The sequence below is a fragment of the Oncorhynchus clarkii genome, chromosome 1 (genome assembly GCF_045791955.1).
Source record: "Oncorhynchus clarkii lewisi isolate Uvic-CL-2024 chromosome 1, UVic_Ocla_1.0, whole genome shotgun sequence".
In the NCBI taxonomy this organism is placed as follows: domain Eukaryota; kingdom Metazoa; phylum Chordata; class Actinopteri; order Salmoniformes; family Salmonidae; genus Oncorhynchus; species Oncorhynchus clarkii.
Window position 1 is genome coordinate 52,207,778 of NC_092147.1, and position 72,089 is coordinate 52,279,866.

A 72,089-nucleotide genomic window follows, 5' to 3' on the forward strand; every position below is an offset into this window, starting at 1 on the left:
CAGACTTTGTTTGACAGACGCTAAAAGCTACACACTGATTTTGGGGTTTTTCTATTCTATCCATATTTCCTAAAGATATAGAATTATTCTGACAATTGCTATAGAATCGCTCAAATTTACTGATATAAGTTCATAAAGGAAGTTACTGAATTGTTTACAGAAAGTATTTAAATAATTCACTGAACAACTCTTAGTTGTCTAGAAATTCTATCTATATTTCCTACAGAGCTAGAATTACTCTGAAAATTGTTATAGAACCGCATATATTCACTGATATATTGTTCCAAAAGGAAATCGCCGAATCATTTCTAGAAAATACCTAAACGAATCGCTGAACAAATTCAAATAAAATACCGGAGAAACACACACGTGGCGGGCGTCACATACTGATAACCCCCTTTGTATGCGAGGGTGGGGGTGGAAGAGATAAGCCATAGCCAGTACAGCAGTACATCCCTGGTCTCGACCAGGGACGGGCTAAGCATACAACGGTAGAAATAAACACCACATAGTAAGGATTGAATATACCTAAATAACGCATTATACACATTATCAGACGAACTAGATAAAATGTCTGCAGCCACCACGCCCAAACTAAAAAAAAAAAAAGCTCCGCCTGAGAACTTGCCCACGGCTCCCCCTGTGGCCGTTTCTCCCTCACTATATCCACAATTGACAATGGAGGCAGTTCAGCCCCCGCCATACTCAAAGGGACAAAATCACCGGAGCCCGTCACACAACCCATTCCTGCCCAGGGCACCTCCCACAATACAGGCTCCAGTTCTGAAAATAGACCAAGGGGAGTTAAAAGGGGAAATTACACTGGGGATAACGGCTGGCCATATGGTATGTGAACAGTTCGAAACTGGGATTCCAGGAGCAGGAGACCTCCCCCAGGAACGGAGGCCGCAATGCTCCTCTGTGAACTCTCTCACCTCTGAAACCAGAGGACACCTACAAACAAGATTAGATTCAAACCACTTCTATCAGACGGATAGGGAGGACTGTCATCAGAACATGGATATCGAGAAAGAAATTGACATGGTGCTCACCCCAGCTCCGATGGGAGCTCCAAACGTGACTAAGATGCAGGAGCTGCTGAAATCATCAATAGCTCGAGCTAAGGAACTCAGGGAGCTAATAGCTAACCAAGATAACAACAGAGAGGGAGCCTACCGTGTGGAAGGCATAATGAGAGGAACAGTAACCGAAGTTACCGAATCAATGGGGTCCGAAACACTCCGTCGGTCCTCCAGAATTGCTGATAGAAGAGAGTGAGAGCAGGAGATGGCAGGACAGTACCCCCTGCGACCGACACCAGGTGATGCACACACTGTGGAGTACCAGCCCTGGAAAATGACTGATTTAACAACACTGATGGGACAGATGCCTAGCCTACATGGAGGAGCTTCAGCGTGGCTACTTCAACTGCAGACACTTACGTCAGGCCTGCAACTCTGCCTAGGAGACATGAAAGCACTTCTAGCAAGAGCCACCGACCACGGAACCATGGAGGCCCTCATGACAGCAGCTGACCTTGGATGGCGGGCCCCAACACTGCCCATAGACCACTTCCGTACCAGATTATGGGAAGTTCTACGGAGAGCATACCCTACAGAAAGAAACCATGCCACCTTATCCTCCTTTACAATCAACCCAGGTGAGCAACCTGCAGCATACCTGGACAGGGCTAAGACCACATGGAGATCGGTCCACGAAGAACCATTCGATCACACTGATACCACACTCAGCATGTGGAAGGAAATGGTGGTCAACGGGTGTCCTGGAGATGTTAAAACCAAACTCAGAGGAACGGTAGGGTTGATTGCATTTCCTCTGACCCAATTCAATATGCATGTGCACCACCATGTGACCCAGCACAACAAGGAAAGAGGGGGTGCTGAGAGCCAGGTGCAGTCCCTCCAGGTACAACTCCTGAAACTCCAATTGAAGGAAGCACAACAAGGAGAAAAACCTAAGAAACAGATGGTGGCGGAAGAAACGAAGGAGACAGGCACCAAAACAGACATCTCTCAAATAGTGGCCCAGACTGTCTCCCAGATGATTCAACAGCAGGCCGGTCCTCAACCAGCCAACCCGGGGCCTACTCCAGTGGGGCAACCTGGAGTTACTCAGCCTTGGTATCCCCCGCAACCACAACTTGCATACCAGCCGCAACGGATACCAGGCCATCCAAGAGGAGGGGTTTGTTTCAACTGTAGAACTCCAGGGCACTACTCACGAGAGTGCCCATACCCACTCACACCACAACAACGCCAGTGGAACTCTACGAGAGGTCCATATGGGAAGGAAAGGGGTGGAAATAGACCTCAACAGTACGAACATCAGCAACCAGGACCCACACCCATGCATCAGCAACCCGCATACAACCAACCGCAGTTCCAGGGAATGACTGGGAACACCATCCCCTGGCCATAAAAATGCCCACCACCCACGGCAGAAGAAGGAAACAGCAACTCCCAGACGGTTCACATGTCACCCTTGAATCAGCCATCATCCCTTAACCAGCATCAGCCCAATTAGCTGAAATCATTGGATTGACGCAGGTCCTCATCAGAGGAAAAGGAAAGACTGAATATCTATACAGACAGCCCATGCCCATGAAGCAGTCCACACTGATGGACCCAGGACTTTTATGAGGAACACATGGCCCCACACACGAAGGCAAACTAAGGACCCTCCAAAAGGCCTCGCACATCTGGTGGCACCCTCACGTAAAAAATATGACTGACATATTTTATGACGATGATTTATTTTGTGACGAATGCAATGTTTGTGACAGACACAACCCAAAGAAACCATATCGAACACCAATGGGCTCATACTTAATACCTAATGTTTTCAGGATATTAGTATAGACTACACCGACATGGGCCCCGAAAATATATCTAAAGGCAAACTCTATCTCCTAGTCATAGTAGATAGGTTCTCCAAATGGGTAGAGGCAATACCAACAAGAGGGGAGGATGCTGGGTCAGTCTTTGAGTGGCTACAAACCAAACTAATACCCAGGTATGGCATCCCAAGACAAATCAAATTTGACAAATGGCTCACATTTAACAAACACCTGAGACAGGTGGAAGAAAGATTTGGCATAACCCACTGATTTGGATTTGTGTACAGGCCCCAATCCCAAAATCTGGTGGAACGTCAAACCAAAAGCAAAAGCTAAGATAGCTAAAGTATGTGCCTCATGGGATAATGACTGGTAGAGTCATGCATGGTCCACCAAGGGAGGGAGGTCATATGCCCGCCCTTGATGTACAACAAATTGTAATGTCTAATTATGTGAAAAACTGACGGTTCTCTCTGCAGCACTCTCTACCCAGGTTCACAAGGTCCAGGAGGGGGAGCTGCCGGGGGACACGCCACTACTGAAGGTAAAGGTTGGTGACTGGGTGAGGGTTAAAGTCCACAAGAGAAAGTGGCTGGAACCCAGGTGGACTGGACCGTACGAAGTGAAGGAGGTTACTTCACACTCAGTCCAGGTCAAAGGTAAATCAGGCGCACCTTGGCACCGCCTTACACATTGCACCCCAGCCCCAATTCCTTCTAGAACACTGACTGAAGTCAGAGCTGATTTGAGCGGCCTAAATTCGATTCCAAATGAAGACACTCCTTCCTCAGGTGATGCGGCATCAAACTCCGCCTCCCCTGAGAAGGGAACCTCGCCCAGTTAGAGGGAAATTTCTCCCTCTCTGGGTGAGGCTGGGGATATCTGGTCCCTTATTTGTGATATTTCTACTGATATTTGGAGTAACCCTAGGACTTTCACATGGTTAATTGAACAAATATTTCACCCTGCCACATCACGTACACCAACCCCTACACATGTCCCTAACTCCTTTCCTGATATCACTCCCTCCAATCACTCCCGTCCCAAACGTAGCACTACACCTACAGACCCACCATGCAAACCAGACAAGGTTAGGAGCACCACCTTATGTATACCCACGATTGCAACCGCCACCTTTCTGCTATAGTTTTCACGTCTAATAGATGTGAAGAGGGGGATTTGTTATATAAGTATTCATACACATAGCTCATATAAACAAAGACATTCCGTCGTAAGAACACATACACCCAGCCACAAGACTGACCCCCTCTATTGGTCGGATGCTCAGGATAAGGCTCTGATGTGCACCAATGGGGCTTCTGCTCTGGCTAGAGCAAGGCCCGCCTCCAACCCTCCGACCAGTCAAGAAGACCGAAACGACAAGACTCCACCTACTTTATTCTATGTATAAAAATGAATGTAACCGTTGTATAAGGCCTCTTTTTCACCTGACTCCTTGCCGAGTTATGTGAACTAGGTCCGTGCACGTAAAACTGCGGGACAAGATATCTCTGACTCATTAAAACTGTATTTTGTTACAACTGAAATCCACTCTGTCCAGCGTCCGTGATTTGGTCTCAACTCTCCAGTATTTAAACACTAACACGCTTTCCCGCAAAGTATTGTTCCTAGAGATACGGAATATGCCGCTGTTAAGTGGAAACGTTATTTTCATTTGAGTTGGTTGATCAAGGACCGAAGACTCCGTACGGAAGCTTCTGCAACGAGTCGTCTGTATCAACAGTAGCTCGTTGTGGGACGAAGCAATGGCCATGCACATACACATTTTACGTATGGGTGCTCCCGGGAATCGAACTCATAATTCTGCGTTGCAAGCGCCATGCTGTACCAACTGAGCTACAGGACCACAGACAACAATAGCCAACGGTACGTTTCTCTCAAGGTTAGAATACTTGTGTTGTAGCTATACAGTAACACGTTAGCTAACGTGCTAGCCACAGTAGCTAGCCAGGGCTACAGTTTGCATCCATGCCATACTAGTGACATACAGTTAATTCAGGTTTAGCTCATGTCATTTGTAATAACTGGCTCTCTGAAGTTTATTTTGCTGCCACCACGGTGAACCACTCGTATTTCTGCGTGCGCCACCCTCTTTTCTCATTTCAACTATGAACCTTCGCCTCTGACCCAACAACACATGGCATGCTTCTGTCCTCGTTTACTCAAAACTGGTTCGTAGTCGCCCTCAAGAGTTATTTTCAAATGACTGCATTTGATTTGTTATTTAAAAAAAATATTTATCCTTATTTAACTAGGCAAGTCAGTTAAGAACACATTCTTATTTACAATGTTATGTATTGCTCATCATTGGTATCATTACTTATTTATTTGTTGTCTTATCACATTATTGTACAAAAAAACGGAAACGTAGATAATACACCAGTATTGATTGTTTCGAGTGGTCTTTTTAGTTGTATTGGGGATCCAGTATTGCGTCGCTGATTGCATTGATTGACAGATCATCCCTGAAGTTGTTTTATTACGTAAAAGTGCATTCACATTATGACGTTGGCTGAGTTACCGTATAAAATGCGGTAGTTTATCTCTGGTAATCACTTGGTAAAGTTTTACATGATGGGAACATAGGCTCCAGCCATAGACTTTAACCATGGAGGATAATAAGGTAAGCCTATGAATTGCTAACGGAGAAGCCCCATGCAGTGGTGCAGGAACCGCTGCACCGTCTTTTTTTATGCAGGACATGCCGATAGGGATGCCGCAAGTAGTGGCAGCTGGGTGGCGGTGTGGGCTAATGTTAATTGTACCGCTAATATTATCATTTTTAATATTGTAAAAAAATGTATGCATTATAATAACCTATGGGACTTGTTATACATCAAACCGTGCTTCTACACCTGCATTGCTTGCTGTTTGGGGTTTTAGGCTGGGTTTCTGTACAGCACTTTGAGATATCAGCTGATGCAAGAAGGGCTATATAAATACAATTGATTTGATTTGAAATATAATCCTTGCAAAGATAACAGCAGTAGGCTATTTATCATAATTCTACCTAAATTATTATAATAATAGGTGACTCCATAATGCATTAATTACGAATCTTGATATCAGGCAATATGATCTATGTGGATTTATAGCGAAAACCTGTTCTTTAAAAAACTAAATATTGGCCATTATAAACTGGGTGTTTTGAGCCCTGAATGCTGATTGGCTGAAAGCTGTGGTATATCAGAGCATATACCACGGGTATGACAAAACATTTATTTTTACTTTTCTGATTAAGTTGGTAACCAGTTTATAATAACTGTGCGTTGTGTCATGTGTAAGAACAGCTCTTAGCTGTGGTATATTGTCCATATCCACAAGCATTTAAAGAATGGTCTAATTTTTTCCAATCAGAGTTTAAATGAGGATGATCCACATGATCATCAAAGTTTGGAAGGTCAAGTCCAGAAAATGAAGAATGATATCCTGGGTTTAAACTATCCAGAAGATAGTGAAGTGAAGGATCCCCTGCCTCAGATCGAGCTGAAGGCTGTGACAAGGAGAAAAGTTAAGGTGAGAGAATAGACTGAGGAGAGAAAGGGAAATCTGGGGTCTTACCTGTCCACACGTTAAACCTGTCCAACATGCCATATAACATGTTGTTGTGAGGTTGGAAGGTAAATTGTCCTTACAACAGACTTCCATCTCTTAATATTCAATCACCAATTGTTTACTGTAGCTCTTCTCAAAGGCCTGTATAGCAACGGCAACATACATTATGTCATTGACTATTGTCTTTTTAGACCAAGAGGAAGACCAGTGCCAACAGGCCCACAGTTGAACAGAGCACTGATACTGATGCAGCTGAGATAGATTTTGTTGATAATCAGAATGATGAAGATGAGGATGAGGTGAAGAAGGATCCCCTGCCTCAGATGGAGCCGGATGCCGTGAAGAGAAATAAAGTCAAGGTAAGGGAATAGATTGAGCAGAGATATCTTTCATATCTATAACCTGCCCCAACAGCATGTTGTTCTGAGGAAGGTAAATTGCCCATGCAATACCCTTTTATCTCCTAATAGTAAATCTAGGGCTGACCCCATTTGTTCGACAGTTTGGTCAATAGGCTGTTGGTTGACTGGGATTTCTTAAGTTGAGCAGTCGCAAAAGTTTTTTTCCTTCATGGTGCACTTGGACACCTGTCTGATTCGCGCCTGTCTCAGTTGACTAATCCATTGCCGAGGCCACAGGGATGGCACAGTCCATCCCGCTAAGAAGTGATACTGAAATTGTATATGGTTATATTATGTTAAAATAATGGTGCAACACTAATAAATCAAATATTATTTTATAGCAAATGCGCTTTCTCCTGCATTGGATACGGTCGCTGTCCGTGGTTCTGAAACATACTCTTCAGTGCTCCGTAGAATTGCCACCCTTTCCTATGTTGCTATGTGCATAATAGCAAAGTTAACCAGCATATTGGGATTGAGAACAATGCTGCAGAGGCAGCAGCAGTAGAGACGGGGAAACAGACCTTGCCTTAGCCTAATTGTCTAAGAAAATTGAGGAGAGAGAAAAACCAACTAAATTAGGTCTATAATTAATAGCCTAATTGTTAAATGTGCCTGGCTTTGTAAATCATCCATATATATATATATATATATTACCAGTCAAAGGGGTTTTTCTTTATTTTTACTATTTTCTACATTGTAGAATAATAGTGAAGACATCAAAACTATGAAATAGCACACATAATCATGTAGGTATCAAAAAAGTGTTAACCAAATCAAAATCTATTTTATATTTGAGATTCTTCAAAGTTGTCACCCTTTGCCTTAATCACAGCTTTGCACACTCTTGGCATTCTCTCAACCAGCTTCATGAGGTAGTCACCTGGAATGCATTTAATAAATTAACATGTGTGCCTTGTTAAAAATTAAGTAAAGGAATTTCTTTCCTTCTTAATGCATTTGAGCCAATCAGTTGTGTTGTGACAAGGTAGGGTTGGTATACAGAAGATAGCCCTATTTGGTAAAAGACCAAGTCCATATTATGGCAAGAACAGCTCAAATAAGCAAAGAGAAACAACAGTCCGTCATTACTTTAAGACATGAAGGTCAGTCAATCCGAAAAATTGTGCAAGTGCAAAAACCATCAAGTCGCAAAAACCATCAAGCGCTATGATGAAACTGGCTCTCATGAGGGCCGCCAAAGGAAAGGAAGACCCAGAGTTAACTCGGCTGCAGAGGATAAGTTCATTAGAGTTAACTGCACCTCACATTGCAGCCCAAATAAATGCTTCACAGAGTTCAAGTCACAGACACATCTCAACATCAATTGTTCAGAGGAGACTGCGTGAATTAGGCCTTCATGGTCAAATTGCTGCGAAGAAAGCACTACTAAAGGACACCAATAAGAAGAAGAGATTTGCTTGGGCCAAGAAACACGAGCAATGGACATTAGATGGGTGGAAATCTGTCCTTTGGTCTGATGAGTCCAAATTCCAACAATGTCTTTGTGAGAGGAGGTGTTCAGATGATCTCCACATGTGTGGTTCCCACCATGAAGCATGGAGGAGGTGTGGGGGTGCTTTGCTGGTGACACTGTCTGTGATTTATTTAGAATTCAAGGCACACTTAACCAACATGGCTACCATAGTATTCTGCAGTGATACGTCATCCCATCAGGTTTGCGTTTAGTGGGACTATCATTTGTTTTTCAACAGGACAATTACCCAACACATCTCCAGGCTGTGTAAGAGCTATTTGACCAAGAAGGAGAGTGATGGAGGGCTGCATCAGATGACCTAACATCCACAATCACCCAACCTCAACCCAATTGAGATGTTTTGGGATGAATTGGGCCGCAGAGTGAAGGAAAAGCAGCCAATAAGTTCTCAGCATATGTGGGAACTCCTTCAAGACTGTTGGAAAAGCATTCCAGGTGAAGCTGGTTGAGAGAATGCCAAGAGTGTGCAAAGCTGCCATCAAGGCAAAGGATGGCTACTTTGAAGAATCTCAAATATAAAATATATTTTGATTTGTTTAACACTTTTTGGTACCTACATGATTCCATATATGTTATTTCATAGTTTTGATGTCTTCACTACTATTCTACAATGTAGAAAATAGTACAAATAAAGAAAAGCCTTGAATGAGTAGGTGTGTCCAAACCTTTGACTGGTACTGCATACATGTATACAGAAATAAGACAGATATAGCTTCTGTTGCCTGTTTGAGTATTTGTTTAATAGCCTACTGATTCTGTGAGCACCAAGCCTCATGCACCGGCTAAATGTTGAATTAAGCAATTTCACAGATTCGGCTGTTTTTAATCTTTGCTATGCTGTAATAATACAGTGTCGCCATCGGGCTCTTTTTTGAGTCATTTGTGTGTCTTAATTATTTAATCAAACAGTGTGCTTAAAGCATCAGACAAGCTCAGTGCCTATGTAGGTGATTGTATTCAAACACATAGGGTGTGTCTGATATGGAAAAATACATTTTAACATTAGAACAGGATGTCTCTCAGTCTATAAATATTTTTTTTTGTCGGGGACAGCCCTATAATCATTCTTACCCTTGCTCTACTCAAAGGGCTGTATTGGAATGGCTTCATACAGTATCTACGTATATATCATTGACTGTATTGTCTTTTTAGACCAAGAGGACCAAGAGAAACAAAGTGGAGCAGATCACTGATACAGATGCAGGTCATAAATTAAACTCTAATTTCACTGAATGTAATCCTTTTCAATGTAAATGTGATTTAGTATGGACATCTATTGAGCAGAGGACTAATAGCAGAGTGCATAATCCTTTGTTGGGTACTTATCTTCACAAAGTACACAAAATTGGCTAATACATACTTGCCTTAGAAGGTTACATGTTTTCTGACTTCTTTACCTTGGTGAATGCTGCTTTGCACACAGGTCCCTCTACATCTGTGGAATTCTCTGGGATGACAGTTCAGGGGACATCTCACCAGGGACAATCTAATGAGTGTGTCTCCAGGGCCTGTCAGACCAGGGCTCTTGACCTCCCGCCAATCAATCCGGATGCTTTCAACCCGATTATCATCCGGTTTCTTGAAAAACTTACTGAGGAGTATGTCTAACCTTCTGTTGTAGTATTTGAATGCAATGTCATCTGGAGGATTTTATAAATTGTATGTGTGTTGGTGTGCTTTTTGGTGCTAAAAACATCTAATTATCTCCGAAAGGCAATGGAGGCAGTTAAGCATTGGCAGGATGGACCCTGTAAGTCCCTTAACCTTGAAAATTATTCATAGATATATTAATAGATATTTCAAGAAATTTAGATACAAGCCTTTTATCTATCTACAGTATCATCCACATTATCACAAACAGTTATATACAAAGAGCTTTTTAGTAGCCTACTGCTTTTCATGCTTTCCAATGTATGCCACTTTCATGATTCTCATGAACTTATGTGAGATTGTTGGTATCTCTTTGAGGAGCTTGGTTTCAGAGCCCGGCTATGCGTAATCTACCTACACTGTTTCGGTCCTACAGGTGATGAGGGCATTGCTTGCAGAGATGTGCCTGGAGATTGTGCGGTTTGTATCTGAGGCCATCCTGGAGGTCATCATCCCTGCAATTTTCCGTTTTGTACGGATATACAGCCATGTGTCTCCAGTATCCGGCAAGTCTCTGACAGAATCAGAGAGATCCTCTAGCACAAACCTGAAGGTTCGCAAGAGAGGCAGCAGCAAATCCTCAAGGTCTTGCACGGCCAAATCAAGCTCCTCTCGTAATGGGTATGTTCAGTCATTCGGTTTCACCTAACTATTCATAACCCATTTTGTGAAAATATGTTTTGTTATCTGTGTTACAGTTTACTCTTAATGACCAATTTAATTGATTACTGAATTATGCATTAATGTGACTACAGTATCCTCTATTGAATATGGAATGCTGTATTGTTTGCTTTGTATTCTCAAAGGTCTCAGACATTGTTGCCAAATACTCTGGGAGATGGTGAGTCTATTTCATCTGAGCCACTCAGTGACTTTTTTGGGATCACTGAGGACAGTCTCCTCACTGGTGTCCAGGATTCCTTCAAAGAGTCGCTGAACAATGTCCTCTGTATCCAAAGAGAGGGCCAGGTAGACACTCAAAGTCTATCCCGGGTTATTGTTGGAGAAGTGTCAAAGAAAGTCAATTCCATCATCTCTGTGGCCATCCAAACTCCCATCTCTGGGCGAATGTCCCCTGTCATTTTTGCCAGTGGTGGTGTCTCCAGCACCAAGGTGGTTGAGAAGACGGTGTCTGGCGTTTCCAACATACTTCAGATGTACATTAATGGGAAGAGTGTTGAGCAGAGTGTTGTTCTCAGAGAGGATGGTGTTGAGGTGGATATGACACATTTAACAGGACAGGTCATGACAGCCCTCAGTGGAACTGTTTTGAACTTCAGCAATAAGGAGGAAAATGAGCCCGACAAGAGGGAACTGCTTTGTGTTGTTGCTGACCATATGAAGAGGCTTGAAGCTTGTAAAAGTCCTGAGGAGATGCTAAAACGAGGAGAGAGCAACCTCAATATCAAAGGTACCAAATCTAGTCTTCGTCTGTCAACACAAAGTATGGACAGACTACTCACTGAGGAGTTTCAGACCAAGGCCATTGAATCGATCCGGGAGATCGTTAAAAGATTCAGGGGTTGTGCATCATGTTGTTCTGGCACTACATCATCTAGTCCAACTCCTAGGATAGGTGAGATCAGAGACCTTATGATTGACCCTGAGGCTTCTAAGTTGGTAAGTACCTTTGTTTCAGACATGGACAATCTTACCCAGTCTATCAGGGCATCCTGCTCCCCTGCACAGAGTGAGCAGATCCTTCTTGAAAACCATCAAAGTAAGATCTGGTCTTACACTGTTGGTTGTTACTACGACATGAAAAATACGCTGAAGAGGCTCCTTACCTGTCCAGAAAAAGGGGATCTCGCAAGTACATTTGTGGAGAGCACAAAAGATTCTTTCACAATGGTTCCAACTTTGTGCCTGGACATCGGTCATTCCAGTAATGGTGAGGCTGACACATCGGACTCCATTTCTTGTAAACCACTTTTAATAACCTCCTCATCTATGATTGAACAAAAAGGACAAAGTGAGACCCCAAAACCTCTCTTGGCTCTCAAAAAGTATTTGCAAGACCAAGTCCTCCTTGACACCGCAAAAGCGATTGCCAGCCAGGTTCTAGTCTTGTATAAGACTGAGGTGATGGAGAAGTTCTCATCTTCTGTTGGAGAGTGTGATTCTGAAGAGTCTCTGGAGGCCATTCTATTTGTGGATGGCATCATGTCTGACTTGAATGATTTCACCAGTTCTTGTTCCGCCTCACCATCTGAGTTGTTAGACAGTGAACAATGTCTCTCCCATCTCACTTTTCCACTTGGTCTGCAGGACAGCACCACCAACAGTGAATCTACCCAGAGTCTTCCAGTTATAAATATGAATAAACTATCCAGTGTGTCTTTCCAGACAAAGGCTAGAAAGGCAGTGAGTGAAGCTCTGAGATCTGTCAACCCCTTTACAAACAGCTTACTGGGAGACTCTGAAGCATCTAAATTGCTGGACACTTTTGTAACAGATGTGGAGACTATTGTTCAGTCCATGCAGGCACATGACTCTGAAAATGTCAAAATGTCAAAAGTGAGCACCCTTTCTGCTGCTCGTATTATATATCATAGATTTCGAGAAATGCTGAGGTGGTTTCTCACTCCCTGCCTAGACTCTGTAAAGGCCATTGATGGTGTTACACCAATACATAATGAGACTCTCAAACAGGCTCCTAGTGAAAGTTTAGATTCTCAGGTGACTTGTAATAGTGATTCTCTTGAAATCCAAGCAGACCTTCAAACCTGTACCAAGGAGGTCATTAGTCAGATCCTCACTGTGTATCACTCCGAGGAATCCATGGAGGAATGCATATCTAGCCTAAAAGGAGATACAGAAGACCTGTCCAAGCTTTTGGATGCCGTTGTTTCTCAGATTGACGTCCTTGCCGCCTCCAAATCATATTTATTTGTTTATGACTATGCTGTCAATACACAGGACAATTTGCATGGTGAGATCAACAATATTGAGGAGGAGGCATCCTCTAGAAGTCTTAAATCCACAGCCTTTGACAAACTATGTACTGAGGAGTTTCAAACTAAAGCCTCACATATGGCTGGTGGGATCCTTCAATCAGGGTTAATTGGCATTGTAAATACCAACCTTGATGGTAGAAGTGCAGACATTTGTGCAGAGTCCAGTAATGAAAGTGATGTCAAAATCCTTCAGAAGTGTGGAACTCCATCTTTGTTCACCTCTTCTCTGCACACCAATTCTGCAGCATCCAACATCGTCATAAGCATCACTAAAGACCTTAATAGCTTCACCCAGATGACTAAAATGTCTGATGCTTCAGTGTCTGGCCAGTTAGAGAGATCCCTGTCAGCTTCAACCCTTCCTGTCAGTGTTCACAACGGGGCCAATGTGAAAGGAAAGATCATTTGGCCAGGCACTGTTAACCTGTTCAACAATGTGTTCACCAAGGTCAAGGATTTTTTTGCCCAGCAACAACCGGTCCTCCTAGACAATGTGGTTGAGGCCCCCAAACATGCCGAATCCATATGCAGAACAGCTACTTCTACACAAATGACTTACAGTGAACATGAAGGCAGCCAGACCAGCATGGTAAATTATTCCAAAACCTTAATTAGTCAGACTCTGATGACAATCCAGAGGAGAGTGTCTATGTCAGAGAGGATGAGCACCTCAGAGAAAGGCCTCTTGACTCGTTCCATCGTGGGCTCCATGTTGGAGGATGTTGACATGGTGAGAACTGATGGAAATGAGATACACCGGCCATCCTCCTCAAAGTCCTCCCTGTCCATCACCTCTGCCATGACCAGAGGGTCCCAGAGTGATTTTACAAATTCTCTTCCAGGCACTCCAGTCCCCAATGAGTGGCCTGTTGAAATCTATTGTCCTATCATTAGGAGTTCGGTCATTGATATGAGTGACTCCTCAACTCATTCACAAGGGTCAACAAATTACGCAAGGCAAACCATTTCTGCCATAGTTGACACTGTTATGGAGGTCATTCCAAGAGAAGATATGGAACACATAGCAACTGCAGATGATGTCACTTCTTTTACAAGAAGACTTGCGAGACTCAGCCCCAGGGACGGTCTTCAGAACTTCTCACATGAGCTCACTGACAAAGTTTATGAGCTCATAAAAAGTCACAACACCCCCCAGGCTCTTTTTGTGCCAGCTGGCAAGAGCGTGTCTGACTCTATTCTTTTGAAGCTGAAGACAGGATTGAATGCTGAAGAATCCAGGGAGTTTCCATCTGACCTTGTGTACTCCTTTGCTACGGAGTCAATAAAACGTCTGCTACAGCAGATTGTCTTCTGGCTTCCTCCACCATCACAAGGATCCGATTTCTGCCAAACTGTCATCTCTGATGATTCTCTGCAGGACACAAGTCAGCTTATCCCGAGCTCTTCTGCCATCTCCATTAGTTCCTCACAGGTTTGCTGTGACACAAAGAGCCTTTTCACCAATATAATGGTCAATCAGGTCATGGATACCTGTTCTGTGGCCTCCAGTTCATCAGAAGAATTATCAGAGTTGATGAACATAATCAATGGGTTGTCCCCAACTCATGCTGGAACACTTGACTCTGACAGACCGGCTCTCATGACCACTAGCCGTCAGTCTAGTGCCAAATCATTGCCTAGAACCTCTCTGTCTGGCAGCAGCACACACAACGGTGGAACTGTGGATATTCAAGTTTTAGGAGAGGTGGAATCCAAGATGGACAACAAAGATCTGGAGATGTGTAGTGTCTCTGTGCATCCATCAACTCCATCAGCCATGGACTCTGATACACATGCATCATTTGACTCCACTAGCAATGACTACACCTCTTTGGTACTTTTACTGATTGTTAGATTGCTGTCAATGATCACCCCTATCACATTACTGGAATCCTCTGACATTGGTGAAACATCAAGAGTTCTCACAAAGAGGATTCTGTCTGAGTTCTGTGGCACCTCAGGCCTTGAACCAACTCAAGCCTACCCCCAGAATCTGAAAATCAAAAAGATTTTCAAGGCTGTCTACAAGGGGCTTCTTCAAGAATTTGGGTCAGAGAAGATGCTCCAGGTTGCAATGAAGTCAACGGATTATGCATTTGACGATGCCCTGGTCAAATCATTAACTAGGGAACTACTAACTAAATGCAATGAGGCTAGCTCTTCACCTCCCTCCATGACCCAGTTGTCATCACACAATGAACTTGGCAGTGACGAGGTAGGTAATTCTGGGCTTCCAACAACTGGTAGAAAGGAAAAGAAGAGAGGAAGATTCAGCTCTCTCTGTGGACTCAACCCAAAGGTACATATGTCATCAAAATACAAATTATAAAGATTATTTTTATTCATTACGTACAGTATGATGGTAAACACTGATACCTTTTGTGTGCAATTTCTCCTACTGTACAAATGACTGTTTGTTACCCAGTGTACAAAGAAGGTCAACAAGAAGAACCACTGTATTCCAACACCTTCCCAGAACCAGACCCCTGCCGTCAGTGAAACAGGTAAGTCAATACACTCAAATGTGTACTAAACAAAAATATAAACGCAACATGCAACAATTTTAAAGATTTTATTGAGTTACAGTTCATATAAGGAAATCAGTCAATTTAAATACGTTCATTAGGCCCTTATCTATAGATTTCACATGACTGGGAATACAGATATGCATCTGTTTGTCACATACAGTGCCTTGCGATAGTATTCGGCCCCCTTGAACTTTGCGACCTTTTGCCACATTTCAGGCTTCAAACATAAAGATATAAAACTGTATTTTTTTGTGAAGAATCAACAACAAGTGGGACACAATCATGAAGTGGAACGACATTTATTGGATATTTCAAACTTTTTTAACAAATCAAAAACTGAAAAATTGGGCGTGCAAAATTATTCAGCCCCTTTACTTTCAGGGCAGCAAACTCTCTCCAGAAGTTCAGTGAGGATCTCTGAATGATCCAATGTTGACCTAAATGACTAATGATGATAAATACAATCCACCTGTGTGTAATCAAGTCTCCGTATAAATGCACCTGCACTGTGATAGTCTCAGAGGTCCGTTAAAAGCGCAGAGAGAATCATGAAGAACAAGGAACACACCAGGCAGGTCCGAGATACTGTTGTGAAGAAGTTTAAAGCCGGATTTGGATACAAAAAGATTTCCCAAGCTTTAAACATCCCAAGGAGCACTGTGCAAGCGATAATATTGAAATGGAAGGAGTATCAGACCACTGCAAATCTACCAAGACCTGGCCGTCCCTCTAAACTTTCAGCTCATACAAGGATAAGACTGATCAGAGACGCAGCCAAGAGGCCCATGATTACTGCAGAGATCTACAGCTGAGGTGGGAGACTCTGTCCATAGGACAACAATCAGTTGTATATTGCACAAATCTGGCCTTTATGGAAGAGTGGCAAGAAGAAAGCCATTTCTTAAAGATATCCATAAAAAGTGTCGGTTAAAGTTTGCCACAAGCCACCTGGGAGACACACCAAACATGTGGAAGAAGGTGCTCTGGTCAGATGAAACCAAAATTGAACTTTTTGACAACAATGCAAAACGTTATGTTTGGAGTAAAAGCAACACAGCTGAACACACCATCCCCACTGCCAAACATGGTGGTGGCAGCATCATGGTTTGGGCCTGCTTTTCTTCAGCAGGGACAGGGAAGATGGTTAAAATTGATGGGAAGATGAATGGAGCCAAATACAGGACCATTCTGGAAGAAAACCTGATGGAGTCTGCAAAAGACCTGAGACTAGGACAGAGATTTGTCTTCCAACAAGACAATGATCCAAAACATAAAGCAAAATCTACAATGGAATGGTTCAAAAATAAACATATCCAGGTGTTAGAATGGCCAAGTCAAAGTCCAGACCTGAATCCAATCGAGAATCTGTGGAAAGAACTGAAAACTGCTGTTCACAAATGCTCTCCATCCAACATCACTGAGCTCGAGCTGTTTTTCAAGGAGGAATGGGAAAAAAATTCAGTCTCTCGATGTGCAAAACTGATAGAGAATTCATTACTCTGTCAATGCATTCTAAAGGGATTATAAGACCCAATATTTTTTATAAGAATGGACAGAGCAGAGTAGAGAGGCCCTATAGTTCTCTAGCCTTCCCTCCTTGCCTGAAGCCAAGGTCAGTAATTGTAAATCGAATGGGAATGGGAAAACATTTCAGTCTCTCGATGTGCAAAACTGATAGAGACATACTCCAAGCGACTTACAGCTCTAATCGCAGCAAAAGGTGGCACTACAAAGTATTAACTTAAGGGGGCTGAATAATTTTGCACGCCCAATTTTTCAGTTTTTGATTTGTTAAAAAAGTTTGAAATATCCAATAAATGTCATTCCACTTCATGATTGTGTCCCACTTGTTGTTGATTCTTCACAAAAAAATACAGTTTTATATATTTATGTTTGAAGCCTGAAATGTGGCAAAAGGTCGCAAAGTTCAAGGGGGCCGAATACTATCGCAAGGCACTGTAATTAGTCATCATTGATAAAAAATTCCCTTAACATATCCACCCTTTGATTAAATATTATACATTCAAACACACATTGTAGTTATATTGTAATATTGAAAAGCCCATTTCTATTTTTATTAGAGATATTTCTTGTCATCAAAACATCACCTAAACATAACCCAACACTTGCATTCGCCATAACTGTTTCTCAGGCCTACATCCGAATCATAACTCTTCTTATCAGGATTTGTGTTACAGTCTAATATTGAGTTGGGATACAACCTAGCCTCCCTAATCATCAAAAATGGTCTTATCAAATATAAATTCCCCACAAATAAAAGATCCAGGTTCGTCCACTTGTTCTGTAGACGTGCATTCAGTCCTCCAAGGGTCAGAACCTGGAATCGGCCCATACCGCACCATCTATTGTCATAGATTTCTCCAGAGTCCTGGAAATAAGGCCTCATACACAGGGAATTAGACAACAGCCCCCTAAAACTAAAACAGTCACACAGGTGAATGTAGCCCATAACACAGTGATCATAACATTGTTCCATTTTCCAAACGTACTATCAAACCCAATCAGTCAGAGAAGTATCCACCCCAGAGTTTTCTGCCAAACCGTGAGCCAGGGTGGTCAAACCAGCCGAGGCGTCGGGCACTGATTCGTCCGGAGCTGTGTTATTTGGGATGTAAGCACAAACATGGTCCTGATAATCACGCATACTTCCCTCTTTTCAGCCATTAACATATCTAATGCAATTATATTCTGCCAAGCCATCCAGCTGGTTGCTTCAGTCTGTTCTGCAAAACCTTTAATAGCATCTCTGGTATACTTGTTAAAGCGCTGTTGATTATCATAAATATAATAAATCCAGTCCACGTTCTTACTGAGAGTAGACCCCCCGGAAATGCTTAACTCTAATCCTGCTAGGATCTGATTTCTTGCTTTGACTCATCTGGCACCCCCCTTGGAACCCCAATGTTATCAATGTATACTTAGTCAATAAGAGACCCGGATGGAATAGCGCTTTTCTCCCATTTGGCTATACTTCATGTCTTGGTGTTGAATGAGTGTGAAAGGCATTATACAATGGAGCATAATCCTGTCCAATCTGTTGGTAAAACCTCGCCCTGACATCATTTCCCAAGAGTACTGTACCGGGCCAAACGGTAATAAACTCCTCCGGTCACTGTAAAGGAAGGAACCTGGGGATTTAAATAGTGCAAATCAATACAACTGTCATTATCTGGCATTCCTGCTTTCGTGAACAGCTTTACCATACCGGCCTAAACTCCTCCACCCAGAACCTTACTAGGGTGTCGACCAAGACCTGGTCATATCCATACCACAACCCTAGATCCTCCTTCATTTCTGTTTAAAGGGTTAAGCGTATCTTTATGCAATACATCTGTTATGAATCCCTTTTGGCCCGACAGTCTAGGGGGATGATAATGAGACGCGTAACATAACTCATGCAAATTATAATTGTGACAAAGTAAAAGTGTGAACGAAATAACCAGGACTACTGAAATCTACCGTCAAACTCAAGGTTTATTAATAAACACACGGTAATGGGGGGAGCAGGAAAAGGGGCTGAGCTGGACCCAAGGAAATAAACAATAAATATGCAAAAACACCCCTAAGCTAGACTAGCCTACTTTAACAACAGCTAACTAACTAACCAAAAATACAGTGGGTGGTCCGCCCAGTTCTAACTAGTGTATTTAACAAAGTTCACCTACGGGTAGTGTATGCCCATGGGCGACTTGTCTTGGTTTCCCCCTTTTCCCACCAGCAACAAACAAACACCATAACCAAAAACAATACTCACAGGGGATGACAAAGTGCTATGGAGGTACTCAAACAAAAGAGACGTTAATTAATACACAGAGAGCGAGTGAAAAACAGAGGTCTACAAACATGGCATTTACAAAGAGATTGAGCTACTGAAATCTATGAAGAACAGAGATCTACAAACATGGCATTTACAAAGAGATTGAGCTCTAGAGCAAACAAATGATGGGGTTTTTAAACCATGGGGAAGGAACTGTGATAGGGTAGGAAACAGGAGAAGGTGTGTCTTCTGATTGATGGGTTGATTGTTGACTGATTGGGGAGTGATGATTTTCACCTGTGAGGGGAGAAGGAGAGAAAAGAAAACACACACACACAGGATACACACACTCACACAGACACAGGATACCTGTATCCGTAACACTCCCACCCTTAAAAGAGCAACCCTAGGGGGTGATTGCGACCACAGTATTACAATGAATACTCACAACAATAACAAAGCAACAACCTTGCAAAACATACAACAATCATTAGACACGAGACAAAAACTGGTTACCCGATTTTGTCTTCGGTAACGGTCCGACACAATCAACCACCACATGCTCAAATGGTTCACCTATGACAGGTATTGGACAAAGAGGAGCGGGAGGAATAACCTGATTTGGTTTTCCTGTTATCTGACATGTGTGGCATGTCCGACAAAACTGAGCCACATCTTGTTTTAAACCCGGCCAAAAGAAATGTCGAAGGATCCGATCATACGTCTTTGTAATTCCTAAATGACCAGACCACTGGTGATCATGAGCAAGGGATAACACATTTTGTCGAAAGGCTGTAGGAATCACTATTTGGTAAACAGCATTCCAATCTCCACCCGCGTCAACATGGGATTTCCATTTACGCATGAGGAGATTACCATCAATGAAGTAAGTGACATTCTTCTTCTTCACCTCTTCTAACGAGACAACACTAGAAAAACATTTAGCAAGTTTGTTGTCAACCTTTTGGTTAGCAATCAGCTGCTCACGAGTGACTGGTAACTGTATTGCATCAGCAATTAGTTCAACGTTCTTTGATTCTTTCCTGGGCTGTTTGTCAGAGGTGATCAGCTTCTCAGAGGTATCACACAATCCATTCTCTTGATCATCCTCTTTGAACAGAACAGTGTTCGACAAATCTATCACGTCACCCTCTTGTAGTGCCTGAGCACGAGTGACAGCACAAGCGGGGAACACATGTGGATAACTCTGAGCCAACTCATTCGAGAGAGAGTGGTCACTTTTATCCAATACTTCCAATACGGGTACTACCTTTCCTCCGGCAATATCGTTACCCATTATAAAGGTCACACCTTTCACTGGCAACTTAGGACGTACCCCCACTCTGAATATTCCACTGATTAACTCAGTGTACTTTCAAAGTGCAATGGCACTGGGACAAAACCCATTTCAATACCCTGCACTAACACACTGGAACCACAGTATGTATCGTCAGATAAGGGCAACACACCAGACAATATAAATGACTGCGCCGCACCAGTATCTCTAAGGATTTTAACCGGACGCTGAGACGCTTTGTAATTCGTTAGGGACACAAACCCCTCGAAAATGAATGGTTCATAACTGCGGTCGGGGACTGAGACTTTCAAACTGCAGTTACCCTGAGGCACCTGTTTTGTTTCAGACCTCACAATCGTACGAATTAGAGCAACACCGGTTGGCGGCTTGGCACGAAGAGGCATCCCTTGTTTGCGTTTAAGCAGGAAGCAATCATTAATCATATGTCCCACTTTATGACAATAGAAACAGGAACGCTCAGTCTTCTGGCGTGCTTGATATACTACTGCTGGCCGACTAGGGCTAAAGGTAGGAAACTCAGTGGTTCTACTCTCAGTATGAGCCGAAAACACACTCTTGTGCGTCAACACAAACTCGTCTGCCAACACAGACGCTTCTGCCAGGGAGGATACTTTCTGTTCGTTTAGGTAAACTACAATCCGTTCGGGTAAGCAATTTTTAAACTCTTCCAACAAGATTAACTCCCGGAGAGAGTTGAAATCAGTTACCTTACTAGCAGCATGCCATTTATCAAACAGATTTCCCTTGTCTCTAGCAAATTCCACATAAGTCTTACTAGAAGACTTTCTATGAGACCTAAATCTCTGTCGGTATGCCTCAGGCACAAGCTCATAGGCACGAAGAACAGTAGCTTTGACCACTTCATAATTCAAACTGTCCTCCAGAGGTAGCGCTGACAAAACCTCTTGGGCTTTACCAGTTAATTTACACTGAAGTAATAGGCACCATACCTCTTCAGGCCATTTCAATGCTACGGCTATACGCTCAAATACACAAAAATAGGAGTCAACCTCCGACTCTCTGAACAAAGGTACTAAGGCAATCTGCCTACTAATGTCAAACGTGTTTGAGGACACAGCTGGTGAGGACGACTCACTAACAGTGACAGCAGGAACAAAGGCTAGCCTCGCTGTCTCTGCCTCCAGTTCCATCTGGCGCATTTTAAACGTCATCTGCCTCTGTTCTCGTTCTCGTTCTTTTTCTGCCTCAATTTTACACATCTCCAAATCTAAATGCCGCTGTTCTTTTTCTGCCTCAATTTTACCCATCTCCAAATCCCGCTGTTCTCATTCTTTTTCTGCCTCAATTTTACACATCTCCAACTGGAGAGTCTCTCGCCTAATTTGGGCTCTCTTCCACCTCTAGTTGGAACTGTGCTAAACGGACATCCCTCCTGGCATCACCGTTTGACAGTGGGGAGAGTGGATCAAAATGGGACAATGTGGCTGGTGTTTTAGCCTCGCCCTCATTATCAGACACCAATGGGCTTACAGGAGCAGCAACATCCCCTACAGGGGTAGTATGCTCAGGCAGCGGTAACACAAGCACCTGCTCTTCCAACAATACATTTAACACTAGCTGTTTAACCTCCGCCTTAACTAAACTCTGCAAAATTGATATTGAATAATGGTCAGCCAAGGTCATTAAGTCAACTCTACGACATTTGTCAAAAACCTCCCACGAAGGGTTATCCAAAAAGGACTTCAAATCAAAAGTAGCCATCTTACACTACTTCACAAGAGCCAACGAAAATAGCAAACACTAATGCTACTTCAGCTATGACGCTCAACACTGAACTATACCACTATCAATAATCTACATGAGCGGCATGGGTGTCAGTAAAGACATATCCCGGATGAGGCCCCACTTATGTTACGAATCCCTTTTGGCCCGACAGTCTAGGGGGATGGTAATGAGAGGCGTAACATAACTCATGCAAATTATAATTGTGACAAAGTAAAAGTGTGAACGAAATAACCAGGACTACTGAAATCTACCGTCAAACTCAAGGTTTATTAATAAACACACGGTAATGGGGGGAGCAGGAAAAGGGGCTGAGCTGGACCCAAGGAAAGAAACAATAAATATGCAAAAACACCCCTAAGCTAGACTAGCCTACTTTAACAACAGCTAACTAACTAACCAAAAATACAGTGGGTGGTCCGCCCAGTTCTAACTAGTGTATTTAACAAAGTTCACCTACGGGTAGTGTATGCCCATGGGCGACTTGTCTTGGTTTCCCCCTTTTCCCACCAGCAACAAACAAACACCATAACCAAAAACAATACTCACAGGGGATGACAAAGTGCTATGGAGGTGCTCAAACAAAAGAGAGGTTAATTAATACACAGAGAGCGAGTGAAAAACAGAGGTCTACAAACATGGCATTTACAAAGAGATTGAGCTACTGAAATCTATGAAGAACAGAGATCTACAAACATGGCATTTACAAAGAGATTGAGCTCTAGAGCAAACAAATGATGGGGTTTTTAAACCATGGGGAAGGAACTGTGATAGGGTAGGAAACAGGAGGAGGTGTGTCTTCTGATTGATGGGTTGATTGTTGACTGATTGGGGAGTGATGATTTTCACCTGTGAGGGGAGGAGAGAAAAGAAACACACACACACAGGATACACACACTCACACAGACACAGGATACCTGTATCCGTAACAACATCCCTCTCTCCTGATTACAATCAAAAACTCTCATCTTCACTCTACTCTACCTTCTTTCATACTGGGTGAGTGGATTCATATAGCCCTCTCTCTCCAAATGAGCTATGACCTGTGTCCACGATCAATTGGGAGATCCTTCCCAACCTCTACTCTAACTTCCTGTCTACCCAGATCTAGGGATCTCTTATGCTTATTTTGGAACAAAATCCTCATCGTCTAAACCATGGGTCAAATTACCACTCTCCGCATACTCAAGTAGGACGTGCTGTATCAGGAATATGTCACCCACGATAAAACAGCTCAGACGAACAGCTTCCATGTGAAGCCCTACCCTCTCCCCGAGAACACATCACTTAGCAAGAGCCAGACACATCTTCACTTCTATGAACAACAACAGGGATGAAAAGGGAGGGTTTTTTCATTCGAGAGATGGCCCCCGGAATTCTGTTAATTCCAGTTCTCCTCTCGAACACTGTTTATTGTTCGACAGTGTCAATGTGTCCTACCCTCCCGCCGTGCGATATGAATCCGGGTAGCTCTTAGCTGTCACCAGGAGTCCTTGGTATGGTCCCCCCAACAAGCCTCTGGGACTGTATTGAGTGACTTCACCTGTAGTTCACCTGTATTGCATAAAATCCTGGACATACAGGCTTGGTTAACAAACAGTTTCTCATATGTTTTATCTGATAGCTAAAAAATGTTATTTATTTATTTTTTATTATTGGTTTCTTATCCAACAGGCCACTAACTTACCCACCCCCCTTTTGATACCTGGCTCTGCCCAAGTATCAACCTTGTATACCCTAAATAATGACTTCGGTAGGATTCGTAAATTATCCTTATTTTCTGACATTATCATGTATGTCCAATTCTCTCTTGGGCATCCATTCATCCCAATCATGTATCAATTCTCTGTCCAGTGGCTTATCTAGTTTAAGAAGTATCTGTGCTATTTATATATGTTCTTAAATATATATATTTACCGATTTCAACAGTAATTCCTTTCTCTGCTATTTCTCAAAATGCCACTAAGCGTCTCACTGTTTGACTATTTAAAATCATTGATTTTAGAAAAAACATGTCTATAAGTGGCCATCTCTAAAGTCCTTACATTTCCTTAATCAATCTATCTTAATCCTTACAATAATCCTCTATTTCTCAAAATGATAAATGTAACTATTTTCTGTTGTAATATCAAATCCATAATAGCCCATTCAAAAACTTCCCAGCTAATATTGTAAATCAGCTTCAGTGATTCAAACAATAATTCTAAACCCCAAACTAACACTCCATTATAACTAATTTACCTTAAAATTAGTAACCCAACTGACCACAATTCATTATACAAATGGCTCTCCCCCGGGGCTGATCAGACCCCAAAAGATAGCCACGATAAGGTCAAAAGGTCATACCACCCCCCTTCTTTTTTTAGTAATGTTTCCATACCATTTTTGACATATTAAAGAACCCTTTATCCTTAAAATAAAAATAATCACCTGTGTAATTAAAACCCATAAAATTAAAACTCCTAAATAATCCATATATGAGTGTACCCCTTTAAGATTTCTTGTCTCTGGGAACATGGAAATCCCCTTAACCCAAACGTTTACTACAAAAACAAAACCTAATAATTATGATAATCCCCTCAAACTCAAATAATTCGTCTCGATGTTTCATGTTTTATTCGTGTTCCTCCAAATTGTCTCCCCAAAATACTTCTTAAATACCCAGCCATTAGACCCACACACAACTGTGATAAACGTATACTGTCTGTATACCTTTCATTGTTCCCCATAATGAAAACAGATTCTAATGTTAGTATACCTTAACCTCCTGTTTAATTTCAATGGTGTTATCTGAACAATCAAACCAAAATCAATAACCGGGAAGTACTTGTGTAAATTAATTAAAATAACAAAATAAATCTGCCTTATTTCTCAGCACTTGGTTAGAACACCACTCCCGTCTTACATCGACCACACCCGTCGCCCCGTACCTAGTGTATATCTCTCAGTGGCTCAATTAATGTTTAACGTAAGTATGTCCAGATGTTGATTATGTAATTCTACCATATTAGTATAGTTCAAACCTCATAATATAAATCTACACACAGAATTTTACGTTAATAGAGTTTAACACTTTTTCCAACAGTCATGCACACCCCCTCAATATTCTATGATATAACTCTGTGCAAACATCTCGTCAGCAAGCCTGCGACCTTTTCAACATTCTCACCGGTACCAGCTCCAACTGAAATACCCAATGTACCACACCCGCTTGGTCCCCGACCTCATTCATACCGATATTAGTCCCTGACTGAATATCAAGCGTATTTCATGCACACGATTTGAGTCTCACAAATCTTCATTTACGCCAGTAAGGTTCAATTTACACCATACACACACAAATCTTCATTCACCCCAGCAAGCAGACCAGTGGGAGACGCAATGGCCCGCCTTCTGTCCATTCTCTGTACAGCTTCTCACCCCGTCTCTTCCACTCCTTACCCTCTCTGCCTTCCTCAAGAAAAAAAAACACCCTCTTGCCCCTGTTACGGATGTCTACGTATCAGGGGAAAAGCTCGAATAACCAAATTCAACCTAGCTAACTTCCCGAAACATATGCAGTTATGTTTTTCTATAGAGGTTGCTTTTCAACATTAAATACCCTAACATGGTTCCAAATAAACGCCTCAAATCAATGATACCCACCTAGCGAATCAGCTGCTAGTTTTTAGCATCTTTCCTGACTATCCTGGCGACTCTCAAATGACTTTTAAAAATGTATTTTGTAATTTTTATCAACTTCTGAAAAGTGACTCGAAACACTAATGCACGCATTTTCCTTCTAACAGACAAACAATTTTTTCCGTTACCCCCATTCACAACATAATTTCCGTGGCGACCAATAGTGCTTCGCTAGTGACGTCATCATCAAGCGCTCAACCTCTGCCCAATTCGTAGCGACTTTCAATGAATTGTAAATAATTGTTGTTCGATAAACCAAACCTAATTTATCACATCTGTTCAAATCTTGAATTATAATTTACAACACCAACCAATATCTCTAAATTCGTTAATTTTATAAAACATTTCGATGGACATAAATCGTAATTGTCTTTTCGTTGTTTTTTTTTTAACAGGGAAATCCCCTTAACCCAAACTTTTACTACAACAACGAAACCTAATAATTCTGATAATCCCTTCACATCATGTTTTAAATCTCTCGATGTTTCATGTAACTCATTCAGTCTATCTTCAACTTGTTGTCCCAAAATATTTTATACACTGCCATACACTCAAACCACTGTGATAGACGTGCACTGTCCCTTTAAGATAAGACATATACTTTTTCCCCGTAAAGAAAAATAGATGGTGTTTTTTTTAGGATACGTTAACTTCTAGTTCGAATTCCCTGGCGTTACCTAACCAAAAATCAATACTCGGAAAAACAATCACAACTTTTTACGATTAAACTATTCTTACCTATTTTATAGTCCAAAGAGTTGCACTATATAGCCCATTGAGTGCCTAGCACAGCCCCTTTTCTCTGTTTAAATTTGAGGAACGATGTTGTTCAACGTGAAACGACAGCACAAATCTGCCTGCCTCTGTAAAATATATATTCCCTATTCAGATTGCGTTCAGTTTTAAATTCTAATCATCAAAGTAAAACCAACCCAACTTCTCAACTTACTATACCCTAACATCTGAACGTACCATGTTTTGTGCTAAATTTATCATATGTCAGTCGATTCATAAATAGCTATAACGTCCGGATAGCACGAAATTGTATCGTATCTCTCCGTTATTCCCTACATTTACTTTAGGTGACTTTCTCTTCTATGACACATTTATTTAAATACGACTCCCATCTCAATACATCATTCCACCAGATCATTTTGGGCAAAATAGCGTATTACCTCAATTGTCTCGCCATTATTTTTAATGCCTTTTTTTTTCTCAATACGACTCCCCTCTCAATACATTATTATTATGAAATTGTCCGTAGTCGCAAAACTTCGACACCGGGAATTCCCAGAAAATCGTCCTAATTTAAAACCCTTCCTGGCTCTATTCGTAATATCAGCTTCCATTCAGGTTCTTTGTCTGAGTCAGATTTTGGATGCCTCCCTTCCATTCTCTTTGTTCTCCTATAACGGTAATCTCCCGCTAGTTTCCGACACTTCTTTTGAGGAATTTCTAAACAATCCTTACCGTTACTTAGCTATGGTATTTAATCACTTATCTATGCCTTTCTTTATTTAATTTTACATTACATGTGCGTGTACTTCTATAAATTTGCAATATTCCGTTACTAAATCACTTTTGTTCCTTTTCTGTCTGACTATGTGTGTGTCTCTTTTATGGAAATCTTATCAATAGCTTTGACTTTTGAATCAGATATTAGGTCTTACCTTACAACTATAAGCCCAGGGTTTGTAAATCCCTAGTTAATATCTTATTTTCCGGTTGTGTCAGTGGGCTTTTAAAGAACGCTAATAATCGTTCTCACGCCACTAATTGCTAGACTCCCCTCTCGCATAGAACTTTCCTGTCTATAGATTTGGTTTTTATCCCATTCCTTTAGATTTTGGTTCCCTCTCCTCCTTATTTGGATATTTCAGTAGTATTAGTTGAATCGGAACGATGATCAATACTGCCACAATTCAAATGACCAATCCAGTTATCTTGCGCATTCCCTTCCTGTCTCCCCACGCCCAGTATTTGTACAAGATCCCCGTCCTATCCCCCAGCACATATTTAATATCCCGTCTTAATCTCAGGCGGGTGTGCCTCTCATGATTAAGTTTAGTTTATTTACGGTAGTGCACATTACCACAGGTTATTTTCGAACCTGCTTCAGTGTATATTGGTTATACAAAACCCAGTGTATGTTGGCCATACAAAACCCTGTGGGAATAGCAAAGCTCCCATTATTGATGAATTCTGAAAATTTTAGAACATCAATCAAAGAACTCAAATCCCCCCAGAATCGAGAATAAAGGCTACTGACCTGCTGCCGACTGGGAAAAGCATTGTTTGTTTGATCTAGTCACCGTATCTGCCGTTTGTAGTGTATACCAGCCTGTTTTTAACCTCCATTCCGGGGCCAGGTCTTTAATAACGTGCACAATTCTTTTCCGGCGTACGACCTCCAGATGGCAGAGACGGGTATTTTAGATCCGGCTTCGAAGGACCAATTGTTAAAGGAATTCTAAATTCCTCTGTATTATTTCCCAATCAGAATGAAATACTCTGTCAATGCATTTGAAGGGTTTGTAAGACCCTATATATTTATAAGAATGGACAGAGCCCCGGTCTTAAAAGTCAGGTAACAGCGTTTAATTCAAGAGAGTACTGGTACATACACATTTTTCCATGGGTTATAAACTGAAAATGACGTCAGCGTTTTCTAAATGTTCTATCTCTTCATAACACGGGTAGAGAGGCCCTATAGTTCTCGAGCCTTCCCTCCTCGCCTGAAGCCAAGGTCAGTCAGTTGTAAATCAGCATTCTAGACAGTCTGGAGATAGTCCGTCCCTGCCATCTGGAGATAGTTCATTCATTTGTACAAAGGAACAGACCGTCATTGTTACTAAACTCCTGACTATATTATATACAATTGGGAATGGGAGCAAGAGAGAAAATTAATTATGTACAGTACATAATAGCATTTGGACTAGTCAGTCCTGATTGAAATGTATACATAATTAGTCATCATTGATAAAAATTCCCTTAACATGGTCACTCCAGATACTGACTGGTTTTCTGATCCAAGCCCCTACATTTTTTAAAAAGTTATCTGAGACCAACAGATGCATATCTGTTTTCCCAGTCATGTGAAATCCATGGATTAGGTCCTAAGGAATTTATTTCAATTGACGGATTTCCTTATATGTACTGTAACTCAGTAAATCTTTGAAATTGTTGCATGTATATTTTTGTTCAGTATAGCTCAGTATTTGAATTTAATAACTTATTTTATGAAGTCATTTTTACTCATTTTTATCAAGGATGTCAATAATTTCAGACCACACTGTATATCTCAAACAATAGATTTCTAAAACATTAAGCCTCATCGATGATCATAAACAATGTCATTTTCTTGTTCGTTTCCCCCAAAAACGAATAAATCTAATATCTGAACATTTTAATGCAAAGTAAATTATTTGAATACACTTTTACATTTTATACTTTTTAAAGCACAATGTTTAAGAAAACAAACAAAAAAGATAGCCACGCAACACTGGACGACGAAACATACATTTGTCAATGAAATACAGCATATGACCCTTTTCTATGAAAAATAAACTGACAGTTATGTCGGTTGTGTCTGAGTGATTTTAATGTGGCTAGTACCTGAACTAGTAAGGACTACTAATAACAATAAAGGCTTTGTGAAAAATTTGATTTCAGGGTAGGTCTATCTCCCTTATTACCAGGGAATAATATATTCTAAACTAAAGCATCACTAATATATGATCTACAGTGCAGTTCTAGTGACAGACGCGTAAGGCATGTCTTTGAAAATGTCAAGTCATCATTTCAAACAATTCAACATCACACAAAACTCCTGTGCTAGATAATATCAGGAGTCTGTGTTTCTCTGTGCTTACAGGTTCAGAGACCACCTGCTTTAGGTGGTCATCCCTTATTACCCCTTTATAACCAACTTTTTACAGATACTGTATATAGTTAAAAAGGCCAAGAGCATCTTAATACACAGGCAACTAACTATACAAGTGCATATCATACATTTACATAAATATATGATTACCATGAATGTTACAGATAATGCACATATCATGTCTTGGCCCGACGTCTTTCAAGACTGCTATAAAATAAACGCTATTCACTCTGTACGGACAATTATCCTCTCTTGCGCTCTCTCTCCCACCCACACATACTTACTAAGAAATTAGAGATCACAATGACATATTTTGACCTTGTTTGGATGAAAGTTTGCTGATCTACTGTATGTCTGTCAAGCACATTCATCAAACTTAATACTTTGTGTTTGGTATACTAAGCAACTCTACTGTTAGTGGTTCTCTTAATGATAATATAATTGCATTGAAACATTGCAGAACTATTAAAGAGGGTATATACTTACTGTATATTATCTAACGTCCTAAATCTTTATAGATAGATGAAACCTACACGTGTAATAGTGAGATGTCGTGACAAGATTTTAAAGAGCAGCAATATTCAAGTTATTGTGAAAAAGCCAGCATATGAGATGGAGTATGTACAGTATCTAGTGAATGGCCTTTAGGTTACAGTCCACATGTCCTAAATATGTAATGAACGGTTGAAGTCCAAGTCAGCCGTGTCCAGAACCCATCTCAGGACAGTATTCTGACTTGAAGACAACGCACTTAACTTACAATTTTGTGCCAGTCTCCAATTTACACGAATGAATGAATGATCGGCGCAAAACTGAGTTGTGCACACTAATCTCAACTCTGAATAGGGCCCACAGAGAGCTCTGTGTCCAGACCAGGTCCGGGCGGAGTGTGTCACAATGAAACCCGTCCCCCTCTACTTTGAGCAGGTCCGGATGGGGTGTTACACTGAAACCCTACCTCCCTCTACTCTTCAGTCGTGGTCCTGTGGGGTATGAAGGGCATCTTCAGGGCTCCGGCGCTGGTCTGTTCGGGCCAGAAGGGTGACTCGTGCTGCAAGGGGGTCCGGCGAGGGAAGAAGGTGTGCTGGAAGTCATAGTTCAGCAGACAGCTGAGGGAGGCCATGTAGATGTCAGCGAAACGAGACAAGCGGCGGGAGAAGTAGGTGGGGTTGTGGTACGTTCGAAAGAGACTCCCAAACTGGCTGTTGAAGATGTCCTTAGTCTGCGATCTGTTGTATGATAAAACACGTAAGATATGTTATCAAGTGACAGTGCTCATTTGCATTGCATGTCAAGGAAAATATCGGTAAGACTTTATTTGAAGGGTAGCTACATTCATATGGAATTCTTATGTAGATTATAAATGTGTTATGAATTCCTTATGTACTGAAGGTGCCTTTCAAATTAAGTATTATCAAAATATCTATAGTATAACTTCTAGACTTTGAACAAATAAGAGGACTCATTACAAATTACATAATGCTTCTCTTGAGATTCTTGAAAGGCTCATGCACATTAAAAGGAATTCCCCATGGTACCTCATGGCTTCTCTCTCTTTGATCCATTCCTGGACAACAGATTGCGACGCTGGGTCTCTGTGGACCTGGAATGGAGGGAGAAGAAGACATACTGTGTAACTGCTTACATACATACTGAGAATACATATCTGTGGAGCTGGGAAGTAGGGACAGGGTTGGGGAGTAACTGATTACGAACTAAGTGTAATCAGTACATTACCAGCAAAAATATTGTAATCAGATTATAGATACTTTTTAAAAACTAGATTATTAATTATTGGATTACTTTTGAATTCAGAAAGGATGTTTGTTAAAAAAAATACAAAAAGTCAAAGATATTTTAAATTAAAAACAAATAATTTTACCTTTATTTAACCAGGTAAGCTAGTTGAGAACAAGTTCTCATTTACAACTGCGACCTGGCCAAGATAAAGCAAAGCAGTGCGACACAGACAACAACACAGAGTTACACATGGAATAAACAAGCGTACAGTCAATAAGACAATGTGTGTGGGGGGGGGGGGGGGGGGGCTATATACAGTGTGTGCAAATGGTGTGAGGAGGTAAGGCAAAAAAATAAGCCATAGTAGCGAAGTAATTACAATTTAGCAAATGAACACTGGCGTGATAGATGAGCAGATGATGATGGGCAAGTAGAAATACTGGTGTGCAAAAGAGCAGAAAAGTAAATAAAAACAATATGGGGATAAGGTAGGTAGATTGGGTGGGCTATTTACAGATGGGCTATGTAGAGCTGCAGCGATCGGTTAGCTGCTCAGATAGCTGATGTTTAAAGTTAGTGAGGGAAAAATAAGTCTCAGCGATTTTTGCAATTCGTGGCAGCAGAGAACTGGAAGGAAAGGAGACCAAAGGAGGTGTTTTGGGGATGACCAGTGAGATATACCTGCTACGGGTGGGTGTTGTTATGGTGACCAGTGAGCTGAGATAAGGCAGAGCTTTACCTAGCATAGAATTATAGATGACATAGAGCCAGTGGGTCTGGCGACGAATATGTAGCGAGGGCCAGCCAACAAGAGCATACAGGTCGCAGTGGTGGGTGGTATAAGGGGCTTTGGTGACAAAACAGATGTGTGATAAACTGTGATAAACTGCATCCAGTTTGCTGAGTAGAGTGTTGGAAGCAATTTTGTAAATGACATCCCCGAAGTCGAGGATCGGTGGGATAGTCAGTTTTACGAGGGTATGTTTGGTGGCGTGAGTGAAGGAGGCTTTGTTGCGAAATAGGAAGCCAATTCTAGATTCAATTTATGATTGGAGATGTTTAATATACGAGTCTGGAAGGAGAGTTTACAGTCCAGCCAGACACCTAGGTATTTGTAGTTGTCCACATATTCTAAGTCAGAACCGTCCAGAGTAGTGATGCTAGTCGGGCGGGCGAGTGCAGGCAGTGAACGGTTGGAAAGCATATATTTGGTTATTATTATTATATTTGGTAGCATTTTAGAGCAGTTGGAGGCCACTGAAGGAGTGTTGTATAGCATTGAAGCGCGTTTGGAGGTTAGTTAACATAGTGTCCAAAGAAGGGCCAGATGTATATAGAATGGTGTTGTCTGCATAGAGGTGGATCAGGAAATCACCCGCAGCAAGAGCGACATCGTTGATATATACATAAAAAAAAGAGTTGGCCCGAGAATTGAACCCTGTGGTACCCCCATAGAGACTGACAGAAGTCCGGACAACAGGCCCTCCGATTTGATACACTGAAGCTCCGTCTGAGAAGTAGTTGTTGAACCAGGCGAGGCAGGCATTTGAGAAACCGAGGCTGTTGAGTCTGCGATAAGAATACGGTGATTGACATAGTCGAAAGCCTTGGCCAGGTCGATAAAGACGGCTGGACAGTACTGTCTTTTATCGATGGCGGTTATGATATCGTTTAGTACCTTGAGTGTGGCTGAGGTGCACCCGTGACCGGCTAAGAAACCAGATTGCACAGCGGAGAAGGTACAGTGGGATTCGAAATGGTCAGTGATGTTTATTAACTTGGCTTTCGAAGACTTTGGAAAAGGCAGGGCAGGATGGATATAGGCCTATAACAATTTGGGTCTAGATTGTCACCCCCTTTGAAGAGGGGGATGACCACGGCAGCTTTCCAATCTTTAGGGATCTCAGATGATACGAAAGAGAGGTTGAACAGACTGATAATAGGGGTTGCAACAATGGCGGCGGAAAAGTAGCTGCGGAGGGTGCAGAGGGTGCAGAGCTGTTGGCCGGGGTTGGGGTAGTCAGGAGGAAAGCATGGCCAGCCGTAGAGAAATGCTTATTGACATTCTTGATTATCGTGGATTTATCGGTGGTGACAGTCTTACCTAGCCTCAGTGCAGTGGACAGCTGGGAGGAGGTGCTCTTATTCTCCATGGACTTTATAGTGTCCAAAAACAATTTGGAGTTAGAGCTATAGGATGCAAGACTGTTTGAAAAAGCTAGCCTTTGCTTTCCTAACTGCCTGCGTACATTGGTTCCTAACTTCCCTGAAAAGTTGCATATCGCGGGGACTATTTGATGCTAGTGCAGTCCGCCACAGGATGTTTTTGTGCTGGTCGAATGCAGTGAACCAAGGTCTATATCTGTTCTTAGTTCTACATTTTTTGAAAGGGGCATGCTTATTTAAGATGGTAAGGAAATCAATTTTAAAGAACGACAAGGCATCCTCAACTGACGGGATGAGGTCAATATCCATCCAGGATACCCGGGCCAGGTCGATTAGAAAGGCCTGCTCGTAGATGTGTTTAAGGGCGCGTTTGGGGTGGTCGTTTGACCGCGGACCCATAGCGGATGCAGGCAATGAGGCAGTGATCGCTGAGAACCTGATTGTATTTGGAGGGCAAGTTGGTCAGGATAATATCTATGAGGGTGCCCATGTTTACAGATATAGAGGTGTACCTGGTGGGTTTCTTGATAATTTGTGTGAGATTGAGGGCATCTACAGTGCCTTGCGAAAGTATTCGGCCCCCTTGTGGCAAAAGGTCGCAAAGTACATTTCAGGCTTCAAACAAAGATATAAAACTGTATTTTTTTGTGAAGAATCAACAACAAGTGGGACACAATCATGAAGTGGGACGACATTTATTGGATATTTCGAACTTTTTTAACAAATCAAAAACTGAAAAATTGGGCGTGCAAAATTATTCAGCCCCCTTAAGTTAATACTTTGTAGTGCCACCTTTTGCTGCGATTACAGCTGTAAGTCGCTTGGGGTATGTCTCTATCAGTTTTGCACATCGAGAGACTGACATTTTTTCCCATTTCTCCTTGCAAAACAGCTCGAGCTCAGTGAGGTTGGATGGAGAGCATTTGTGAACAGCAGTTTTCAGTTCTTTCCACAGATTCTCGATTGGATTCAGGTCTGGACTTTGACTTGGCCATTCTAACACCTGGATATGTTTATTTTTGAACCATTCCATTGTAGATTTTACTTTATGTTTTGGATCATTGTCTTGTTGGAAGACAAATCTCCGTCCCAGTCTCTGGTCTTTTGCAGACTCCATCAGGTTATCTTCCAGAATGGTCCTGTATTTGGCTCCATCCATCTTCCCATCAATTTTAACCATCTTCCCTGTCCCTGCTGAAGAAAAGCAGGCCCAAACCATGATGCTGCCACCACCATGTTTGACAGATGGTGTGTTCAGGGTGATGAGCTGTGTTGCTTTTACGCCAAACATAACGTTTTGCATTGTTGCCAAAAAGTTCAATTTTGGTTTCATCTGACCAGAGCACCTTCTTCCACATGTTTGGTGTGTCTCCCAGGTGGCTTGTGGCAAACTTTAAACGACACTTTTTATGGATATCTTTAAGAAATGGCTTTCTTCTTGCCACTCTTCCATAAAGGCCAGATTTGTGCAATATACGACTGATTGTTGTCCTATGGACAGAGTCTCCCACCTCAGCTGTAGATCTCTGCAGTTCATCCAGAGTGATCATGGGCCTCTTGGCTGCATCTCTGATCAGTCTTCTCCTTGTATGAGCTGAAAGTTTAGAGGGACGGCCAGGTCTTGGTAGATTTGCAGTGGTCTGATACTCCTTCCATTTCAATATTAGCGCTTGCACAGTGCTCCTTGGGATGTTTAAAGCTTGGGAAATCTTTTTGTATCCAAATCCGGCTTTAAACTTCTTCACAACAGTATCTCGGGACCTGCCTGGTGTGTTCCTTGTTCTTCATGATGCTCTCTGCGCTTTTGACGGACCTCTGAGACTATCACAGTGCAGGTGCATTTATACAGAGACTTGATTACACACAGGTGGATTGTATTTATCATCATTAGTCATTTAGGTCAAAATTGGATCACAGTTTTATATCTTTATGTTTGAAGCCTGAAATGTGGCAAAAGGTCGCAAAGTTCAAGGGGGCCGAATACTTTCGCAAGGCACTGTAGCTTAGATTGTAGGACTGCCGGGGTGTTAAGCATATCCCAGTTTAGGTCACCTAACAGAACGAACTCTGAAGATAGAAGGGGGGGGGCAATCAATTCACATATGGTGTCCAGGGCACAGCTGGGAGCTGAGGGGGGTCTATAACAGGCGGCAACAGTGAGAGACTTATTTCTGGAGAGATTCATTTTTAAAATTACAAGGTCAAACTGTTTGAAAATAGACCTGAAACGTATGACAGAACTTTGCAGGCTATCTCTGGAGTAGATTGCAACTCCTCCCCCTTTGGCAGTTCTATCATTATGGAACATTTTATAGTTGGGGATGGAAATCTCTGAAATTTTGGTGGCCTTCCAGGATTCTGACACGGCAAGGACATCAGGGTTGGTGGAGTGTGCTAAAGCAGTGAGTAAAACAAACTTAGGGAGGAGGCTTGTGATGTTAACATGCATGAAACCAAGTATTTTTCGGTTACAGAAGTCAGCAAATGAGAGTGCCTGTGGACACACAGGGCCTGGGTTAACCTCCACATCACCCGAGGAACAGAGGAGGAGTAGGATCAGGGTACGGCTAAAGGCTATCAAAACTGGTAATCTAGTGCGTTGGGGACAGAGAATAAAAGGAGCAGATTTCTGGGCGTGGTAGAATAGATTCAGGGCATAATGCGCAGACATGGGTATGGAGGGGTGCGGGTACAGTGGAGGTAAACCCAGGCACTGAGTGATGATAAGAGAGGTTGCATCTCTGGACACGCTAGTTATGCTGGGTGAGGTCACAGCATGTGTGGGAGGTGGGACAAAGGAGTTATATGACTAGGGGCTCCTCAGTAAACTAAAACAATGGTAACTATCCTAAACAACAGTATACAAGACATATTGACATTTGAGAGAGACATAAAGCGAGGCAAAAAGCAATCACAGGTGCTGATTGGGAGAGCTAGCTAAGACGACAAAGGGTAAGACAACAACAGCTAATCAGCTAAGACAACAACAACAGGTAAAATGGCGATGAATGGGCAGGGAGGTTCGGTTAACTACACACAGGGCCTGAGTTTGACGCTGGGGCCGACAGATAAACAAAAAATAAACAAAATGGAGTACCGTGATTAATGAACAGTCCAGCAGGCATCAGCTATGTAGCACGGTGATCATAGGGTCCAGTGAACAGCAATAGATGGAACAGGGAAGCCGCAGGGAAGTCGTTACTACGCTAGCACGAGGGCTTAAAGTTAGCAGGCTGGGGTAAGTAGAAGCATCTGCTCCGACGTCAGGCAAAGGCCGGTTGAGGGCACAGCGGATGAAGTTACATCGGCAGACCAGTCGTGGTGGTATGGCGGGGCGCCGTGTCGACAAAGGGTCCAGGCCAGATGGTGAGAGAGGTATTGTAGTTGTAGTCATTGCCTGGCTCACGGCTAACTGGTGCTAGCTTCAGGGCAGGGGCGTTACCCACTATAGCCACTTGGAAGCAGCTAGCTAGCAGCGATGATCCGATGCAAAGGTCCAGAGCTTACGGCAAGGATCCGGTGGAGTAGTGGATTCTAGCTGTGTTGGGGTAGAGTCCGGGAGGCATCAGCTGTGTAGCCGAGTGATCACTGAGTAGGTTGGGAGGTGGACCTGGCTCAGGGCTAGCTTCGGGGCTGGGTCACTTGGTGGCAGCTAGCTAGCGGTGATGATCAGGAGTAATGGTCCAGGGTTTACGGCAGGAATCCGGCGTTGTAGTGGAGAGAACAGTCCAATACTGGCAGGCTGGCAAGTATTATCCAGGCTAAAAAACAGCTGGTATCTGTGCAGAAGGTAAAGGCCGCTAGCAGTGGCTGACAATACTAAATAGCTAGTAGCTAATTAGCTGGTTAGCTTCTGATGGTGGTTCTGGCTATAAGGTCTAAAGAAAATAGCGGATCCATATCACATTGAGTGAGGCGGGTTACCAGAAGGTATATTTAATTTAAAAATGGAAAAGAGATTGAAAATAAATTGAAATATAAAAAAAAAAAAAGACGAAAAATACAAAAATTACATGAGGACGACAAACCACGTCTGCACTGCTACGCCATCTTGGAAAAAGATAGGGTGAACTTCGCCAGGGATAGCCTAAATCAATGCTTATGACAGATTCAGCTCCAGGACCAGCCATAGGGCCAGCTGGCTAATCTTTTGAATATGGCGTAGTAAAAAAACAAACATAATATTAGCTAGGGAGATAAGGTTAGCAAGATAGCTAGCTAGAAAAGGTTAGCATGCTAGCTAGCTACACTGACAACTGTCAGTGCCCTATTTGTTGATGTTTATCAACTCCACGTGGAAATTCCCACATTCGTGAATATGTATAAGCAGCCCTCGTCATTCTTTGCAGGTGGAACCTAAATGTGCATTTCATCTATTGGACAGAAAACTATGTTGAAATAGTGGCCCCAACTTCCTCTGGGGGGGGGGGATATTTTAAGGCAAAAGTAATCCAAAAGTAACTGTAGCCAGGTCATTAGGTGGATGTACTCAGTATTCAACACACCTCTCCCCGCCCCCACCTACCTGCATGTGCTCTATGAGTCCAGTCAGGCCCTGTAGCCAGGTCATCAGGTGGACGTATTGCTCAGTGTTCATGATCTTGATCTCCTTCCTCAGCTCTGGGATGATGGCTCCTGTCCTCCAGCCGTGCTTCAGAGTCAGGTCCTACAGGGAGACGCATAACACCTCAAATAACCAGTTACTTTTATGACGTACATACTGTATGTGGAAATGTCACTTTGAATGACTGCTTGTTGTAGCTAAAGCATTTGCAAATTGTTGTTGCACTCACAGCCAGGTCACTGTAAATGTGATCTCCAAAGTACAGCACCTTGGACCCCCTCCAACCAGTGAGTCTCAGGAACTCATATAGGTTTCCCTGAAACAAACACATACCTGTATCAAAGAAAAATGCAATAATTCCATAGACCCCAAAAAGGAGTTTAAACTCACATTCAATAGCTAAATTGAATTGTCCTGTACCTGTTTGTAGATCTTCCCCTTCTCCAGCTTGTGAATCCTGTCCCAATGCAGCACCCCTTTATCTGTTACTCGTCTGAAGGGCCTAGGATGGAAAGAGGAAGAAAAACGCTAACACTTTATTTGAAGAGGACTTACTTTCATGAGGACTTCAACTTGCGGTAGTTGACATAAGCATTTATGGAACGCTTATGTACTGCTTATGAATGTGTCATGAAGTCTTTATGTAGGTACCCTGTGGAGACCAAAAGGGACATAACAGAAGTTTAAAGGTCTTTATATAGTTCCAATACTTACTTCCTCCTGTCGTTGAAGAAGCCTGGTTTGTCGGCCTGCACAATGACAATATCAAACAAATCTCTCCAGTCCTTCCCCACGATGTAGTTCATTCCCCGGTCCCTGGGAATTCACATATTAGATGTTATATTAGAATTCACACAGTACACAACAGAATATAGAACACACACACAGCACACAGCACACAAACATATCTGCACACTCATGAGGGTAGTTCATCAACCGTTTGTTCCATTTTTTAAATCAGTCTTGTTTCAAGCCGTTGCCATTTCATCACAGTGAGGACTGAATGTAGCTAACAAGAATGTAGCTAACATTCCTGTAACCATGACATGAGTAGGTGATGGAAGCTCTTTGATTTAGACCAGTGGATTTGGGTTAAGCCTCCCCGTGAATCTAACAAATGTTGTGGATGTAAAGCCTAGCTCAGTACTGACGGAAATCTCAGAGTAACTTACAGTACAGTGATATTTTTTTTTGTATTGTATGTGATATCTTCAGAACTTGAACCCACAACACTGCCGTTTGCTAGTGCCAAGGTCTTACCGACGGAGCCACACAAGATGCATGAACACAGGTTGACAGTTGACACTCACACAAAGTCAAAGGGGCTGTTGGTGATGAGGAACATCTTCTTGCCATCCTCATAGAGCTTCTTCAACACAGCGTGAGTCTGTTCCCCATAGGAAATATAGTTCTCTACAGAGAGAGAGCGAGAGAGAGAGAAAAGAAAGGGAGAGAAAGATATAGGGGGGTAGTGAAAACACAGTAAAATTGATCTACACTGTCAGACAATTGCTATTGTCTACAGAAAATACATTCTTTCTAGGAACTACAATAATACTATTTCCTAATAATCTCTTTGAAGATACGAGCAATGGCAATGAACTTGATGTAGAACTCTCCTCACATTCTCTCAGACATTCATATACAGTAGCACAAACACCTGAGATAATTTGTAAAGATACCACATATAACATAACAGACTGCGTTGCCCCAATCAGAGCATACACTCCCCTGTTTCCAATGATCATAAAGTAACTATTTGAGAACAACGCAGAGATCGTTGTTATCCTTACCCATATCTGCCTCCACAGCTCGATACATAATACCCTTCACATGGACATCTCCTATCGCTGCCTGTCAACGGAGAGAGAGGATGAGATGAAACAATGGTAGTATTTTGTGGCAGGAGGAATCTTTTTCACAAAATACAGCACTTTACAAACAGTGAGAGGGACAGAAATAAAGTTAAACAAACCATACAACATTTTACAAAAACACATGTACTCAAAGAACAGTGCAGATGGAAAGTTTGGTAACAGAATGATGGTAAAATCTCCTGCAGTTTATGGTGTGACCACGTTTTCCAAAAAGCGTTAAATATCTACTCCGTATTAAGATTCAAATATCTGCAGAAAGAATAGGGGGTCATCTATGACACATTGAGTTTGAAAAAATCTATTTTGATTATTGAGCTACAGTAAGAGAAGTGGATTAACACCCGGTAACAGAATGACATCATGGGTCCCTGATCTGTACAATACAGAAATGCATAATTATGAATATCATTCTCTTCATGGTGATATACCCTGAATAGGTACACAAAGTTAGAAAAATGTCATATCCTCTTTTCAATGTTTGGGTATTATTCTAATGAGCTCCGCACCCAAACAAGACCAAATTTGGTTGCTCCGGGCTGGACCATACCTGTACTAATCATAGACATCTATGTTTCACAAGTTTGGACATCACAGTACATACAGCACAGTAAAGTAGAGTTAAGTACAGTATAGCACAGTAGAGTATAGTTCAGTACAGTAAATTATAGTGTGCTCTACTGTACTAAACTACTTTACTTTTCTTTACTGTGGTGTATAAACATGTGAAACATTGACTGGTTCAGATCTGGACAAAATTTCATGTCAGTCAGTGCTCAGTGGGTGAGAGGGCTGATTAGACTAAATGGAATTTAAAAGGGGCTCATGGGTTGGTGTCAGTAAGAGCCGGGAAAGGTGACATTAACTGGAGAGGGAGAAGAGAGAGAGGGAGGGGTTGTCCAGACTGTTTTCACACTCTTGCTTTGACCACCATGTGAGAAAGCGAAACAAAACATTGAGCTGAACATAACAGTATGCCAGTGGAAGGGAGGCTAGTAACAGGTGACCAAACTGTGGTTTGTGCCTACTAATTCAGTTGCAGTCTTTTTGTTACAGATTTTTGGGTAATTCTGTTAACAATTTGTGCGGGATACAGGTTAATCAAGGTCATTTTTAAATGTAGGTATGGGTAAAGTGACTATGCATCGATAATAGACAGCGCGTAGCAGCAGTGAAAAAACTCATATGGGGAAGGGGTGTCAATGTAAATAGTCTGGGTGGCCATTTGATAAATTGTTCAGCAGTCATATGGCTAGGGGGTAGAAGCTGTTGTAGTATTTGTGATCTACAGCGGTTTATATTAGTTACTATGCTGTTACTAAACAGTAATGTATTACAGCTGTGTTATGTTACTACACCTAATTGGAAATGCAAATGCGCACTATTGGGCCGGGGGCTGTAGAGCACAAGTTTTTTGACTAAAGGAAACTAACTGTACTCCCATCTACTTACTGCCTGGTAATTTCTCCACAACACAAATATTACAGCTGTTAAGGAGCTTTTTGGTCCTAGACTTGGCGCCCCAGTACCGCTTGCCATGCGGTAGCAGAGAGAACAGTCTATGACTTGGGTGACTGGAGTCGTTGACAATTTTTTGGGCTTTCCTCCGACACCGCCTAGTATGTAGGTCCTGAATGGCAGGAAGCTTGGCACTACACTCTGTAGCGCCTTACGGTCAGATGCCGAGCAGTTGCCATACCAGGCAGTGATGCAACTGGTCAGGATGCTCTTGATGGTGCAGCTGCAGAACTTTGAGGATCTGGGGACCCATGTAAATTGTTTCAGTCTCCTGAGGGGGAAAAGGTGTTGTCGTGCTCTCTTCGCGACTGTCTTGGTGCGTTTGGGCCATGATAGTTCGTTGGTGATGTGGACACCAAGGAACTTGAAACTCTTCACCCTCTCCACTACAAACCCGTCAATGAGAATGGGGGCCTGTTCGGCCCACCTTTTCCTGTAGATCACAATCAGCCTTTGTCTTGCTCACATTGAGGGAGAAGTTGATGTCCTGGCACCACACTGCCAGGTCTCTGACCTCCTCCCTGTAGGCTGTCTCATCATTGTAGGTGATCAGGCATACCACTGTTGTGTGGTCAGCAAACTTAACGATGGTCTTGGGAGTCGTGTTTGGCCACGCAGTCGTGGGTGAACAGGGAGTACATGAGGGGCCCCAGTGTTCAGGATTAGCATGGCAGATGTTGTTGCCTACACTTACCACCTGGATGTGGCCTGTCAGGAAGTCCAGGATGCAGTTGCAGAGGAAGGTGTTTAGTCCCAGGGTCCTTAGCTTAGTGATGAGCTTTGTGGGCACAACGGTGTGGAAACGCTGACCTGTAGACATTAAACAGCATTCTCACATAGGTGTTCCTTTTGTGGCAAAGGGCAGTGTGCAGTGCAACTGAGATTGCGTTGTCTGTGGATCTGTTGGGGCGGAACGTGAATTGGAGTGGGTCTAGGGTTTCCGGGATGATGGCGTTGATGTGAGCCATGACCACCCTTTCAAAGCACTTCATGGCTACCGACATACAGTGCCTTGCGAAAGTATTCGGCCCCCTTGAACTTTGCGACCTTTTGCCACATTTCAGGCTTCAAACATAAAGATATAAAACTGTATTTTTTTGTGAAGAATCAACAACAAGTGGGACACAATCATGAAGTGGAACGACATTTATTGGATATTTCAAACTTTTTTAACAAATCAAAAACTGAAAAATTGGGCGTGCAAAATTATTCAGCCCCCTTAAGTTAATACTTTGTAGCGCCACCTTTTGCTGCGACTACAGCTGTAAGTTGCTTGGGTTATGTCTCTATCAGTTTTGCACATCGAGAGACTGAAATTTTTCCCATTCCTCCTTGCAAAACAGCTCGAGCTCAGTGAGGTTGGATGGAGAGCATTTGTGAACAGCAGTTTTCAGTTCTTTCCACAGAATCTCGATTGGATTCAGGTCTGGACTTTGACTTCTAACCATTCTAACACCTGGATATGTTTATTTTTGAACCATTCCATTGTAGATTTTGCTTTATGTTTTGGATCATTGTCTTGTTGGAAGACAAATCTCCGTCCCAGTCTCAGGTCTTTTGCAGACTCCATCAGGTTTTCTTCCAGAATGGTCCTGTATTTGGCTCCATCCATCTTCCCATCAATTTTAACCATCTTCCCTGTCCCTGCTGAAGAAAAGCAGGCCCAAACCATGATGCTGCCACCACCATGTTTGACAGTGGGGATGGTGTGTTCAGCTGTGTTGCTTTTACGCCAAACATAACGTTTTGCATTGTTGCCAAATAGTTCAATTTTGGTTTCATCTGACCAGAGCACCTTCTTCCACATGTTTGGTGTGTCTCCCAGGTGGCTTGTGGCAAACTTTAAACAACACTTTTTATGGATATCTTTAAGAAATGGCTTTCTTCTTGCCACTCTTCCATAAAGGCCAGATTTGTGCAATATACGACTGATTGTTGTCCTATGGACAGAGTCTCCCACCTCAGCTGTAGATCTCTGCAGTTCATCCAGAGTGATCATGGGCCTCTTGGCTGCATCTCTAATCAGTCTTCTCCTTGTATGAGCTGAAAGTTTAGAGGGATGGCCAGGTCTTGGTAGATTTGCAGTGGTCTGATACTCCTTTCATTTCAATATTATCGCTTGCACAGTGCTCCTTGGGATGTTTAAAGCTTGGGAAATCTTTTTGTATCCAAATCCGGCTTTAAACTTCTTCACAACAGTATCTCGGACCTGCCTGGTGTGTTCCTTGTTCTTCATGGTGCTCTCTGCGCTTTTAACGGACCTCTGAGACTATCACAGTGCAGGTGCATTTATACGGAGACTTGATTACACACAGGTGGATTGTATTTATCATCATTAGTCATTTAGGTCAACATTGGATCATTCAGAGATCCTCACTGAACTTCTGGAGAGAGTTTGCTGCCCGGAAAGTAAAGGGGCTGAATAATTTTGCGCGCCCAATTTTTCAGTTTTTGATTTGTTAAAAAAGTTTGAAATATCCAATAAATGTCGTTCCACTTCATGATTGTGTCCCACTTGTTGTTGATTCTTCACAAAAAAATACAGTTTTATATCTTTATGTTTGAAGCCTGAAATGTGGCAAAAGGTCGCAAAGTTCAAGGGGGCCGAATACTTTCGCAAGGCACTGTATATCATTTGAAAAGCTACAGTTCTTGTCTTTTGGAAATCGAACTCAAATCTTACTGCTGGCAATGTCGTACAAATCCTTGAATGGGACAAGAAGTAAGAAATTCCCTCATCTGCCTGTGTCTTATTTTAAATAACTATAGCTTCAAAGCCCTGATTGCTACGGTCATTTTAAGATGTCGGCTTGAAGATCCGTTCAGCCATTTTTGGCACAGTGACTGACTACCCAAACCAAATGCAACTGCTATCTAGTGGACGACCTGGGAATCAAACAGGGGTTATTTACATCAAAGGATAGGTAGAGCCTTCCGCTTGCTCCACACATGTACAGTAGTATATCATTCCTGTAAGATGAAAAATGAAGGTAGAAGCTCTGCACTTAAAATTCCTATGGGAATTTGCGCATGTTTAGAGCTCCACCATCAGGTAACATTTCAGACCATTTTCTGATCTTTATTTCATTTAAAACCTTTTTGAACAGTAATTGGTCTACAAGCCAATTTGAAAGGAGATTCTCCATTGAACATGATTCTAACTAGTCCAGAACTAGGCTTAACCTGTGTCTGGGAAACTGCCTCTCCCTATGAGGTTCCCCCATCGGCTGCAGTTCCAGTCCAAAGAAGGTGTCTTTGGAACACCACTGTTCTGGTCTCTTTACCTTGACGTCTTTGTAGAGGTGGACAGGCTCGTAGTCGATGTTGTGCTTCATAAAGTAGTCATTAACACAGCACAGTAGGTTCATCTCTGGAAGGGAGAAGATATCCATGAACTGTTTCATAGTGTGGCCATGGGAACTCTGTGGAGGATAGAGGGGAGATTAATAAAGATCAGATAGGACAAGACACTAGTAAAGTGAGGTGTTACTAGGATATGCAAAACAGAAGTGTATCCCTAACCTCTGCCCACAGAAGTACATTTTGTAAGCACATGTAAGATTTGCTTCTGGGTTCACTGATTACCTATAATTGGGCTCCACAGGGTAGAAATATAATACTACAGTATCGTAGTGGTGAAAAAAGTTCATGACCACAATGACTGGGATAAACAGAGTGGCCTTGCTGCGAAATGTAAAAGGATAAGTTTATCATGGTAAATTAGGCTGTTCTGTATATAGTGAATGTAGAAGGGTAGAGGAGACGAGCCCTACCTTGCCATAAAAGTCACTCATATTCTCCAGAGGAACGTGGCAGCCGTCGTACATGGCAATCACCTCCTTGTCTGGCACCGGGTGAAGACCCCTACATGTGACAAGAGAACACTTCCAGACTCATATTAAGCATCTCCAATCCAAAATCAAATCTAGAATTCGGCTTCCTATTTCGCAACAAAGCATCCTTCACTCATGGTGCCAAATATACCCTCGTAAAGCTGACTAACCTACCGATCCTTGACGATGTCGTTTACAAAATAGCCTCCAAAATTCTACTCAGCAAACTGGATGCAGTCTATCACAGTGCCATCCGTTTTGTCACCAAAGCCCCATATACCACCCACCACTGCGACCTGTACGCTCTCGTCGGCTGGCCCTCGCTACATATTCGTCGCCAGACCCACTGGCTCCAGGTCATCTATAAGTCTTTGCTAGGTAAAGCCCCTCCTTATCTCAGCTCACTGGTCACCATAACACCCAGCAGTAACAGGTATATCTCACTGGTCATCCCCAATGCCAACTTCTCCTTTGACCGCCTTTCCTTTCAGTTCTCTGCTGCCAATGACTGGAACAAATTGCAAAAAATTTAATGAAAAATGATTGGCTGAAGTTGGAGACATATCTCCCTCACTAACTTTAAGCATCAGCTATCTGAGCAGCTTACCGATCGCTGCAGCTGTACATAGCCCATCTGTAAGTAGCCCATCCAACTACCTACCTCATCCCCATATTGTTTTTATTAACTTTTTTGCTCTTTCGCACACTAGTATTTCTACTTGCACATCAATCACTCCAGTGTTAATTTGCTTAATTGTTATTACTTCGCTACTATGGCCTATTTATTGCCTTATCTCCTTACTCCATTTGCACACACTGTATATATATTTTTTTCTATAGTGTTACTGACTGTACTTTTGCTTATGCCATTTGTAACTCTGTGTTGTTTTTTGTCGCACTGCTTTGCTTTATCTTGGCCAGGTCGCAGTTGTAAATGAGAACTTGTTCTCAACTGGCCTACCTGGTAAAATAAAAAATAAAAATACAAGTTTGTACTATCATACACTTCCAATATGCCACTCCATCCATATGTTTAAATCCAAAAGAGTGTTGAATGTAAAGGTATTGATTGTAAACTGTGATAGTGTTGATAGTACATACCTGTATACTGTTCCCAACTGGATGTAGTGAAAGGCATCTATCTTCATCAGTAATGCCTGGAACAAATAATTGATTAACACAAATTAGAAAAAGATTGGCACTTGTCAGCCAATCAGAAATGTAATATTCACACAAGCAGTGATATAAAGCCTTATAACAGCTACAGATAACTGGAAAAATAAAGGATATGCTTGGCATTGCGCATGGTGATCTTAGGCTTGTGTGGCACTGCTCGGTCATTGAAACCCATTTCATGAAGCTCCCGACGAACAGTCATTGTGCTGATGTTGCTTCCAGATAGTTTGGAACTTGGTAGTGAGTGTTGCATTCGAGGACAGATGATTTATGCGCTACGCGCTTCAGCACTCGACTGCCCCACTCTGTGAACTTGTGTGGCCTTCCAGTTCACTGGCTGAGCTGTTGTTGCTCCTAGACGTTTCAATAACAGTAACAGCAATAACAGCACTTACAGTTGACTGAGGCAGCTCTAGCAGGGCAGAACATCTTTCTTGTTGGAAAGATGGCATCCTATGTTGAAAGTCACTGAGCTATTCAGTAAGGCCATTATACTGCCAATGTGTGTCTATGGAGATTGCATGGCTATGTGCTCACTGCCAGCAACAGGTGTGGCTGAAATAGCTGAATCCACTCATTTGAAAAGGTTGTCCACATACTTGTGTGTATATATAGTACATATTGAAAACAGGTGCTTCCACACAGGTCTGGTCCGTGAGTTAAGTAATTAACATCCCACCAGAGTCATGTATAAAAATGCCCAGTTGCCCATTATACATATCAACCATGCTCACCTTTTGGACATCATAGTGCAGTCCCCTGACAACAAAGTTTGGGATGTACTCGTACTCACGCAGGCCCTCGGGGTACTAAAGAGGAAGGAAAATAGATGTTATCAGAGCTTTGAGTGGAACACAAATGTCTCATATCAACTAATTGAGAAGTGTGCAGAGTCTACTGAAAAAGTTAACGTCAGTGTCATTCAATCATTGAAGAAAAACTCATCATAGAAGACCTTGAAAGGAATTGAAAGGCAAGAGACTCCAGAGAATTTCCCACAACTACGAAAAAATTATTTGTCAACTTGAATAGGGTGACACTGACACCAAATAGAATATCTCACTATGGAAGAAAAATTGTGAGTGTTGAATCAAATGGAGGGGGAGAATTGTCACGGTTACGAACAAGACGCGGCCTGACTGTGGTCTGTCAAGTACAACATAATTACATAGCCTAATAAAATAGCTTTCTGTTTCTATGATTATTATGTATCTGGAGCAGATTTCATCATCACATGAAAGAGCAGAGGAAAAGCAGAGAAAAAGAAACCTGGTCGAATTTGTTAATACTGTATTGTAAACGGAACAATGGGAAGGTAATTCTGCTTTGAAAGTTGATAAACTTATAACCTAACTTTTGAGAAAATGTCCTTTGAATGTTTTGGTACACATAGCGGAGTCTTTTGTTAAGACATGTTGCTAGCTAGCTAAACAATGAACCATAATTCCAAATCATGACGTTACTACCCTGCATGAATCTGCAGGTAGCTAACCAACCAGGTTCAATGTTAGCTAGCTAGCTAACAGTCTATAACTAGCAAAGCAAATGGCTCTGAGATACAAATAATATTGCTACACAGATCATATACGTTAGCTAGCGAGCCAGCCAACTAACTTGAAATGAAAACCACTGACAAAATTAGAAACGTGTAATATCTAAAAATGTAGCCAGCTAGACTATCTTATCGATATACTTGGATGGACACATCCCTCTCTGCCACGGATCCCATGGTTGCCCTTAGTTTGAAGATGTAATCCAGAGACAGGCGTTTTCTTTATCTCCTTAGCTATCATACTCTAATTCCACTGATTTCAAAACTCGGTCCTCCAGAAAGTGGAGAACAACACTTATGCAGTTCTACTGTGCAATATATGTTTTTAAAAGCCGCGTTAGACAGGATTACCCACACATGACCAGCTCAAATAGACAGAAGGGTGCTACATGGCAGGCATGTCCAGGCCACTCATTTTATCAGCCAATCATGGCTAGTGGAAAGGTTGCTAACTTTTTCTGTGGCTAAACCAACTAGGGTTGTAATTTAACAATTCATTCGTATTTACAGAAGGCATACATGTTTGTTATTAAGGCACATGAAAGTTCACATGTTCGAACGGCATTTCTGCCAAAAAACGCATTAAAATGGCTCTCCTGCGAAGTAGTGACGCGCGCCATATGCCTAGTTTCCTGAAACAAGTCACATATGGTTATTGTCATGCCAGTGGCAGTTTGGCATGACAATGACTGTAGGAGATGGCTACACAGCACAAATAGATTTGGCATGACAATGACCATAACATTTGGCTATTTTGTATCTGCTGTCTTACCAAGTCCTACTGATAAGACAGTGTAACGGATGTGAAACGGCTCGCTTAGTTAGCGGTGGTGCGAGCTAAATAGCGTTTCAATCGGGTACATCACTTGCTCTGAGACCTTGAAGTAGTAGTTCCCCTTGCTCTGCAAGGGCCGCGGCTTTTGTGGAGTGATGGGTAACGATGCTTCGTGGATGACTGTTGATGATGTGTGCAGAGGGTCCCTGGTTCGCGCCCGGGTATGGGCGAGGGGACGGTCTAAAGTTATACTGTTACAACAGCACAAACATATCTGGGACACCATGCTAGAGGAACAGACTCTGGTCCCAGATCAGTTTGTGCTATCTTGCCATTCATTGTCAAGCCAACCTTGGCCCCAGTGAGCAATTGGCAATATGGCACAAACTTGGTATGACAATTAACATAAGTGTTGTCAAGAGAGGATTAACAGATCCGGGATCAGGCTACTGTTCCTCTGCATCCCTGTCACATGAAAGATCCCTCTGCTACAGATCTGAGTTCAGCCTAGACTGGAGGAACAGACTACGTACCCTGTGCTCCTGGATGAGGATGTCCCGTGCGATGTTGAAGATGAGGGTGTGGAGGTGTCTGGAGTAGAAAGCCAGGGTGTAGTCATAGTCAAACCCATAGATCTCTATATCGTGCAGACTCATCTCATTATTGGCAAAGATAGTGTTGGGGTTCACACTGTTTTTAGATATCACTGGGATCAAGGCTAAAATAGAAGGAAGAATAGGGTGAAGACATTTATACGGTTAGGGTTAGTGTCCCCATATGGCCATGTCTCCATGTTACATCGCTTGTTTACGGAAGACAGACGGAAGACATAGGCGGCCACCTGCACTATATAGTGTGCTCCAAACACCTGTGTGTGTATGCGTAACTGGGGAGGTGTAGTTAGTCAACCGGTGGCACACAGCTTGTGGATCTGTGCAAAACTGGTTTGAAAGTGATAATCATTTACTTTTCTAAACTTTAAAACACATAGTTGGAAATGTAGTTCACATGGAGCCAAATATGGGTGAATGTAACTGCTAAAAACCCAACATACAGAGAAGGGTTTTCAAGAGCTTGGTGACCCCTGGCCCCTTCTATGTTGGACATGATGAGTCCACTGCCCATTTGCTGGGTCTCAAAAGCCTGTATTCCAGAGACTACAGGAGGGAGAGCAAGCAATCACAGTGTAAAACAACATGCCAGTGTCACAGTCTATGTCCATTCAGTCAGTCAACAACAGTTCAGGATGCCTTTGACATTGTGCCATTGACAGTGGTCACCAGCAGGTGAAATGTCCAGTGTCTCTGGTACAATAATAAATACTTGTAAGTGGTGGCTACAATAATAGGTACCCGTGTTTAACTGGTACAATAACTGGCATACAATAAGTACTTATTATTGACATGACACCCCTGGTACAGTAGCTAGCTAAGTGAAAGTTACACCGAGTCTTTCAAAGGAATATGCTACAGAGTAATGAGTTATTGGACAATATTGTTTTGCATCCTAAACCACACTTGTTTTCATTGAATTCAACAAATGCATGCCCTACCTTCGGTCTGTTTTTTGGTTTCGTTGTAAATAGACCACAACCAGTTGGTCATGTCCTGGCCACTTGCGGAACTGGTACACATAGTAGCCTCCCTATAGTTTTTGGCACCGGATTGTTGCGCCAAAACCTTCCCAGTGACCCTACCACGGAACACTGCACGGAAATTCATATCCAATAACCGAGCGAGTCGAGTCTTCCGCGCCGCCCGATCGACGAGGTGAAGTGGTGCTCCATGCGTATGTAAGTAGTTGTAGCAAATTAACAACTTATTATTTTTTAACAGACTACATAAGTACAGTGACAACGGCGTCATGACTAGTCGCCTTCGGTTTGTCAGTAACCAGCGTGTAGGTCGTGGGCTCTACGTAAATACACTCGGTTAGAGCACTCTTCTGTAAATACAGAAACCGAATCGGTCCATGCTCTTCCGTGGCAACGTCACTTCCTTGGTTCGACTCACAACACCGTAGATATAGATAGAGGACTAAGTCTTGAATCTGTGTCATTCTAGCGTCTGCGACGGCATGGGCAGAGCCATTGAGGCTGTCTCCATGGTGAAGTAGTAAAGTTTCTTCTTCACGATTGGCTGATACTTCCTGATGACCCAGGACATTATTCCAACAGGGTCACCAGGAGGGATCAGCCAATGAAGTTGGAAGTACCGCCCAGTTGACTACGTGAAAATGGTGAAAGCCCTCAATGGCGATTTTTGGCCATTTAGAGGCTTCTATCATTCTCTATGGTCAACACTCAAAATGACAGACCTTCTTATTCTTCGTCTTCTTCTTAAAAAGTATTATAGCGTTTTGCAAACAAACGTTAGAGGTGCGTGCCGCCACCTATTGGATGGGGTGACAACGGAAAAACTTTAATACAGGAATAATAGGGGAAGGGGAAGGAGGAACAAAAATTAAAGCTTTCCTCCTTGAAGAAGATTCAAATGTCTACTCAGATACCAACACAGGCTCAGGAACCTGAGAGGGGGGAAACTCTTCATTCATTATTCCCTGTAACGTTTCCTCCGTGAAGTCCTGAAGATTCCAAAATATTTTGGCCACCTTCACAATGATTTCTATTATTTTTTTAAAATAAAGTTTTAGTTTGTCCAGTTTAATATATAATTTGCGCAATAAACGCAACAAAGTCTACCTTCTTTACTATTAGTATCTCAGGATGCCTCTGATGAATGACATTCACTGCAGTCTGAGGGGCATCACAGCGAACCACCGCATTTAACCATGGCAAGGTGACTGGGAATACGGTTGACTACAAACAGTGTAGTTATTCCCTCCGTAAGGCAATCAAACATGCAAAACGCCAGTAAAGAGACAAAGCGGAGTTGCAATTCAACGGCTCAGACACGAGACGTACAGTACCAGTCAAAAGTTTGGACACACCTACTCATTCCAGGGTTTTTCTTTATTTTTACTATTTTCTACATGGTAGAATAATAGTGAAGACATCAAAACTATGAAATAACACATATAGAATAATGTAGTAACCAAAAAAGTGTTAAACACATCAAAATATATGTTATATTTGAGATTCTTCAAATTTGCCTTGATGACAGCTTTGCACACGCTTGACATTCTCTCAAACAGCTTCATGAAGTAGTCACCTGGAATGAATAGCAATTAACAGGTGTGTCTTGTAAAAATGAATTTGTGGAATTTCTTTCCTTCTTAATGTGTTTGAGCCAGTCAGTTGTGTTGTGACAAGGTAGGGGTGGTAGACAGAAGATAGCCCTATTTGATAAAATACCAAGTCCATATTATGGCAAGTACAGCTCAAATAATCAAAGAGAAATGACAGTCCATCATTACTTTAAGACATGAAGTTCAGTCAATACTGAAAAGTGCAGTCGCAAAAACCATCAAGCGCTATGATGAAACTGGCTCTCATGAGGACCGCCCCAGGAAAGGATGACCCAGAGTTACATCTGCTGAAGAGGATAAGTTCCTTAGAGTTATTAGACTCAAATAAATGCTTCACAGAGTTCAAGTAACATACATATCTCAACATCCACTGTTTAGTGGATACTGTGTGAATCAGGCCTTCATGGTCAAATTGCTGCAAAGAAACCACTACTAAAGGACACCAATAAGAAGAGACTTGCTTGGGCCAAGAAACACAAGCAATTGACATTAGACCGGTGGAAATCTGTCCTTGATAAGTCCAATTTTTTTGGGTTCCAACTGCTGTGTCTTTGTGAGACACAGCGTAGGTGAATGGATGACCTCTGCATGTGTCGTTCCCACCGTGAAGCATGGAGGTGGATTTGTAATGGTGTGGGGATGCTTTGCTGGTGACACTGTCAGTGATTTATTTAGAATTCAAGGCACACTTAACCAGCATGGCTACCACATCATTCTGCAGCGATACGCCATCCCATCTGGTTTGCCCTTAGAATAACCATAATTTGTTTTTCAACAGGATAATGACCCAACACACCGCCAGGCTGTGTAAAAGCTATTTAACCAATTTTCAGTTTTCTACAATATTGAACACAGCATGACATGCAGAAAATTCAGAGGTAGTAATTGAAGGGATATACAGTGCCTTGCGAAAGTATTCGGCCCCCTTGAACTTTGCGACCTTTTGCCACATTTCAGGCTTCAAACATAAAGATATAAAACTGTATTTTTTTGTGAAGAATCAACAACAAGTGGGACACAATCATGAAGTGGAACAACATTTATTGGATATTTCAAACTTTTTTAACAAATCAAAAACTGAAAAATTGGGCGTGCAAAATTATTCAGCCCCCTTAAGTTAATACTTTGTAGCGCCACCTTTTGCTGCGACTACAGCTGTAAGTCGCATGGGGTATGTCTCTATCAGTTTTGCACATCGAGAGACTGACATTTTTTCCCATTCCTCCTTGCAAAACAGCTCGAGCTCAGTGAGGTTGGATGGAGAGCATTTGTGAACAGCAGTTTTCAGTTCTTTCCACAGATTCTCGATTGGATTCATGTCTGGACTTTGACTTGGCCATTCTAACACCTGGATATGTTTATTTTTGAACCATTCCTTTGTAGATTTTGCTTTATGTTTTGGATCATTGTCTTGTTGGAAGACAAAATTTCCGTCCCAGTCTCAGGTCTTTTGCAGACTCCATCAGGTTTTCTTCCAGAATGGTTCTGTATTTGGCTCCATCCATCTTCCCATCAATTTTAACTATCTTCCCTGTCCCTGCTGAAGAAAAGCAGGCCCAAACCATGATGCTGCCACCACCATGTTTGACAGTGGGGATGGTGTGTTCAGCTGTGTTGCTTTTACGCCAAACATAATGTTTTGCATTGTTGCCAAAAAGTTCAATTTTGGTTTCATCTGACCAGAGCACCTTCTTCCACATGTTTGGTGTGTCTCCCAGGTGGCTTGTGGCAAACTTTAAACGACACTTTTTATGGATATCTTTAAGAAATGGCTTTCTTCTTGCCACTCTTCCATAAAGGCCAGATTTGTGCAATATACGACTGATTGTTGTCCTGTGGACAGAGTCTCCCACCTCAGCTGTAGATCTCTGCAGTTCATCCAGAGTGATCATGGGCCTCTTGGCTGCATCTCTGATCAGTCTTCTCCTTGTATGAGCTGAAAGTTTAGAGGGACGGCCAGGTCTTGGTAGATTTGCAGTGGTCTGATACTCCTTCCATTTCAATATTATCGCTTGCACAGTGCTCCTTGGGATGTTTAAAGCTTGGGAAATCTTTTTGTATCCAAATCCGGCTTTAAACTTCTTCACAACAGTATCTCGGACCTGCCTGGTGTGTTCCTTGTTCTTCATGATGCTCTCTGCGCTTTTAACGGACCTCTGAGACTATCACAGTGCAGGTGCATTTATACGGAGACTTGATTACACACAGGTGGATTGTATTTATCATCATTAGTCATTTAGGTCAACATTGGATCATTCAGAGATCCTCACTGAACTTCTGGAGAGAGTTTGCTGCACTGAAAGTAAAGGGGCTGAATAATTTTGCACGCCCAATTTTTCAGTTTTTGATTTGTTAAAAAAAGTTTGAAATATCCAATAAATGTTGTTCCACTTCATGATTGTGTCCCACTTGTTGTTGATTCTTCACAAAAAAATACAGTTTTATATCTTTATGTTTGAAGCCTGAAATGTGGCAAAAGTTCGCAAAGTTCAAGGGGGCCGAATACTTTCGCAAGGCACTGTATACAGCTCATGTTCTTCAAAATAGGCTACAAACACACACACACACACACACACACACACACACACACACACACACACACACACACACACACACACACACACACACACACACACACACACACACACACACACACACACACACACACACACACAAAAACGCACAGCATTATCACTACTTAATAAAATGTATTCCCGACCACCACCTTGTGGTTTGTTGTTGAAGCTGCAGATAACGGACAATCTACTGCAGATACAATTATCTATCCATTAATCATATCAAATATTTCAGGTTATCCCAGAAACCTAGATGCTACTGAGCTGACCGTGGATTACATGTCTGCTCATGCCTCCTGCACATGCATAGATTTATGTCCCTAAAATATCCTATCACTCTGCTTTTCTTTATTGCGTGAATAAATGTTTCTTATGTTTTGCATTATGAATGTCTGGTAGGCTATGAGCTTCTCTAAGTGAACAAAACATCATTATAGTAAAGAAATAGAACATTGATCAATAATCATCATTACAATACAATTTATAATCTACAACCACTGATTGAGCAACATTGAGCAATATTGTCTGTTGAGCAATAATCTTTGCTGTCTCAACTAGAAGCGCAAAATTAATTATTTTGCTCATGGTTACAAGACACGTGTTAAATTGTACATGGAAGACATTTATTGGGAGAAAATGTGCTGTAGATAGTGAAATGTCCTGCTGCTATTGGCTGAGGTTTGTGCGTGGTGTCCTGTGATTGGTCCGTTATGGGGGGTATTAAATGGAGCGCTGTTGGTGGGAGTGCGAGTTTGTTATTCTTCCTGTTCAAGGCATCGTTGATTGTGTTGATCCCAGCTTTTGTCTGAAGAGCTGGGCTTCATTCAATCATATTTCACAAAATGAAGCGGTTTTGGTTGATTGGGCTGCTCTGTGCACATTTAGCTTTCGGTGAGTATCTGAGGATATGTTGTATTATTAACGGTATTCATCCACATGAGCTATCTAGCTCTTGAACTCGAGTTCCTTCATTTGTAGCCAGGTAAGCTAGATGGCTGGCTAGCTAAAATGCAAGCTTGCAATTCAAACGAATAGTTACCTAGATTTGGATATCATTGGGCTTTTTATTTGTATGAATTAACGTTTTATTAATTGGAATTGATTCAAGGAGATTTGTTCACTTCACGTGTTTCTGAAAGTCTCCTTACAGGTACAAGCAAACATCGTTCCTTTTCCTAGCGTTATAGTTTATTAGCTAGTAAGGGAATTTTTATCAATGATGACTAATTATGTATACATTTCAATCAGGACTGACTAGTCCAAATGCGATTATGTACTGTACATTTATGAATTTTCTCTCTTGCTCCCATTCCCAATTGTATATAATATAATCAGGAGTTTAGTAACAATGACGGTCTGTTCCTTTGTACAAATGAATGAACTATCTCCAGATGGCATGGACGGACTATCTCCAGACTGTCTAGAATGCTGATTTACAATTACTGACCTTGGCTTCAGGCGAGGAGGGAAGGCTTGAGAACTATAGGGCCTCTCTACCCGTGTCATGAAGAGATAGAACATTTAGAAAACGCTGACGTCATTTTCAGTTTATAACCTGTGGAAAAATGTGTATGTACCAGTACTCTCTTGAATTAATTGCTGTTACCTGACTTTTAAGACCGGGGCTCTGTCCATTCTTATAAAAAATATTGGGTCTTATAATCCCTTTAGAATGCATTGACAGAGTAATGAATTCTGATTGGGAAATAATACAGAGGAATTTAGAATTCCTCTAACAGGATTAAATGTCAGGAATTGTGAAAAACTGAGATTAAATGTATTTGGCTAAAGTGTATGTAAACATCAGACTTCAACTGTACCTAGAAGTGCACATATTCTTATTTTTTTTAATGTATCTTAAAAGTAAAAGTAATATAGTCAACTATACAACTTCTACTACTACACTTTATATCATCCAATAATATATAATGAAAAACACTCAACATTAATAATTAATGCAATTATGTTAATTTCAAATATTTATTTTGAAATATAGATTAGGTGCTCTTCTTTTTATAGCAGGAAGTAAAGGGACTGGAAAAGGCTTTGCCTATAGCTGAAAACATCCTGGAAATGAGCGAACGCTTCCTTGGTTTCTTCTTGGTGGAGCATACACTCTCTGTTTGGCAGGATTCTTGATCTTTGACAATTGCTGAAAAAAAAATGTAAACATAACATTTTCTTTAACTGACCCTAGTTAGTGTGAATAATTAGTATTGCATTATTATTATTTAAATTGTAATATTCTACATAATTTACAAATGTAGGCCGGCAGGTAGCCTAGCAGTCTCAATCCCCCTATTTAACGCAGAAGTGTTACATAGGCCCCCCCCCCCAGGGCTTAGTGCCAAAAAGAAGGGGATAAAAACATGCAATATATATATATATATATATTCGTCAACTTATATCTCTCAAATTTAAGACAGACACTTCAGTTCCATGTAGTGAATCTGTTATTCAATGCATTTGTATGGGCAAATAGCAGTAAGGCCGATACAAACCCATCGGCCTAGACAGGGCTTAGACTCATGTGGGTTAATTACAAAGATGCAACTCGTGCTGGAGACAATAAAAGGCCACGCTAACATGTGCAGTTTTGTCACACCACACAATGCCACAGATGTCTCAGAGACTGCGAAAAATAGGAGCAAGGAAAAACGCTGGTTGACTTGTTTTGAGGGAGCGTGCAATTGGCATGCTGACTGCAGGAATGTCCAACAGAGCTGTGGCCAGAGAATTTAATGTTTATTTCTTTACCATAAGCCGCCTTCAATGCCGTTTTAGAGAATTTGGCAGTATGTCCAACCGGCCTCACAACCACAGACCAAGTATATGGCGTTGTGTTGGCTGTAGGGTTATGGGGTGGGCAGGCATAATCTACGGACAACGAACACAATTGCATTTTATCAATGGCAATTTGAATGCACAGAGATACCGTCACGAGATCCTTAGGCCCATTGTCGTGCCATTCATCCGCCACCATCACCTCATGTGCATGGTAATGTATCGAAAGGCCTGCATACTCACCAGACATGTCACCCATTTAGCATGTTTGTGATGCTCTGGATTGACGTGTACAACAGCGTGTTCCAGTTCCCACCAATATTCAACAACTTCGCACAGCTATTGAAGAGGAGTGGGACAACATTCCATAGGCCACAATCAACAGCTTGATCAACTCTATGCGAAGGAGGAGTGTCACGCTGCATGAGGCAAATGGTGATCACACCAGACACTGACTGGTTTTCTGATCCATGCCCCTACCTTTTTTTAAGGTATATGTGACAAACAGATGCATATCTGTATTCCCAGTCATGTGAAATCTATAGATAAGGGCCTAATGAACATATTTAAATTGACTGATTTCCTTATATGAACTGTAACTCAATAAAATCTTTGAAATTGTTGCATGTTGCGTTTATATTTTTGTTTAGTACACATTTGAGTGTATTGACTTACCTGTTTCACTGACGGCAGGGGTCTGGTTCTGGGAAGGTGTTGGAATACAGTGGTTCTTCTTGTTGACCTTCTTTGTACACTGGGTAACAAACAGTCATTTGTACAGTAGGAGAAATTGCACACAAAAGGTATCAGTGTTTACCATCATACTGTACGTAATGAATAAAAATAATCTTTATAATTTGTATTTTGATGACATATGTACCTTTGGGTTGAGTCCACAGAGAGAGCTGAATCTTCCTCTCTTCTTTTCCTTTCTACCAGTTGTTGGAAGCCCAGAATTACCTACCTCGTCACTGCCAAGTGCATTGTGTGATGACAACTGGGTCATGGAGGGAGGTGAAGAGCTAGCCTCATTGCATTTAGTTAGTAGTTCCCTAGTTAATGATTTGACCAGGGCATCGTCAAATGCATAATCCGTTGACTTCATTGCAACCTGGAGCATCTTCTCTGACCCAAATTCTTGAAGAAGCCCCTTGTAGACAGCCTTGAAAATCTTTTTGATTTTCAGATTCTGGGGGTAGGCTTGAGTTGGTTCAAGGCCTGAGGTGCCACAGAACTCAGACAGAATCCTCTTTGTGAGAACTCTTGATGTTTCACCAATGTCAGAGGATTCCAGTAATGTGATAGGGGTGATCATTGACAGCAATCTAACAATCAGTAAAAGTACCAAAGAGGTATAGTCATTGCCAGTGGAGTCAAATGATGCATGTGTATCAGAGTCCATGGCTGATGGAGTTGATGGATGCACAGAGACACTACACATCTCCAGATCTTTGTTGTCCATCTTGGATTCCACCTCTCCTAAAACTTGAATATCCACAGTTCCACCGTTGTGTGTGCTGCTGCCAGACAGAGAGGTTCTAGGCAATGATTTGGCACTAGACTGACGGCTAGTGGTCATGAGAGCCGGTCTGTCAGAGTCAAGTGTTCCAGCATCAGTTGGGGACAACCCATTGATTATGTTCATCAACTCTGATAATTCTTCTGATGAACTGGAGGCCACAGAACAGGTATCCATGACCTGATTGACCATTATATTGGTGAAAAGGCTCTTTGTGTCACAGTAAACCTGTGAGGAACTAATGGAGATGGCAGAAGAGCTCGGGATAAGCTGACTTGTGTCCTGCAGAGAACCGTCAGAGATGACAGTCTGGCAGAAATAGGATCCTTGTGTTGGTGGAGGAAGCCAGAAGACAATCTGCTGTAGCAGACGTTTTATTGACTCCGTAGCAAAGGAGTACACAAGGTCAGATGGAAACTCCCTGGATTCTTCAGAAGCATTCAATCCTGTCTTCAGCTTCAAAAGAATAGAGTCAGACACGCTCTTGCCAGCTGGCACAAAAAGAGCCTGGGGGGTGTTGTGACTTTTTATGAGCTCATAAACTTTGTCAGTGAGCTCATGTGAGAAGTTCTGAAGACCGTCCCTGGGGCTGAGTCTCGCAAGTCTCCTTGTAAAAGAAATGACATCATCTGCAGTTGCTATGTGTTCCGTATCTTCTCTTGGAATGACCTCCATAACAGTGTCAACTATGGCAGAAATGGTTTGCCTTGTGTAATTTGTTGACCCTTGTGAATGAGTTGAGGAGTCACTCATATCAATGGCCGAACTCCTAATGATAGGACAATAGATTTCAACAGGCCACTCATTGGGGACTGGAGTGCCTGGAAGAGAATTTGTAAAATCACTCTGGGACCCTCTGGTCATGGAAGAGGTGATGGACAGGGAGGACTTTGAGGAGGATGGCCGGTGTATCTCATTTCCATCAGTTCTCACCATGTCAACATCCTCCAACATGGAGCCCACGATGGAACGAGTCAAGAGGCCTTTCTCTGAGGTGCTCATCCTCTCTGACATAGACACTCTCCTCTGGATTGTCATCAGAGTCTGACTAATTAAGGTTTTGGAATAATTTACCATGCTGGTCTGGCTGCCTTCATGTTCACTGTAAGTCATTTGGGTAGAAGTAGCTGTTCTGCATATGGATTCGGCATGTTTGGGGGCCTCAACCACATTGTCTAGGAGGACCGGTTGTTGCTGGGCAAAAAAATCCTTGACCTTGGTGAACACATTGTTGAACAGGTTAACAGTGCCTGGCCAAATGATCTTTCCTTTCACATTGGCCCCGTTGTGAACACTGACAGGAAGGGTTGAAGCTGACAGGGATCTCTCTAACTGGCCAGACACTGAAGCATCAGACATTTTAGTCATCTGGGTGAAGCTATTAAGGTCTTTAGTGATGCTTATGACGATGTTGGATGCTGCAGAATTGGTGTGCAGAGAAGAGGTGAACAAAGATGGAGTTCCACTCTTCTGAAGGATTTTGACATCACTTTCATTACTGGACTCTGCACAAATGTCTGCACTTCTACCATCAAGGTTGGTATTTACAATGCCAATTAACCCTGATTTAAGGATCCCACCAGCCATATGTGAGGCTTTAGTTTGAAACTCCTCAGTACATAGTTTGTCAAAGGCTGTGGATTTAAGACTTCTAGAGGATGCCTCCTCCTCAATATTGTTGATCTCACCATGCAAATTGTCCTGTGTATTGACAGCATAGTCATAAACAAATAAATATGATTTGGAGGCGGCAAGGACGTCAATCTGAGAAACAACGGCATCCAAAAGCTTGGACAGGTCTTCTGTATCTCCTTTTAGGCTAGATATGCATTCCTCCATGGATTCCTCGGAGTGATACACAGTGAGGATCTGACTAATGACCTCCTTGGTACAGGTTTGAAGGTCTGCTTGGATTTCAAGAGAATCACTATTACAAGTCACCTGAGAATCTAAACTTTCACTAGGAGCCTGTTTGAGAGTCTCATTATGTATTGGTGTAACACCATCAATGGCCTTTACAGAGTCTAGGCAGGGAGTGAGAAACCACCTCAGCATTTCTCGAAATCTATGATATATAATACGAGCAGCAGAAAGGGTGCTCACTTTTGACATTTTGACATTTTCAGAGTCATGTGCCTGCATGGACTGAACAATAGTCTCCACATCTGTTACAAAAGTGTCCAGCAATTTAGATGCTTCCGAGTCTCCCAGTAAGCTGTTTGTAAAGGGGTTGACAGATCTCAGAGCTTCACTCACTGCCTTTCTAGCCTTTGTCTGGAAAGACACACTGGATAGTTTATTCATATTTATAACTGGAAGACTCTGGGTAGATTCACTGTTGGTGGTGCTGTCCTGCAGACCAAGTGGAAAAGTGAGATGGGAGAGACATTGTTCACTGTCTAACAACTCAGATGGTGAGGCGGAACAAGAACTGGTGAAATCATTCAAGTCAGACATGATGCCATCCACAAATAGAATGGCCTCCAGAGACTCTTCAGAATCACACTCTCCAACAGAAGATGAGAACTTCTCCATCACCTCAGTCTTATACAAGACTAGAACCTGGCTGGCAATCGCTTTTGCGGTGTCAAGGAGGACTTGGTCTTGCAAATACTTTTTGAGAGCCAAGAGAGGTTTTGGGGTCTCACTTTGTCCTTTTTGTTCATTCATAGATGAGGAGGTTATTAAAAGTGGTTTACAAGAAATGGAGTCCGATGTGTCAGCCTCACCATTACTGGAATGACAGATGTCCAGGCACAAAGTTGGAACCATTGTGAAAGAATCTTTTGTGCTCTCCACAAATGTACTTGCGAGATCCCCTTTTTCTGGACAGGTAAGGAGCCTCTTCAGCGTATTTTTCATGTCGTAGTAACAACCAACAGTGTAAGACCAGATCTTACTTTGATGGTTTTCAAGAAGGATCTGCTCACTCTGTGCAGGGGAGCAGGATGCCCTGATAGACTGGGTAAGATTGTCCATGTCTGAAACAAAGGTACTTACCAACTTAGAAGCCTCAGGGTCAATCATAAGGTCTCTGATCTCACCTATCCTAGGAGTTGGACTAGATGATGTAGTGCCAGAACAACATGATGCACAACCCCTGAATCTTTTAACGATCTCCCGGATCGATTCAATGGCCTTGGTCTGAAACTCCTCAGTGAGTAGTCTGTCCATACTTTGTGTTGACAGACAAAGACTAGATTTGGTACCTTTGATATTGAGGTTGCTCTCTCCTCGTTTTAGCATCTCCTCAGGACTTTTACAAGCTTCAAGCCTCTTCATATGGTCAGCAACAACACAAAGCAGTTCCCTCTTGTCGGGTTCATTTTCCTCCTTATTGCTGAAGTTCAAAACAGTGCCACTGAGGGCTGTCATGACCTGTCCTGTTAAATGTGTCATATCCACCTCAACACCATCCTCTCTGAGAACAACACTCTGCTCAACACTCTTCCCATTAATGTACATCTGAAGTATGTTGGAAACGCCAGACACCGTCTTCTCAACCACCTTGGTGCTGGAGACACCACCACTGGCAAAAATGACAGGGGACATTCGCCCAGAGATGGGAGTTTGGATGGCCACAGAGATGATGGAATTGACTTTCTTTGACACTTCTCCAACAATAACCCGGGATAGACTTTGAGTGTCTACCTGGCCCTCTCTTTGGATACAGAGGACATTGTTCAGCGACTCTTTGAAGGAATCCTGGACACCAGTGAGGAGACTGTCCTCAGTGATCCCAAAAAAGTCACTGAGTGGCTCAGATGAAATAGACTCACCATCTCCCTGAGTATTTGGCAACAATGTCTGAGACCTTTGAGAATACAAAGCAAACAATACAGCATTCCATATTCAATAGAGGATACTGTAGTCACATTAATGCATAATTCAGTAATCAATTAAATTGGTCATTAAGAGTAAACTGTAACACAGATAACAAAACATATTTTCACAAAATGGGTTATGAATAGTTAGGTGAAACCGAATGACTGAACATACCCATTACGAGAGGAGCTTGATTTGGCCGTGCAAGACCTTGAGGATTTGCTGCTGCCTCTCTTGCGAACCTTCAGGTTTGTGCTAGAGGATCTCTCTGATTCTGTCAGAGACTTGCCGGATACTGGAGACACATGGCTGTATATCCGTACAAAACGGAAAATTGCAGGGATGATGACCTCCAGGATGGCCTCAGATACAAACCGCACAATCTCCAGGCACATCTCTGCAAGCAATGCCCTCATCACCTGTAGGACCGAAACAGTGTAGGTAGATTACGCATAGCCGGGCTCTGAAACCAAGCTCCTCAAAGAGATACCAACAATCTCACATAAGTTCATGAGAATCATGAAAGTGGCATACATTGGAAAGCATGAAAAGCAGTAGGCTACTAAAAAGCTCTTTGTATATAACTGTTTGTGATAATGTGGATGATACTGTAGATAGATAAAAGGCTTGTATCTAAATTTCTTGAAATATCTATTAATATATCTATGAATAATTTTCAAGGTTAAGGGACTTACAGGGTCCATCCTGCCAATGCTTAACTGCCTCCATTGCCTTTCGGAGATAATTAGATGTTTTTAGCACCAAAAAGCACACCAACACACATACAATTTATAAAATCCTCCAGATGACATTGCATTCAAATACTACAACAGAAGGTTAGACATACTCCTCAGTAAGTTTTTCAAGAAACCGGATGATAATCGGGTTGAAAGCATCCGGATTGATTGGCGGGAGGTCAAGAGCCCTGGTCTGACAGGCCCTGGAGACACACTCATTAGATTGTCCCTGGTGAGATGTCCCCTGAACTGTCATCCCAGAGAATTCCACAGATGTAGAGGGACCTGTGTGCAAAGCAGCATTCACCAAGGTAAAGAAGTCAGAAAACATGTAACCTTCTAAGGCAAGTATGTATTAGCCAATTTTGTGTACTTTGTGAAGATAAGTACCCAACAAAGGATTATGCACTCTGCTATTAGTCCTCTGCTCAATAGATGTCCATACTAAATCACATTTACATTGAAAAGGATTACATTCAGTGAAATTAGAGTTTAATTTATGACCTGCATCTGTATCAGTGATCTGCTCCACTTTGTTTCTCTTGGTCCTCTTGGTCTAAAAATACTATACAGTCAATGATATATACGTAGATACTGTATGAAGCCATTCCAATACAGCCCTTTGAGTAGAGCAAGGGTAAGAATGATTATAGGGCTGTCCCCGACAAAAACAAATATTTATAGACTGAGAGACATCCTGTTCTAATGTTAAAATGTATTTTTCCATATCAGACACACCCTATGTGTTTGAATACAATCACCTACATAGGCACTGAGCTTGTCTGATGCTTTAAGCAAACTGTTTGATTAAATAATTAAGACACACAAATGACTCAAAAAAGAGCCCGATGGCGACACTGTATTATTACAGCATAGCAAAGATTAAAAACAGCCGAATCTGTGAAATTGCTTAATTCAACATTTAGCCGGTGCATGAGGCTTGGTGCTCACAGAATCAGTAGGCTATTAAACAAATACTCAAACAGGCAACAGAAGCTATATCTGTCTTATTTCTGTATACATGTATGCAGTACCAGTCAAAGGTTTGGACACACCTACTCATTCAAGGCTTTTCTTTATTTGTACTATTTTCTACATTGTAGAATAGTAGTGAAGACATCAAAACTATGAAATAACATATATGGAATCATGTAGGTACCAAAAAGTGTTAAACAAATCAAAATATATTTTATATTTGAGATTCTTCAAAGTAGCCATCCTTTGCCTTGATGGCAGCTTTGCACACTCTTGGCATTCTCTCAACCAGCTTCACCTGGAATGTTTTTCCAACAGTCTTGAAGGAGTTCCCACATATGCTGAGAACTTATTGGCTGCTTTTCCTTCACTCTGCGGCCCAATTCATCCCAAAACATCTCAATTGGGTTGAGGTTGGGTGATTGTGGATGTTAGGTCATCTGATGCAGCCCTCCATCACTCTCCTTCTTGGTCAAATAGCTCTTACACAGCCTGGAGATGTGTTGGGTAATTGTCCTGTTGAAAAACAAATGATAGTCCCACTAAACGCAAACCTGATGGGATGGCGTATCACTGCAGAATACTATGGTAGCCATGTTGGTTAAGTGTGCCTTGAATTCTAAATAAATCACAGACAGTGTCACCAGCAAAGCACCCCCACATGTGGAGATCATCTGAACACCTCCTCTCACAAAGACATTGTTGGAATTTGGACTCATCAGACCAAAGGACAGATTTCCACCCATCTAATGTCCATTGCTCGTGTTTCTTGGCCCAAGCAAATCTCTTCTTATTATTGGTGTCCTTTAGTAGTGCTTTCTTCGCAGCAATTTGACCATGAAGGCCTAATTCACGCAGTCTCCTCTGAACAATTGATGTTGAGATGTGTCTGTGACTTGAACTCTGTGAAGCATTTATTTGGGCTGCATTGTGAGGTGCAGTTAACTCTAATGAACTTATCCTCTGCAGCCGAGTTAACTCTGGGTCTTCCTTGCCTTTGGCGGCCCTCATGAGAGCCAGTTTCATCATAGCGCTTGATGGTTTTTGCGACTTGATGGTTTTTGCACTTGCACAATTTTTCGGATTGACTGACCTTCATGTCTTAAAGTAATGACGGACTGTTGTTTCTCTTTGCTTATTTGAGCTGTTCTTGCCATAATATGGACTTGGTCTTTTACCAAATAGGGCTATCTTCTGTATACCAACCCTACCTTGTCACAACACAACTGATTGGCTCAAATGCATTAAGAAGGAAAGAAATTCCTTTACTTCATTTTTAACAAGGCACACCTGTTAATTTATTAAATGCATTCCAGGTGACTACCTCATGAAGCTGGTTGAGAGAATGCCAAGAGTGTGCAAAGCTGTGATTAAGGCAAAGGGTGACTACTTTGAAGAATCTCAAATATAAAATAGATTTTGATTTGTTTAACACTTTTTTGATACCTACATGATTCCATATGTGCTATTTCATAGTTTTGATGTCTTCACTATTATTCTACAATGTAGAAATTAGTAAAAATAAAGAAAAACCCCTTTGACTGATATATATATATATATATATATATATGGATGATTTACAAAGCCAGGCACATTTAACAATTAGGCTATTAATTATAGACCTAATTTAGTTGGTTTTCCTCTCTCCTCAATTTTCTTAGACAATTAGGCTAAGGCAAGGGCTGTTTCCCCGTCTCTACTGCTGCTGCCTCTGCAGCATTGTTCTCAATCCCAATATGCTGGTTAACTTTGCTATTATGCACATAGCAACATAGGAAAGGGTGGCAAATCTACGGAGCACTGAAGATTATGTTTCAGAACCACGGACAGCGACCGTATCCAATGCAGGAGAAAGCGCATTTGCTATAAAATAATATTTGATTTATTAGTGTTGCACCATTATTTTAACATAATATAACCATATACAATTTCAGTATCACATCTTAGCGGGATGGACTGTGCCATCCCTGTGGCCTGGCAATGGATTAGTCAACTGAGACAGGCGCGAATCAGACAGGTGTCCAAGTGCACCATGAAGAAAAAAAACTTTTGTGACTGCTCAACTTAAGAAATCCCAGTCAACCAACAGCCTATTGACCAAACTGTCGAACAAATGGGGTCAGCCCTAGATTTACTATTAGGAGATAAAAGGGTATTGCATGGGCAATTTACCTTCCTCAGAACAACATGCTGTAGGGGCAGGTTATAGATATGAAAGATATCTCTGCTCAATCTATTCCCTTACCTTGACTTTATTTCTCTTCACGGCATCCGGCTCCATCTGAGGCAGGGGATCCTTCTTCACCTCATCCTCATCTTCATCATTCTGATTATCAACAAAATCTATCTCAGCTGCATCAGTATCAGTGCTCTGTTCAACTGTGGGCCTGTTGGCACTGGTCTTCCTCTTGGTCTAAAAAGACAATAGTCAATGACATACTGTATGTTGCCGTTGCTATACAGGCCTTTGAGAAGAGCTACAGTAAACAATTGGTGATTGAATATTAAGAGATGGAAGTCTGTTGTAAGGACAATTTACCTTCCAACCTCACAACAACATGTTATATGGCATATTTGACAGGTTTTTAAAGTGTGGACAGGTAAGACCCCAGATTTCCCTTTCTCTCCTCAGTCTATTCTCTCACCTTAACTTTTCTCCTTGTCACAGCCTTCAGCTCGATCTGAGGCAGGGGATCCTTCACTACACTATCTTCTGGATAGTTTAAACCCAGGATATCATTCTTCATTTTCTGGACTTGACCTTCCAAACTTTGATGATCATGTGGATCATCCTCATTTAAACTCTGATTGGAAAAAATTAGACCATTCTTTAAATGCTCGTGGATATGGACAATATACCACAGCTAAGAGCTGTTCTTACACATGACACAACGCACAGTTATTATAAACTGGTTACCAACTTAATTAGAAAAGTAAAAATAAATGTTTTGTCATACCCGTGGTATATGCTCTGATATACCACAGCTTTCAGCCAATCAGCATTCAGGGCTCAAAACACCCAGTTTATAATGGCCAATATTTAGTTTTTTAAAGAACAGGTTTTCGCTATAAATCCACATAGATCATATTGCCTGATATCAAGATTCGTAATTAATGCGTTATGGAGTCACCTATTATTATAATAATTTAGGTAGAATTATGATAAATAGCCTACTGCTGTTATCTTTGCAAGGATCATATTTCAAATCAAATCAATTTTATTTATATAGCCCTTCTTGCATCAGCTGATATCTCAAAGTGCTGTACAGAAACCCAGCCTAAAACCCCAAACAGCAAGCAATGCAGGTGTAGAAGCACGGTTTGATGTATAACAAGTCCCATAGGTTATTATAATGCATACATTTTTTTACAATATTAAAAATGATAATATTAGCGGTACAATTAACATTAGCCCACACCGCCACCCAGCTGCCACTACTTGCGGCATCCCTATCGGCATGTCCTGCATAAAAAAAGACGGTGCAGCGGTTCCTGCACCACTGCATGGGGCTTCTCTGTTAGCAATTCATAGGCTTACCTTATTATCCTCCATGGTTAAAGTCTATGGCTGGAGCCTATGTTCCCATCATGTAAAACTTTACCAAGTGATTACCAGAGATACACTACCGCATTTTATACGGTAACTCAGCCAACGTCATAATGTGAATGCACTTTTACGTAATAAAACAACTTTAGGGATGATCTGTCAATCAATGCAATCAGCGACGCAATACTGGATCCCCAATACAACTAAAAAGACCACTCGAAACAATCAATACTGGTGTATTATCTACGTTTCCGTTTTTTTGTACAATAATGTGATAAGACAACAAATAAATAAGTAATGATACCAATGATGAGCAATACATAACATTGTAAATAAGAATGTGTTCTTAACTGACTTGCCTAGTTAAATAAGGATACATATTTTTTTTAAATAACAAATCAAATGCAGTAATTTGAAAATAACTCTTGAGTAAACGAGGACAGAAGCATGCCATGTGTTGTTGGGTCAGAGGCGAAGGTTCATAGTTGAAATGAGAAAAGAGGGTGGCGCACGCAGAAATACGAGTGGTTCACCGTGGTGGCAGCAAAATAAACTTCAGAGAGCCAGTTATTACAAATGACATGAGCTAAACCTGAATTAACTGTATGTCACAAGTATGGCATGGATGCAAACTGTAGCGCTGGCTAGCACGTTAGCTAACGTGTTACTGTATAGCTACAACAAGTAAACAAGCTACAACAACTACACAAGTATTCTAATCTTGAGAGAAACGTACCGTTGGCTATTGTTGTCTGTGGTCCTGCAGCTCAGTTGGTACAGCATGGCGCTTGCAACGCAAGAATTATGAGTTCGATTCCCGGGAGCACCCATACGTAAAATGTGTATGTGCATGGCCATTGATTCGTCCCACAACGAGCTACTGTTGATACAGACGACTCGTTGCAGAAGCTTCCGTACGGAGTCTTCGGTCCTTGATCAACCAACTCAAATGAAAATAACGTTTCCACTTAACAGCGGCATATTCCGTATCTCTAGGAACAATACTTTGCGGGAAAGCGCAAGCATGATAGTAGCTAAATCGCTTTGGGTAAAAGTTATTACTAAATGGTTTATACACAGAACCAGTGCAGTGGTGGAAACAGTACCCAAATGTCATACATGACTGAGTCATTTTCTATTAAGGTATCTTTACTTTTAACTCAAGTTAAAGTCACCCAGTAAAATACTAGAGTAATAGTCTAAAAGTATTTGGATTTAAATATACTTAAGTATCAAAAATGTAATTGGATAAAATATACACTTATAAACCTATAAATAATTTACTTATATTAATAAGCAAACCAGATAGCCAGGGGCTCCAACCCTGGATAGCCAGGGGCTCCAACACTGACATAATTTTCAAATTAAGCCGATATATATTAAAATGTTAGATTACAACATTGTGCAAGTTTTGTCCATTGTGCCAATGAAGCTGTTCTTATGCTACACCCTCGGGAGTGTGGTGTCAGGAAAATAACCTCACGCTCAACAAAACAAAGGAGATGATCGTGGACTTCAGGAAACAGCAGAGGGAGCACCCCTCCTATCCACATCAACAGGACAGTAGTGGAGAAGTGGAAAGTTTTAAGTTCCTCAGCGTACACATCACGGACAAATTGAAATCCAATCAAATGTATTTATATAGCCCTTCGTACATCAGCTGATATCTCAAAGTGCTGTACAGAAACCCAGCCTAAAACCCGAAACAGCAAGCAATGCAGGTGTTGAAGCACATTGGCTAGGAAAAACTCCATAGAAAAGCCAAAACCTAGGAAGAAACCTAGAGAGGAACCAGGCTATAAGGGGTGGCCAGTCCTTTTCTGGCTGTGCCGGGCAGAGATTATAACAGAACATGGCCAAGATGTTCAAATGTTCATAAATGACCACCATGGTCAAATAATAGGTCTGGGACAGGTAGCACGTCCGGTGAACAGGTCAGGATTCCATAGCCGCAGGCAGAACAGATGAAACTGGAGCAGCAGCACGGCTAGGTGGACTGGGGACAGCAAGGAGTCATCATGCCAGGTAGTCCTGAGGCATGGTCCTAGGGCGCAGGTCCTCCGAGAGAGAGAAAGAGAGAATTAGAGAGAGCATAGGTTAAATTCCCACAGGACACCGAGACTGAAAAACAGCTTCTATTTCAAGGCCATCAGACTGTTAACCAGCCATCATTAACATTGAGTGGCTGCCGCCAACATACTGACTCACTCTCTAGCCACTTTAATAATTAAAAATTGGATCTAATAAATGCATCACTAGTCACTTTAAACAATGCCACTTTATATAATGTTTACATACCCTACATTACTCATCTCATATGTATCTACTGCATCTTGCCTATGCCGTTTGTGTAACGGCAGATCTCCTCTTCGTCTGAAGAGGAGTAAGGATCGGACCAAGATGCAGCATGGTAAGTGTTCATGACGATATTTGAATAAAGACAAAAGACAACTGAACAAAAACAATAAACGATAACATGAAATCTACACACACACACAAAAAAAACCCAGTACCGTGTGGCGACAAACACACACACGGAAACAAACAACCACAAACCAACAGTGAAACCCAGGCTACCTAAATATGATTCTCAATCAGAGACAACTAACGACAGCTGCCTCTGATTGAGAACCATACTAGGCCGAAACAGAAACCAAACATAGAAAAACAAACATAGACTGCCCACCCCAACTCACGCCCTGACCATACTAAATAAAGACAAAACAAAGGAAATAAAGGTCAGAACGTGAAAGTTTGGCCATCGCTCATCCATATATTTATATGTATATATTCTTATTCATTCCTTTACACTTGTGTGTGTGTAAGGTAGTTGTTGTGAAATTGTTAGATTACTTGTTAGATATTGCTACACTCGCATTAACATCTGCTAACCATGTGTATGTGATTTGATTTGATTGAATGTTTTCCCCATAAAACCTACCACTGCTTTCATTTCTAATTTGATCAGTATTGGTTTATGCTTTGTTAAAATTTGTGTTTAAGCAATAAACAAATTAAAAAAGAAAAACTCTGGATGAGACTCTGGCGGCTCAGGACAGACGGGAGACTCTGGCAGCACTGGAGAGGACGAAGGCTCTAGCAGCGCTGGACAGGCGGGAACACCTGTAGGCCGAAGTCGGAGAGACAGCCTGGTGCGGGGGGCTGCCACCGGAGGGCTGGTGCGTGGTGGCACTGGGTAGACCAGACCATGCAGGCGCACAGGAGCTCTTGAGCACCGAGCCTGCCCAACCTTACCTGGTTGAATGCTCCCCGTAGCCAGGCCAGTGCGGCGAGGTGGAATAGCCCGCACTGGGCTGTGCTGGCGAAACGGGGACACCATGCGTAAGACTGGTGCCATGTACGCCAGCCCGAGGAGACGCACTGGAGACCAGATTCGTACCTGGCTCCATGCCCACTCTAGTCTGGCCGATACGAGGAGCTGGAATGTACCGCACCGGGCTATGCACATAAGCAATAAACAAATTAAAAAAATAAAAACTCTGGTTGTAAACTGACTGCAGTAGCTATGTTTTTGGTATCGCTCAAGTCATACTGCGTGTCATTCCTCAACTGTCTGGATTTTACATTCATTTTGGACCTCCACAAAACTGACACACTAAATCAACAAACTGTTTTTGTACATATTCAAGTAGCGATTCATAACATACAAATACAATCAGTACATGGCTTTCCATTAATTTCTTAAACTCATTGGAAATTAAATGGAATTCAACTATGCTATAATCCCACTGAAACATGAATAAGCCTCATTCAGATGATTTTATATGGTCCTCTACACACCAGCTCCGTGGGAAAATTGGATCCTGGCCAAAGCCACAAGTTCATTCAAA

The 72,089-nt window shown here is 42.0% G+C and overlaps 1 protein-coding gene across 1 annotated transcript; it reads right to left on the reverse strand.

The window, feature by feature from the left end:
- Window positions 1–27,495: 27,495 nt before the first annotated feature.
- On the reverse strand, window positions 27,496–51,208 carry LOC139408782 (5'-nucleotidase domain-containing protein 3-like). The gene is made up of 14 exons (XM_071153105.1): window positions 50,621–51,208; window positions 49,602–49,786; window positions 47,476–47,550; window positions 46,667–46,722; window positions 45,506–45,596; window positions 45,017–45,154; window positions 40,134–40,194; window positions 39,651–39,753; window positions 39,055–39,156; window positions 38,761–38,842; window positions 38,570–38,656; window positions 38,302–38,442; window positions 31,409–31,473; window positions 27,496–31,099 (listed from the first exon to the last, which is right to left on the reverse strand). Exons 1-14 carry the CDS (start codon window positions 50,931–50,933, stop codon window positions 30,835–30,837), a joined length of 1,764 nt encoding a protein of 587 aa, XP_071009206.1. The 5' UTR covers window positions 50,934–51,208; the 3' UTR covers window positions 27,496–30,834.
- Between the last annotated feature and the right edge of the window lie 20,881 nt (window positions 51,209–72,089).

Bases quoted from the DNA above. Each gene is read 5' to 3' on its own strand.
- LOC139408782 (XM_071153105.1), bottom strand. From the start codon at position 50,933: ATGACGCCGTTGTCACTGTACTTATGTAGTCTGTTAAAAAATAATAAG. The intron at 49,787-50,620 runs GTAGGGCATGCA...CTTCTATTTTAG, and splicing joins AACCAAAAAACAGACCGAAG to CCTTGATCCCAGTGATATCT. The intron at 45,597-46,666 runs GTATGTACTATC...TGTCACATGTAG, and splicing joins CAGTTGGGAACAGTATACAG to GGGTCTTCACCCGGTGCCAG.